This window comes from Brassica napus, chromosome A7 (genome assembly GCF_020379485.1).
Source record: "Brassica napus cultivar Da-Ae chromosome A7, Da-Ae, whole genome shotgun sequence".
In the NCBI taxonomy this organism is placed as follows: Eukaryota; Viridiplantae; Streptophyta; class Magnoliopsida; order Brassicales; family Brassicaceae; genus Brassica; species Brassica napus.
In genome coordinates, this window is record NC_063440.1 from 10,454,515 (window position 1) to 10,515,462 (window position 60,948).

The 60,948-nt window shown below is 34.6% G+C and overlaps 7 protein-coding genes and 1 long non-coding RNA gene across 9 annotated transcripts; 3 read left to right on the plus strand and 5 right to left on the minus strand.

Moving 5' to 3' along the window:
* The first annotated feature begins 4,369 nt into the window (after positions 1-4,369).
* LOC111199220 lies at positions 4,370-5,911 on the plus strand. Its single transcript, XM_048736637.1, has 2 exons — positions 4,370-4,562; positions 4,637-5,911. Exon 2 carries the CDS (start codon positions 4,781-4,783, stop codon positions 5,390-5,392), a length of 612 nt encoding a protein of 203 aa, XP_048592594.1. The 5' UTR covers positions 4,370-4,562; positions 4,637-4,780; the 3' UTR covers positions 5,393-5,911.
* A 6,381-nt stretch (positions 5,912-12,292) lies between these two features.
* On the plus strand, positions 12,293-15,183 carry LOC106356307 (O-fucosyltransferase 8). The gene is made up of 9 exons (XM_013796083.3): positions 12,293-12,884; positions 12,962-13,039; positions 13,119-13,295; positions 13,379-13,467; positions 13,548-13,665; positions 13,774-13,917; positions 13,996-14,321; positions 14,397-14,637; positions 14,746-15,183. The coding sequence occupies exons 1-9, from the start codon at positions 12,513-12,515 to the stop codon at positions 15,049-15,051; spliced, it is 1,851 nt and encodes a 616-aa protein (XP_013651537.2). The 5' UTR covers positions 12,293-12,512; the 3' UTR covers positions 15,052-15,183.
* Positions 15,184-21,620: 6,437 nt separating this feature from the next.
* On the minus strand, positions 21,621-23,644 carry LOC106356306. Its single transcript, XM_013796082.3, has 3 exons — positions 22,570-23,644; positions 21,895-22,482; positions 21,621-21,815 (listed from the first exon to the last, which is right to left on the minus strand). The coding sequence occupies exons 1-3, from the start codon at positions 23,410-23,412 to the stop codon at positions 21,786-21,788; spliced, it is 1,461 nt and encodes a 486-aa protein (XP_013651536.1). The 5' UTR covers positions 23,413-23,644; the 3' UTR covers positions 21,621-21,785.
* A 111-nt stretch (positions 23,645-23,755) lies between these two features.
* On the plus strand, positions 23,756-27,488 carry LOC106350640. Its single transcript, XM_022687684.2, has 3 exons — positions 23,756-24,115; positions 24,212-26,898; positions 26,986-27,488. Exons 2-3 carry the CDS (start codon positions 24,217-24,219, stop codon positions 27,073-27,075), a joined length of 2,772 nt encoding a protein of 923 aa, XP_022543405.2. The 5' UTR covers positions 23,756-24,115; positions 24,212-24,216; the 3' UTR covers positions 27,076-27,488.
* Positions 27,489-36,441: 8,953 nt separating this feature from the next.
* On the minus strand, positions 36,442-39,264 carry LOC125576475. 2 transcript variants are annotated; one of them, XR_007314841.1, is made up of 5 exons: positions 38,291-39,264; positions 37,917-38,213; positions 37,783-37,838; positions 37,111-37,384; positions 36,442-37,021 (listed from the first exon to the last, which is right to left on the minus strand). It is a non-coding gene; the product is annotated as an uncharacterized LOC125576475 (long non-coding RNA). The 2 variants fall into 2 exon arrangements; XR_007314840.1 differs by having other exon boundaries at positions 37,917-39,262.
* A 773-nt stretch (positions 39,265-40,037) lies between these two features.
* Positions 40,038-41,440, minus strand: LOC106356303 (uncharacterized protein At2g34160). Its single transcript, XM_013796081.3, has 5 exons — positions 41,215-41,440; positions 40,887-40,935; positions 40,618-40,680; positions 40,452-40,516; positions 40,038-40,353 (listed from the first exon to the last, which is right to left on the minus strand). The coding sequence occupies exons 1-5, from the start codon at positions 41,332-41,334 to the stop codon at positions 40,258-40,260; spliced, it is 393 nt and encodes a 130-aa protein (XP_013651535.2). The 5' UTR covers positions 41,335-41,440; the 3' UTR covers positions 40,038-40,257.
* A 4,720-nt stretch (positions 41,441-46,160) lies between these two features.
* Positions 46,161-48,180, minus strand: LOC106356299 (cytochrome P450 705A22-like). Its single transcript, XM_013796078.3, has 3 exons — positions 47,223-48,180; positions 47,073-47,125; positions 46,161-46,984 (listed from the first exon to the last, which is right to left on the minus strand). Exons 1-3 carry the CDS (start codon positions 48,061-48,063, stop codon positions 46,349-46,351), a joined length of 1,530 nt encoding a protein of 509 aa, XP_013651532.2. The 5' UTR covers positions 48,064-48,180; the 3' UTR covers positions 46,161-46,348.
* A 5,038-nt stretch (positions 48,181-53,218) lies between these two features.
* Positions 53,219-54,147, minus strand: LOC106356298. Its single transcript, XM_013796077.3, has one exon. It carries the CDS (start codon positions 54,066-54,068, stop codon positions 53,385-53,387), a length of 684 nt encoding a protein of 227 aa, XP_013651531.2. The 5' UTR covers positions 54,069-54,147; the 3' UTR covers positions 53,219-53,384.
* Between the last annotated feature and the right edge of the window lie 6,801 nt (positions 54,148-60,948).

Here is a 60,948-nt window from a genome sequence, read left to right on the forward strand (position 1 = left end):
TCATCAAATCAGAAACAGTCTGTTCAGCTGAATTAACCGTGAGCTGAGCAACAACAGGCTTGACAGCACCAGTAGCATTAGAAACTTTCCCATCTTGTGATTTCTTGTGTTTAAAACCAGGAGGATAGCCATGAATCTTATAACACTTGTCAATAGTGTGACCATTGTATCCGCAATGAGAACATATGGGACGAGAAGGACGTGTGTTATAAGTAGCATTCACTGCAGCAGGAAAGGTTTCAGTACTAGTAACCTGAAAAGCACTCGCATTCTGAATCGTTGTGATGTTCCTCTGGTTGTAGTCCTGATCAAGAAGGTTGTAGACTTCAGATAGATCCGGTACTGTCTTCTTCATGATGATCTGACTACGCGCATTGGAATAAGATTCATTCAAGCCAGCTAAAAATTTGATAACCTTGGTGTGCTCAATCTTTGTTGCAGTCGCTTTGCAGCAAGCACAAGAATGACACGTTTTCACACAATCTGCTCCATCAAGATCATCCCAAAGCGTCTTAAGCTTTGTATAATAAGTAGATAGATCAGATGATCCTTGCTGGAGAGACCAACTTTGTTGTGTTAGCTGATATGATCTTGGCAAGTTCGTCAAGTGAAAACGAGCCATTAGATCCTTCCATATCTCTGAAGCATCATTGTAACGAAGAATGCTCCCATAGATCGGTTTCGTAACAGAGTTCAAGATCCACGATTTAACCATACTGTTGCATCTTGACCAAATCCGAAAATGAGGATGCGATTCAATAGGTCGTGGAAGAGATCCATCAACGAAAGCAATCTTATTCTTAGCATCTAACGCAATGGTGATAGCAATGTTCCAGGTGTTGTAGTTAAATCCATCCAATACTTCAGAAATCAAAGAAGTTCCAGGATTATCACCATTAGCCAAGAAATAGGGAGAGTATTGAATACCATCGAGATTGAAGACTTGACCAGTCTGAAGAGAGAGATCCGGTATTGAGTGTGTTGTTGACGACGGAATGGTCGACGACGACGGAATAGCCGTTGGATTTGGAAATGGAACGTGAGATGACGACGGAATAGCCGTTGGATTTTGAAACGGAAATGTTGAAGACGATGGATCAGTTGAGGTGTTCACCGGAATAGGTTGAACATTCTCAGATCTCGCCGGAGCTGACGATTTAGCTGCGGACGAAGGACGACCAACGCGACGAGATGATCGACGAAGAGTAACCATAGTGAAATGAAGATCGGATCAATCGGAAGCTGAATCCGAGCAGATCGAAGGAAGAAGAAGAAGATCGAAGCTCAGGATCGTGATTGTTGAACGTAGTGTTCAACGCTCTGATACCATGTTACTTGAATAAACGAGAGAGAAAGTTTGTTACATGATGATGAACTTTTCTTCTTATTCAAGTTAATCTTATCTGTTACAACGTCTTTCTCTTTATATAGAGAGTGTGAAACTTAACCGGAATAAGCTAAGTCTAAACCATTGTAAACCAAAGTAAACCCATACTCTAATAAACACCTGGTCGAGTCTGCCTCCACTGGCGAGCGTTTTCTTGTCAAATGGTAAAGTATATATCACTCTTTCAACAGCCGCAAGTAGCGACTGTTTCACAATGTCTCATATATGTTTGCTTTGCTTTGCTTTGTGTGCAGTTACGCACAGGGTTACCCTTGGTCTGAAAAATTCAAGTACATGATAAGGCGGTTCATGGTGTTCAGAGAGGAGGAGACGCCACAAGGAAGATACATGTGCTACACGGAGGACATTGGAGATGTGTGCATATTCCTTTCAATGAGCGAGGCTTTCTGCGTCCAGGCTACCTCCTGCCCCGGTCTCAGGCCTAACTCCATCTATTTCATTGGCAAAGGGTTTGGTATTTACAGTCTCGCTGACAACAAAACAATCAGTTCTTTTAAAGTTCCTTCTTCCTCGGGACTTTACTGGCTTCCTCCATCTTGCATCTAGTGCCCCTATGATGCGAACCAAATGGTCTGATCAAGATAACCGGAGGGTTAAGCAGATAGAAGTGGCGTTTCCTGATTTCGTTTCTAATGTTTCCTTGAATATAGGAGCTTGATCTCCATTTATCTAGTTATGCAATTATGAATATGAAGAGAAAAATTGCAGTAAAGTGTTCTTTTAAGTCTTTCAGATCCATCATTATTGATGAGATAGTAATCACGTTAACATTGGCCAACGAACCGGACCTGGTTTTGCAGTATCTCATTGTTCTTTTAATGATTTGTTTTAATTGAGTTAGTTGTTAATAATGGAGACTGATTCTTCCTAATGTTTAGGAACTTAATCATCCCACTTTTCCCATTTCCTCGTTGTATAGGGATCATGATCCCATAATTGATTCTTGTAACTTTTATCTATTTAAATCAATGAAAACAACAAAAAGAGAGGTAATCTAAACTGTCCAAAAGAAAAGTGTGTGTTTTAAGTTTGTTCTTGAACAAAATTCCCTTTGATTTGAAGAGAGACCTTAATTGGTATCAAATCACATGTTTCTAGATCAACAACAGACAACAGATGATCCTAAAACTCTTACATGCGTCATTGTTTTAGGTATATTAATATAGCCTGTAAATTGGGTTAATTAAGAATAACTTATACTAACAGATCAAAACCGAATTGAATCAAAAATGTCAGATTTAAATGCCAAACCAAAATGAAAGTAATTGAACCCAGAAATTGGACCGGTTGGATTTGTTTAGACTTAAACCAAACATGTTTATGATAGACGAATCACATGATCTAGAAAAAAACTATTCTATCCTTAATACTCCAACCATCCTTAGTACTCTATTTCGATGTAAGTTTTTGAACAGAAAAGAATCTATCAAGAAACCGAGCATTAATTTAAACAATTAGATTAAACCATTCTTACCCATCACTTATCTGACAAGTCACAACTAGCTCACTACTAATCAAATTAAGAAAAAAATAGCAACAATAAGTTAAATCTTAATTAATCAATCCTCTTAAATTTTAGAACTATTATATCCAGATCTACGAATGTTTACTTTCTTCTACTGGTTTTCTAAATTTTGGATATATATGATTAGTGATATATGGGAAGTCAGGGTGGTACAGAACAAATAATACTATCACTAGATTTTGACCCGCCCTTAAAAGGGCGGGTATATTTTTGTTTTATATTTTAAAATTTTTTAGTTTTTATATTTGTGTTTTTAGTTATATCTGTGTTTTTCTTTGTATAATATTTTTTAAAATAATTAATAAAAGATTTTTATAATTTTATTAAAATAATTATACCACACCTATGAGTAGGTCATGTTCCTAATTTGATAGTATTGATTATATATACCATTATTGTTAGACTCGTGTAAAAATCAAAAAGCAAAAAACAGTTTTAACATAATTAATAGTTTCTAACCCGCCCTTTGAAAGGGCGTGTATATTTTTTTGTTTTAATTTTTTTTGAGAAATTTATTTTTTTCTATTTGAGTTTTTAATCAAATTCATGTTTAATATTAATTTAATTTAATATTTTTTAGTAACTATATTAAAGTTAAAACTAAAGTCACTTGTTACAACTCAACCAATCACTCCCATAGATCTTTTGGAAACGAAAAGAGTATATATTTTCTTTCGTAATATTAGGGGTGAATATAAAAATTAAAACTACTATAAGTGTTTTCTTTTGTATTTCTTAACAAATATAAAGTGTATAATTTAATAATTACATTTTATACTTTTTAACCGAGATTATGAGAAACAATTAACATATCATTATAAAAAGATATGTCAATGATATAAATGTAAAAATACTCCAACTTACGAAGTGTACAAATAGTTCATGCATTTATATTCAGTTCGATGCCGTTATAAAAATATGGTTCGATGCAGTTACATCACTATAAATAATAATATATTCTATTTAATCAGTTGAGTGCAGTTACAAAAACATGGATCGTTGCAGTTATTAACATATCATGACAAATAAAAATATATTCTATTAATCAATTCATTGCAGTTATATTTTTAAATTGGACACAACATTTTATCAATTGGTCATGCTGCTGTTTTAATAGAATAGATTTTTAGTACTTTGTGATTTGCTTTGTATTTTATGGATATCATAATTTTTATTTGCTTTGTTTCGAAAAAAATACGAATATCTAAACTTTTTGTAAATATATGCGGATATCTCATCTATTTGGTTCAATACATATAAATATAGAAAAAAAATTATACAACTTTGTTTTCAAAACTAATTTACATAATATAAAATAAAAAGTAACAATTAGTGAAAGTATATGTTCCGTAAGTATTAAATTTTTTTTTTTAAAACTCATTTTTTGGGAATGAAATATGGAATGTTTTTTTTTCAAAAATAATATCGAATGGTTATTCAAATAAACCAGAACGATAAGCTAGCCATGGAAAATGAGGTGACGGTGCTAGGATTATCTGTCTCTGCTCTTCCCATCAAATATATGGGATTACCTCTAACAACAAAGATCATGACTCGATCAGACTACCAGGCGCTGATAGATAAGATCCGGAATCGGTTCCTCTGTTGGTCTAGCTTTCGCACTAGCAGGTCGTCTACAGTTGATAAATTCGGTCATTGCTAGTATTATTAATTTCTGGTCCTCTGCTTTCTGCCTCTCGCAGGGTTGCTGCGACGAAATCGATAGCTTATGCTCGGCTTTTCTTTGGAGTGGCTCACCTAATAGCCATAGTAAAGCAAAAGTAGCCTGGAGTGAAGTGTGTTTACCGAAATTGGAGGGAGGTTTAGGATCACAGCGGGTCTCCGACATGGCCAAGGTCTTTGCTTTGAAACTCATTTGGCGTCTTCACTCTAAGTCTGATTCTCTGTGGCCAATTTGGGTCCATAAGTATCTATTGAAGAACGAGGTATTCTGGGATGCAAGGGATAGTGTTACAGGGTCTTGGGTCTGGCGGAAGTTGTTGAAGCTCCGGCCAGTGGCTAATTTTTTTCTCAAGTTGGCGATAAAGAATGGAGAGTCGGTTAAGTTCTGGCTCGATATCTGGCACCCTATGGGGCATCTCATTGATGTCTCTGGGGAAATAGGCACTCAGAAGCTTGGGATCTGTCGCAATGCCCGTGTTTGTGATGTTGTGGTCGGAACAGAGTGGAGATTCCGAAGCACTCGTGACCGCACGCTCCAGGCCATCGTTTCACAGGTTAGGAGCTTTCCGGTCACTATAACCCCGGATGAAGAAGATGAATTAATGTGGAAGCATGGTCAGGACGATATCAGGGATAGTTTCTCATCAAACAAAACTTGGAGTTTGATCTGTGATCCCATAGAAAATGTTGCATGGCATCGTGTGATCTGGTTCCAACAGGGAGTTCCCCGGTTCGTGTTTTTTTGCTTGGCTAGCAATAAAAGACAGGCTTTCTAAAGGGGGTCGTATGTGTAATTGGGAGCTGACGCAGCCTTGTTTATTCTGAGGAGAACCTGTGGAGACTCGAGATCATCTATATTTTGCATGTCCTTACACATACAGTTTGGATAGAAGTCGTTGGTAACCTGTTTGGAGATGCACCTGACCCAGACTGGGAAACTACGTTGGAGAGAATCACAGCTCGAGCAACTGATCATCTATCAGCCATTCTCTTGCGCCTGGCACTCCAAGTAAGCTATCTACTACATCTGGATTGAAGAATAATAGAAAGCATAACCACACAACGAAACCTGCAAGCTAACTCTGTAAAGAGATTGACAAAACAATCCGTAACAGGATCCTTTCTACCAAGTAGTATGAGTCTCAGAAGCTGTACTGTATTATGCAATGTTGGTTCTCCACCCGGGGTGCGATTATCGATTGATCACTTTAGATTTCATTGCTATTAGACAAAAGGAAACAAAAACTGGTCTCTTTGTACATATTCTTTTTTGACTGATTAATGATCTAACATTTCATCAAAAAAAAAAAAAAAAACCAGAACAACTATTAGTCTAAAGTAAGTGTTCTATGATGAGCTAAAACATGAGATTTTTAATTTCTTACAGCTACACATTCGTAAAAGTTTGGGTTATCCAAATCCAAACTAGATTGGAAGTTATAGTAAAATGTTAAAATAAAACTATTGTTAATACCAACAAAATTAATTTTAAGATTATTAGATGGTACAACGTCCATATATTTGATTATTGGAGGAACCCTTTTTTATTTCACAAGTGTGGGGCCTTACATGTGTCACAATAAGTCGATCTCGAAAATTAGAATGTCTCTTCACACATTTTCAATGTAATTCCACACCGATTCTTTGTAAAAAAAGAAGAACAAAAAGCTTGTATATTAACATGTCTCAATGTTTTAGATGTATTAACATAACCTTATAAACCGGATTAATAAAGATAAACTAACAAATCAAAAACGAACTGCACTTGAGTAAACAAAAAATAATGTCTGATTTGAATTCTAAACCAAAAGAAAATTAATTGAACCAAAAAATGGACCGGTTAGATTCACTTGAACTTAAACCAAACCAGTTTAGGTTCCACCGAACTCATCATCTTCCTCACTATCGTCTGCAAATTTCTTCATTTGTATGTTTTCCTCCAAAAGGTACAATAAACGCACATATACTATTTTGCAGTAGCATATTCAAAAATTCAATGATATGTTGTTCCGTATTTTCTTTTGTATCTCACATATCAGATCTTGCAAAAGGAGTTGGACACTTTGACATACAGAGTTTCTGCGTTTCTTCTTTGAACTAAGGCCTAAGAAGAACATCATGTCTTTCATTCTCAGTCATGGCCTCTTGAAACATTCGCTCTAGAGAGATGCACTTGTAAGCTACTTTACTATATTTCTTTAGGTTGATATTCCTTAGCAGATATTTTTTTTCATCACGCTACTGTCTTTCTAAATAGTGTTCTGCCATTCCTAATCAAATACATTGATCCTTCTCTTCTTCCAGGACATACACGTCTCACTACCACATCTTCGGCCCTGTTGAAGAGTTTGGAACTCTCGGCTTTTCAATCTATGTTACTCAACTTTATGCAATCAAAAAAGAAAGTGTCGTCTGAGTTGTTTGAACCAAGGAGAATAATCGGAGCAGCTCATGGGTGGGTCGCTACGTTAAAGAACGGGGTCCTGTCTCTCCAAGATGATCTAAATCTGTACACATTGGACCCAAAACCCAAAACAGATCTCAATGCCTTCTCTTGTACATTTGCCTGGCTGCCAGACTCAAGTGGTTACTGATGTGTCCATGTCCTCTTCTTCTCCCAAGGATGACAATTGTATTGTGGCGGTCAAGTTCTCAGGCATTAACTGAGCCTATGCAGACTTGCTTATGGCTCCAGCTCGACCTCATATAAATAATTTAAAATTAAAATAAAATAATTTTGTAAGCCATGATAGATAATTTTATAAATGCTTTAATTTTTTTATAAATGACTTATAAGACATATATGGATATTATAAGACATTAATAATTATTATAATTATTTATATACATGTATAATGTTTTATATATGAATATGAAATCATTATATCGATTTCTATAAATTGTGTTCTACTAATTATTTTATACAGTACATAAATATATAAAAAATTAATCAAACATTATTACACTTTCTATAATTTTTACAATTTGTTACCATAAATTATTATTTGAAATATCATTTAGACTATTTGGTAAGTGATATTAACTAGTTCCAGACTTACTTTTTATTTTAGATCTAATTAAAATAATTTAAAATTTAATATACTTCAACCAATTAACTTATAACATTTTTTTTCTAATTCTCTTTATGATTGACACCTAAGCTTAAGTCAATTAAGCGACTTTTGATTTAATATATAGGATGATACATTTAAAAGAATCATTTGTAAAAATAATCAGTGGTTGTTAGTTACTTAACATCTTTACTCTTTATTATGCTGTTCATCCGGGTTTACTACGTAAATCGCTGTGCCAATTCCACCTGTAAATTTTTTTTCATATCAGTGAAACTATATGTTCAGTAAGTATTGAAAAAGATTATAAATACATTTTTTGTGAATGAAAGTTGAAAGATGGTTTCTCCCACCTAGTGGTTCACCAGCTTCTTGAACACTCTCCATTCAAACACTTCATGTTGCGTTTTCATAAGTTTCCTAATTATGAGATAACTTGATAAATCATTAAGATTTAACTAATTTATTTTGACAATTTAATTGTTTTTGGGTAAGTGATACTAAATGATGGGGACACATGAAAATTCTCATCTCTGAGATTCACAACACATAAATGATCTATTTACAAAATTACATTTTATAATATATGTTAAAATGCTAACAGTATAAAATACACAGTCATGAATATGATAATTAATAATTATGATAGTCGAGCTATATCTATTTATATATGATTATATTTAAATAATGGAACTTACAATCACTAGAAATATGGAATATATTTTTTCAAAAAATAATCTCGAATGGTTATTCAAATAAACCAGAACTACTGTTAGTCTAAAGTAACTGTTATATGATGAGCTAAAACATGAGATTGTTCTGTTCTTACAGCCACACATTTTTAAAAGTTTGGGTTATCAAGATCCAAACTAGATTGAAAGTTATAGTAAGTGTTAAAATAAAATTACTGTTAACACCAACAAATTTAATTTTAAGATTATTAGATGGTACAACGTCCATATGTTTGACTAATGGAGGAACCTTTTTTATTTCACAAGTGTGAGGCCTTACATGTGTTACAACAAGCCGATCTCAAAAATTGGAATGTCTCTTCACACATTTTCATTGTAATTCCACACAGTTTTTAGTAAAAAAGAGAACAAAAAACTTGTATATTAACATGTCTCACTGTTTTAGATGTATTAACATAACCTTATAATTCGGATTAATAAAGATAAACTAACAAATAAAAACCGAACTGCAGTTGATTAAACAAACCACAATTTTCGATTTAAATTCTAAACCAAAAGAAAATTAATTGAACCAAAAATTGGACTGGTTAGATTCACTTGGACTTAAACCAAACCAGTTTAGGCTCCACCCAACTCATCATCTTCCTCGCTATTGTCTATAAATTTCTTCATTTGTGTGTTATGCTCCAAAAAAGGTACAAGAAACGCACATATACTATTTCTTCTTCATTTTTCTATTTATGAACCTCATTACAATTCATTCTTCATCTCAACTTGCTTGCTCCTTGTGGCAACTTGTTGTACTCGTGAGATCTTCACTTTGAGCTGAACCAACACCCTCTTTTACATACATTGATGTTACTAGGTGGCCTTCCCGACTTGAGTTGGGAGCATGTGGATTCGTGTGATAGCAGCAGCCACTTGGATTAAAACATGTTTGGGTCAAGTACCCACTTGGAGATGAATCACTAGGAGGAGTCAGCCTCCAGTAACCAACATTTTCTTGTCCAATGGTATTGTGTATATATACACAATCTATCTCTCTTTTAAAAGGCAATCACTGAGATGTTGCTTTGTGCACAGGTCCACAAATTTCATTTGCATCCCGGCTAGCTCACGCCCATGTCTCAAGCCAAACTCAATCTACTTTGCAGGCCATGGCATTGGGATTTACAATCTCGAAGATGCCGCATTCCATCGCTTTCATGTTCCCCCTTCTTTCCAAGATGGTGACTGGGTTTCCTCCACCATATAGTATTTAGTTTCCAGTCAAAGGTTAAATGATAAGTCTATATGCAACTTTTAGTTAGATGATGATGTCTAAATGCATTTTAGTAATTTTGCCATCCATATCAACAACTTGTGATGAGCAGCTACCTCTCCCTTTTGTCTTTTGCTTCTACAACATATGTTTTTGCTATGATCGTGTAAGGTCTCCTCTTATTTGCATGAATACATGTGAACCTAAACATCCAAGACTTGGAACACTTTGTTTCGTCTGTAACAAGGTAACACTCTGTACTAGTGACTGTAGTGTGGGGCCTCACATGTGTCACAACAAGCCGATCTTGAAAATTGATACGTCTCTTCACACATTTTCAATCTAGTTCTACTTTCTTTATAAAAAGAGAGTAAAAAAACCTTGTATATCAACATGTCTCGCTGTTTTAAATGTATTTACATAATATTATAACCGGATTAATAAAGAAAATTAAGCTAACAGATCAAAACCAAACTGAACTTGATTAAACAGAAAATAACATCCGACTTGAATTCTTAAATTAACCAAATAAAATTAATTAATCTCACAAATTGGACTGATTAGATTCATTTGGACTTAAACCAAACTGTTTAGACCCCACCGAACTCATCATCTTCCTTACTATCGTTGTTTTGCAACATTTTACATTTGTGTTATGCTTCAAAAACCGTACAAGAAACACACAGATACTATTTTGCATTAGAGAATTCAAAAATTCAAAATCATGACCTTATTTCATCCCATGCTTCATCTCCACATCAATTCTCATTTCCTTCATTTCTTTGTCACTCTCACAAACGAAAATGAAACCAACCAAGAAAACTCCACTCATTCAAATCATCAACAGTCGATAACATATGTGGCATACTCCGATGACGAAGGCAACAACCATTCAGAAGCATGCTGCTACTGTGGGTGCTATGAAGGCAAAGAAAGGATCCAATGGTATGGAGAACGGGAAGTGGAGTTCTACTAATAATGGTGTCGATAAAATATCATGTTATCTAGAAAAAATAGAGAGAAATTTGGTTACACTATTTTATCCGATAGAATGTTATTAATAATCTAATATGATTATGTAAGATATAAAAACTATTTTGGTCAAACACAAAAGAAAGAACTGAATAAGAAAAAGAACTGTATACTCTTTAATTATGTTTTTACTACTTGATTGTTTACCTAAAAATAACACGTTTAAGTAATCGTTTGTGAAAAATAATCAGTTAGTTACTTTACGTCTTTACCCTTTATTATGCTGTTCATCTGGCTGTGCTAATTTCACCAGTAAATTTGACTTCCCCTATGTGTAAATGTGTAATGTGAACTGACTAATTATATTTTAATCATCCTTCTCTGACGTGTTAAGAAATTTATAATATATAGTTTGAGATTCCAAATAAAAAACGTGAAACAAATTGAATTATACAAAGGCACAAGTCGTAATTACCATATACGTCAATATCTATTGATATACAAGTTTACATTCTTGACAGCTCGAGAGATGGAAATAACCGAGAGCTCAGAAAATAATTTTAACCAAAACCAAAATTCCAAAACCGAAGGAAATGTGTTGGAGGCACGGAGAACCAGAGGAGGATCACGGAGGAGCAGAGGAAGAAGAAGTGAGAGTGTGTCTGACTTAGAAGCTGAGGAGACGAAAGGGTTTATGGATTTAGGTTTTGTTTTTACAGAAGACGACTTGAATTCGGAGTTGCCGGAGATTCTTCCCGTGTTGCGGACATTTCTTCACCGGGAAGAACAGAGTAAGACAAAGTCGTCGGTTACAAGACCTTATTTGTCGGAGGCATATGGGAGTTTCAAAGTGATAAGTGGATTGAAAGAGCAGAGAAAGATTCAATGGGTTTAGAGTTGAGAATGGCTATGTTATGTGGTGAAATGAACATGAAGGATAGTCTTAAATGGTGGGCTCATTCTGTAGCTTCTAATCTCAGATGAGATCCAATCTTGTTTTAACTAGTTCTACATTAATAGTCTTTCGTAGTATCTATATTACTGTTATCTTTGGTTGTCTGTGTAGAGAAACTTGGAGATTAGTATGTGTCTAATGCATTCGCCTAGTACTTTCAAAATTTTTGAAAAAAAATTACATAGACATAAACCCCCAAAATTTTGTTGAAATCTTTATTAAATTGCCTACGGTCTAAAAATCTCAAGGTCAGCCCCTGTCACTCACTCTCGGATGTCAAGACACAATCGAATGTTGATTGTTCACACAAATATATTAGTTGTTTTAAACAAATAGTAAATAAGGAAAGCTTGTTGTATCACAAGTCGTTATCGAGCCCATGCAAAATACCAACAAACCAAAACAAAAGGGGTTAAAAATATAAAGAGAATATAATACTTATACATGGGCAATTTCCTTAGATTCATGACAGATTTATTTACTTTTAGAGTTTTAGGTATTATCGAAGGTTTTAGACACGCAAAAAAAAGAAGGAAAAAGATTCGGTCACTCATGGAGAGTGGCAACGACGGAGGAACAAGAAAGCAGAAGAACAGAAGCTTTCTGTTCTTGGTGAGACTTGTTGACATGTAGCTATCTCCATACCCAATCTTCTTCTTCAATGCTTACGTCGTGGCTCTTCTCATCTCAATCCACATTTATTTATGTTTTCCCTTTATCTTTTCCTTGCGTTTTACTCTTCCTAACAACAAAAAATTCATACATTCCTCACCAACTTTCCTAGCTTCACTTAGAATTAATATGTTCTGTTTTGAATTTCCCCAGAACTTTTTCCACCAGTTTTGATTCTCTATTGGTCGAATCTCTGGCTCTACTGAGTCTTAACCTAGCTCTCTTCCTGATTATTTCAGCTACTTGGTTTTATGAAATTTGAGAGATAGATCAATGGGGAAACAAGGATCACCGAGAAGTCCTCGACCCGAACCGGCAGATAAACAAGAGAAAACCGGGAGAAGAAGTTTGGATTCTTCAACAGGAAATGATCTCTTTATTGGTAGAAGAATATTTGGAAGTGAAGTAATCAAGGCTCATCATGGATCTAAATATGATCAAAGCTATGGCAGTAGAAACAAGTTTAGTTACTCTTGGAAGAAGCAACAGTCATGGCTTCATAGGAACTTCAAGTCGATTCTTCTGATGATCTCTGTCACCAGTTTCATATTCTTTATGGATTCCATTATGGTTTCGATCTTTCATTCGGATAGAAGCACCGTGGTGCAGGACATTTCAAGGTTGAGCAATGTCACTCTACATAAGGTTTGTAACAAATATTTCTCAATTGTTAATTATTTGTTATTTCTTCTTATTGTTATATTTTTATGTATGTAAATAAGAATGGATCATCTCAAGATGCTTTACCGGTGCAAATGTATAGCCGTCTACTAAACTTAGCTTCAAATTCTCTTGCAAAGGTTAGTGAAAAAGTATAAGACTATGGTTTTTTGTGTGATTTTGAATCGTTAGTAATCATGATTTCCATTGTGCTACAAGAACGTTTTCAAACCTAATGCACCAAATTTCCGGGAGGTAAGATCTTCAAAGTCATCACAGTGGAAGCCTTGTGCTGATAATAACAAAACGGCTGTGGCATTAGAGAGGTCTAACGAAATGAACAATGGTTACATTATGGTTAGTGCAAATGGTGGCCTTAATCAGCAGCGCGTTGCTGTAAGTAAATATCAAACTAATTAGTGTTTGATTAATCAAGAAGCTAGGTATGTATAGTGATTATGTTAGTCTCATGCATGCAGATCTGTAACGCTGTTGCGGTTGCTGCTCTTCTCAATGCGTCTCTAGTTCTTCCTCGGTTTCTTCACAGCAATGTCTGGAAAGATCCTAGGTAATTTAACTTCCTCAAGACTTTCAGAATTTATAGCAAAAATCATGTTTGTTGATTCTGAGACAATGAGTACATTGCAGCCAATTTGGTGATATATACCATGAGGAACGTTTCATTGATTATCTGAAAGATGAGGTGCATATAGTGAAGGATCTTCCCCAACATCTAAAATCTACTGATAAAAAGAATCTGAGCTTGGTGTGCTCTTGTTGCATTCTCTCTTTCTCTCATTTTTTTTTAAATATTATATCTGGTTTAGTTTGTTGGAGTTGATAAGTTCATAATGTTTTGTGTATTTCTTCATAGGTTACTGATGCTGAGCTAGTAAAAGAGGCAAAACCAGTGGACTACACCGAACATGTTCTTCCTTTGTTAAAGAAATATGGAATGGTTCATCTTTTTGGATACGGGAACCGCCTCGGTTTTGATCCGTTGCCTTTTGATGTTCAGGTACAAGTATATACTAGAGGATGCATAATTAGAGTATTTAACTTGGTTCTTGGAAGTGATATGTGTTGACTTCTACAGAGATTACGATGTAAGTGCAACTTTCACGCGCTGAAATTCGCTCCCAAGATTCAAGAAGCAGGATCTCTGTTGGTGAAACGGATAAGAATATTTGAAACAAAGCGTAGCAGGCTTGATGAAGCATTACTTGGTGAATCCATGGCGAAAGATTCTGCTACAGGAGATCAAGAACCATTGAAGTATCTAGCTTTACATCTAAGGTTTGAAGAGGACATGGTTGCTTACTCTCTATGTGATTTTGGAGGAGGAGAAACGGAGCGTAAAGAGCTTCAAGCGTACCGAGAAGATCATTTCCCTCTTCTCCTCAAACGTTTGGAGAAATCAAAGTACAGAAACTTCCCACTTGGGTGTCCTTTAAAAGGAACCAAGTGTTCTTAACTTTTCTCTATGTGTCTTCTCAGGTCTATTTCTCCAGAAGAGTTGAGGAAAAGAGGAAAGTGTCCACTAACACCAGAGGAAGCAACTCTGGTACTTGCTGGTCTTGGATTCAAAAGAGGGACATATATATACTTAGCTGGTTCTCAAATCTATGGAGGTTCTTCTCGTATGCTTCCTTTAACTACTCTTTACCCGAATCTCGTGACTAAAGAAACTCTCCTTACACCACAAGAACTCGCACCATTCAAGAACTTCTCTTCTCAGGTAAAAAATGTTCAAGGCATATAAACCGAACTGTATACCTTGAAGTCTTTGTCTTTCGCGGTTCTTACTCAAGTTCTCATTACAATGTTTTGAACTCTGTTTTTGTAGTTAGCTGCTCTAGATTTCATAGCATGTGCAGCTTCAGATGTGTTTGCGATGACTGATTCTGGGAGTCAGTTATCTTCCTTAGTCTCTGGATTTAGAACATACTATGGCAATGGTCAGGCACCAACACTGAGGCCTAACAAGAAGAGGCTTGCAGCGATCTTATCAGACGGTGAAACAATAAAGTGGAAGAGTTTTGAAAATCGTGTGAGGAAGATGGTAGAGGAAGGTAACAAAGTTAGTGTTAGGCCTTATGGACGCAGTATCTATAGACAACCGAAATGCCCCGAGTGTATGTGTAAGTTTTGATACTTGCGCTAGTCCAACATAGAATGAAGACACTGTATATCATAACGATACTAAGTTTGTAACATGTGAATAACTAAGTATGCCAGAATACCCCACTAGTAATCCCACTTTAAACTTTTGAATCTGACTAAATACCTTATCCCATTTGGATTTCTTGTTTGGTCTACCATTACGAGCAGCGATTTCAGTTGGTATGGATGGCAATCCACTAGTAGCTAAAGCTGGAACACCTGAGATTTGTCAAAATCCTATAATCCATCAAATCTTACCCCTATAAACCCACAAACATCAAATTTGGTTTAAACACAATCTGTTTGATAAATTCTAACATAAATTACTAAATTCAATTAAAACGGCATATGTTTTGATCTAATCGAACGGATAAAAAATATATCAAGAAATCGGGCATAAGTCTAACCAGTTAGATTAAACCATCCTTACCCATAACTTATCTTTTTTCCTTTGAACAACACCTATCACTTATCTAACAACGAACTAAATACTAATCAAACTAAAATAAATAGTAGTTAAATCTTAATTAATCAATCCTCCTTACAAACATAACAATGTCACCCAGATTACAATATACGAAGTTTTTTTTACTTCTTTTCCTAATTAAGGTCCACTACGTCGTAAAGTAACTTTAAATTTTCTAATTTTAGATTCTTACACATATGTGTATATGAAAGGCCTCAGAAGAAATCCATTACCTTCTTCCTCAGTATTTGCTCTGCAAATTTCTCCAAAAGTATTATGCTCCAAAAAAATCATACGAAAACTACACAAATCTTATTTTTCCATTTGAAAATTCAAAAATCCTAAATCATGTCTCTCTTTCTTCTTCATATTTTTCTTTATAAAACCTATTCAATACTTCTTCACCTCCACACCATTTCTCATTTTTCTGACTTTTCTCTATTAAATGAAAATGAAACCATCCAAAAAAGCTTCAATTATTCAAATCATCAAAGCCATCAAGGACCCATAAACTGTGGGGCTACTCGACGAAGAATATAACGAAGGGTCAGGAGCATGCTGCACTGTGGGTGCTATGAAGGCACATAAACGAGCTGGTGATGTCAGATGTGAAGACAGAGAGGTGTAATTCAACTCACATTGGTGTCGACAAGAAACATCTGTCTTCCTTCTCCAAAATGAGGAGAACCTTTGGGGTCATAAGAAAGTCAGACAGGCGTACTGTTCTAAGAACCAAATGGACTGAGAATAATAAAACCATGGAGAAATATCATGGTAATCTGAAAATCCCTGCTTCCTTGAATGATTGGAGGAAAGAGAAGAAGACGAAGTGAAGAAGAAGAAGAAGAAGAAGTGAAGAATCTAGATGTAGAAGAACAAGTGAACGGTTTATTTGTGTTTTCTAAGCTAGTATATGTTGTTTTATACTAATGTGTTGTTTTAGTTTTAGTTTAATGATGTGTGTTTTTATCATGGTCGAGTTATTTGTTTGTAGAATGAATCAAGTCTGTTTTTACCTAACCAACTTCATTGAACTTCATATTGTATTTTTACTACCGCTTATCACTAAATAGAACAACTTAGATGGACACAAGTGTATAGGGTACCATGAGCTAAGATGCTTCTTACTGAGACGCCTCAATACAATTGAAGAAATAGTGCAACTCTGTATGAACATTAACAAGTGGAGTTACCAAAACCATCACATAAGTCTCAATACAATTGAAGAAATAGTGCAACTCTGTATGAACATTAACAAGTGGAGTTACCAAAACCATCACATAAGCAGAGCCGGCCCTGGCCCAAAGCGAGTGAAGCATGGGCTTCCGGCCGCTATTTTAATAAGGGTTAAACCGGCCACATTTTTCAAAATCTTGTCTGTGGTCTAGCGGCTTATGTTGCACCTACACTCATTAGGAGGCCGGGTTCGAATCCTGTTAGTTGCATAATTTTATTTTCGGCCACTTTTTGTTGTTTGGACTTGTGGCCTTAAAAAGGCTAGGACCGGCACTGCACATAAGTCACTTGGATCATATCCATTGGGATTTTTGAAAACATGTTTACTAAAGCAAGAACCAATCTGATTATTATCTTGATGGAACAGAAGGTCAGGATTCATGTATTCATTTCTATTCCACACTTCATTGTTCAAACTATTCTCAATCTTCTTCAAGCTCAGAAACTTATCTATCTTCCTCTACAATCACATCCACAAACTTGTCAAGTATCATCTCTATAAATGTATTTTGATAACTAGATCACAAACTAGTGCTCTTTCTTACCAAGAGATCAAAATTACCCACTAAAGAATTCTTGCTTACATTCATGCCTATAAACCCACAAACATCAAATTTGGTTACGTCTGATTCCCTTTGATATAAACAGAATCTGTTTGACAAAGTCTAACATAAATTACTAAATTTAATCAAACCGGCAAATATTTATGGAATATGTGAATGTGGGACACGAAATTGGAATTGGGGATGAGATTTGAGATGGTTTATGCTTGATTAATGATGAGTTGGACGAGAGGGAGATGAGAGATAGATATCGTGGTTGGTTATTGAAATAGAAGGAAATATCGATTGTGGGAACCGAAATTCGCACTGTTGATTTTAGTAACCGGAAGAAAGCAGAAAACTGCCTACTTTCCGTGATGATCTGGATTTTTTTTAAGTCAACTACAAGCGATCAAATTGTGAGAAAAACGAAAAGAACAATACAAAATTTAAGAGCAAAAAAAGAAGAATGATCTTATTTTAAATCTGCGTATGAGCGTTATAAAAGGTGAAAAAGTTTCGACTGTAAGAGCTGTCAGTGTGTTTTCTAGTTCTAAACACCTAAGACCTTAAGATCTAGTTGAGTCGCAACTCGATAACAGAAATGAAAGTTGCCTAAATTGCTCTAAGTACTAAAGTTGCTGTCAAATTTTCTATATCTCTTAATTGTGCTCCTCACCTTGGCCCTCTTTAAATATGTCTCCAAGGTCGTCCATCTTCCATTTCCACCCCTGACTCGAGTTTATCTCTTTGTGGAAGTTTTCCTTATCTTTTCGATTTCCATGTTAATCTTGGAAGTTTTGCATTTATCTTCGTTTTCATTTCTCTTTATCCAGATGGAATAAACCGTCATTATAATTAGGTCCATTCAGGTTTTAAATCATAAGTGGGGTTTCATCGTGTTTTAGGCCTCTTTCGGGCCATTTCACAACTTAAAACGTTTTTACGATTATCTTTGGAGAAAACGTCAATTTATATGATGTTAGTTTTTTTTGTATTGTCGATTCCACATAATGATGGAAATCAATCATTTTGTAAGAACACAGCGGTGTTAAGTTAACCGTTAGTTGTTTTTATCGTAAAATCTCAACGGAAACTCCGATTGAGATGAAACAAAAGAAATTTCGATCGAGATTCAAAAGAGAACATGATTAGAGCCTTGTGGGACGATTAGGAACTCTGTGCAGTGATCAGGAGTGAGTGAGTGAGTGAGTGAGTGAGTGAGTGAGTGAGTGAGTGAGATTTGTGGCGATGAGAACCTTTGTGAGGCGATGTGAGCTCGTGTGAGGCGATGTGAGCTCTTGTGTGACGATGTGAGCTCGTGTGAGGCAATGTGAGCTTGTGTGAGGCGATGTGAGCTCGTGTGAGGCGATGTGAGCCTTGTATGAGGCGATGTGAGCTCGTGTGAGGAAATATGAGCCTATGTGAGCTCGTGTGAGGCGATGTGAGCTCGTGTGAGGTGATATGAGCTCGTGTGAGGCGATGTGAGCTCGTGTTAGGAGATTTGAGCTCGTGTGAGGCAATGTGAGCCTTGTGTGGCAATGAGACGAGCTTTGTGAGGCGATGTGACCTCTGTGGGGCGATGAGACGAGCTCTATGTTTCGATGTGAGCTCTGTGGGGAGATGTGACGAGGTGTGTGCGGTGATAAGAAGATGTGTGGCAATGTGAGGGAGTGTGTGTGGCGATGTAAGTGAGTGAGAAAAGTTTTTTTTCTTTTCTTCCCTTCTCATTACCTCCGTTGATCGCTTTGTAGATTTTCGGAACTACTTGGTTTGTTTTAAGTAAGCTTTTTCGCAAAGATTTAAAGTTATTTTACAGAAAGTTATCTTTTAGATTTTCCTAAGAAGTTCTTCCATGGAAACTTTCTGATCTTTTGTTTTACGAGAGGTTTTTTTTTTAATTCATTGAAAGACGTAAAACCTTCCGCAAAAACGCTTTTCCGATCTTTCATGTTTTGGATAGAAATTCGATAGTTTCTTGTCCAAGACGAAGTTTTCATTCTTATACCCTTATTCAAATAGGCTCAGCTTATGTGGTGTGGTTCATTCGACATTTCCGGCTTGTATTTGTTTAAGGAATATTTTTTTAGAAGATTTTAGCCGTTGATTTCGCCGTGACCGATTTTGATCCCAACATCGATGAGAAGGAAATTGGAGAACTAGGGTTATTAGAACACGGGTCGAGTCTTGGGTAGGGTCGGGTTAATGGTAAGTTTGTGGGTTAATGGTAAGTAAATATGTTGAACTTTTTTAAGTTTCTTGATCTTTTCCTCTTAATTTCGATTTAATTTTAATTCATTTTGAAAATAAAAATATAAGAGGTTTTTTTAGAATTGTTTTGGCCATGGGGTCTATACTAGCATTTGTTCCCTTAGTCACCTCATCACTATAAACAGAGAGTAAAATAATTCCTTCAAAGCGTAAAGCAAATCCTTCAGAGTGCTTCTTCTTCAAAGCCATGAAAAACTGATCAAGGTTAATTCCGGACTAGGGTTACCGAAAGGGCAATTGTCAATAATAGCACCTTTTGAAGTTTATGTCTCAAAAAGAGCACTAGAAGGAGAAAGTCACAAAAATGACATTCATTAAAGGGTAAAATGTCCATAATATCCTTGGTTTAAATTAAATAAACAAACAAAAATAAATAAAAATAAAAAATAAAAAATAAATAAAAAATAAATAAAAAATAAAAATTTATAGTTTCAGATTATATGTTTTCAGATTCGAAATTTTTATAATTTTTTTTAAAAAAAAGTTTTTGAATTTTTTTTTTATTTTTTTTCAAATTTTTTTTTTATAGTTTAAAAATAATTTTTGAAACTGTTTTATAAATTTTTATTTTTTATTTTAGTATTTATTTTTTATAAAATTTTAAACCCTAATTCCAAAACCCTACCCCCTTAACTCTAAACCCTAAGGTTTGGATTAATTAACCCAAGGGGTATAAGTGTATATTTACCTCTTTAATGAAACCTATTTTTGTGACTTTGAGCCTTGAGTGCTACTTTGGGAACAAAAACTTGGTTTGGTGCTATCCTAGTCTTTTTCTCTTACCGAAATTCGAGTTCCGATTGCAAAAAAAAAAAAACAGATCAAAGTAAAAAAAGATCAAAGTAGGGTTCTTCCAAAATTGTTAGCAATTGAATTGGGACTCGAATTATAGATCCACTAACCCATTGGGTTTTTATGGGGCATGTCTATGCAAACTACGTAATGTTGTGACATGAACTCATTTACAAAGTGTAAGAAGCCTTTACTAACTGGATTTGAATTTAATTATTTGTTAGACCTAACGCCCATATAATAAAATTGTTATGAAACGCAGTGAATTCATTTGAGCGAGGAAATTCCACTAAATCTAGAAAGAAATCTCACATGCCTTTACTTTGTAATCATAAAACAGTTGGCATTTTAGAAAACATCTTGTTTGTTAAACTATTTCATTAATTTTTATTGATGCAAAATAAAGCATGCATATGCAATGTTAAGCCGGAGAATCTGCTTTAGATGCTAAAGGGAACCTGAAAATCTAACCTCTCACTGTGTATATGAGTGTGTGTATATGTAAGTGTTATTATGATTAACGTGAGTGGTTGGAAGATGAGCGGAGGAAAGAGGTTTGCTGGTTATTACAGGGACAGTTTTTCATCAGTTGCTCATATAACCTGTATATACTTGCATGTGTCTATACTCCATGAGATTTCATAAATGTACATGTACAGTTTCGTAGTAATAATCTTTGTGACATTTTTCAGCAGATGCAAAACACTTGAGTGAAAGAAAATTAAAAGACAGGTTTTGTTAATCAAAAGAAAACTCAGAAAGAATGAAGGATTAAGGTGCAAACATCTCCAATGTCTTTCTGTGTAACACATTGCTTTTCTTTCCATCTCTTCTTTCTTCCTCCCTAAAACACCGATCAGTGCTTTGCACCCTTCTGTGACGTATAATTGGCAGAATAACCTGTAACGTTACATTAGACGACCAGAACGTACTATTTGTTTCAACGTTTTGAGCAAACTTCTGTCGACCTAAGCTGTTATATGTATCTAAGTAGAACTAACCATCTGACAAAGAACATAAGGTTTAGTCTTTCTTGAAGTTGAAATCCGAGAAGCATACGTAGTTGCCTCCAGGAACAGGCGAGTGAATCTTTTGTCTTTCTTGAACTACATTAGACTTGTGTTAGGCCTGCAACACAGACTCAGCCCCATTTTCCACTTTTCTATTTCTGATTTTGTTTCTAAAGTCTTACTCAATTGTGAGTGATAAGAAGAAAATAAGCAAAAGACTAGTGAGAAATCAGAGTTTATCTGCTTAGGCAAAAGACAAGTGATTCTTATTTTATTAGGTAAAAGTCACAAATATTGAAGCTGCACAAATGTGAATCACTCTTAAGAGATTTTATAAAACAATCACACACTTTTTTTCACCGGTAAACTCATGTACACCGGTCACATCTCAAGAAGCTTCAGGCTCTCATTGAAGAGATGTATGAGCAACCAGTTCCTGCAAAAGATGAAGCAAACACTGAAAAGATATAGCTAATTAATGCTTATTCTCAATGTGAAAACATAAAGATGCTTACTTCGGAATATCTGATATGATCTCTATGCATGTAAGAAGTCTTAACAATAGTTTCCCACTTGGTAACACTAATGGAGTTTTCATTAAAACTCTCCTTCTTGGGATGGAATGTATATCTACGTGAAGAGGTCTGAGAGTTTACTACTGAAGGCAGATTATGCAAAAGCCAAGATTCAGAAGGCTTCTTAGGCAATGGTGGTGCAAGAAGAGACCGACCAGGACTACTGTTGATCTTTCCTAACTCTTCAAGCTCAAGATTGGTGTCTGGCTTCTTCTCTACTTCCTCAGGGAAGATCATAATATTAGTCTTGGGAGAATCCTCGGTGTCGACATATACAGTCTTCTCCAAGAGAGAGCTAGCTGAAGCGTTGCTTATGTTACTAATATGCTTGTTCAGCCTGTTGGCTCTCAGGCTCTCGGTTTCCTTACGAGTGTCGCGGTGAAACGGAGAACCGTTGCGAAATGGTGACATACATTTAGTGTGTCTGTAAGGAGATGAAGACATACTTGCAGAAGAAGTCAGGTTTGGATGAACCGGTGATAGAACTTTACCACCCAACTTGTGCTTCGAAACAGAATCAAGAGCCAGCTGGAAAAAAATGTACAAGAGATGATTATTTATTTATCAGCGAGTGACTAAGACAAAAGTGGAAGGGAAGGAGGCTAAAGCTGGAACCTGTTTGATAGATTGGAATCTTGATTTGAGTTGAGAAACCTTGCTTGACTTCACTTGATCATGGCTTGGAGAGTTTTGTTTGGATTTAAAACCTGTGTTAAGCATGGCTACAGATTCTTTAAAGCACAACTGTGGAAACATACCACAACCTCTCCTTGAAAGATAAGCGTACTCAGAAACTTCATCATCCTCCTCCTCCACGCTTTCTTCATTATCTATGTCTTGGTGGTGGTCATAGTAAGGTGAGAGTGTAGACTTATCATACCTATTAGGAGTTTTCCGCTTCTCCTCTGGTACTGAATCTCTTATTTGTATCGTTGGTTCAGACATAAAGCTGGATGGTTTACGGTTGGACCCATAGTGAGGCTGCTCCACAGTCATGGCTTTAGCAGCTGGTAAGAAACGGTTCAACATGAAGTCCCGAGATTGAGGATCCTCAGAAAGGTTCTTCGTTTCAACAACACTATATCCACTCACACCAGTTATGCTGTGGTTTGGAGAAAAGTAAGAGTGTGTATCATGCGCATCAGAAAACACATCCTCTGAGTCTTCTTCAACCTGTTTAGCCCTGAAACTCAGGTTTCCTGGTGGAAGACATGGCGTGACGACTTGATCACAGACTTTCTGAGGGCTGGAATCATGTCCTTTTAGTCTCCCAGGAGATTGCTTCCATGTGAAAGGAACCGAGGCAACTTCAGTAACCTGATCCAAACCCATCTCACTTGTCGTAGAGTCAAGAGTGAAGTTATTATTACTCTTGTTTCTGCGGACAGAGACAGCTGTGTTGTGCATCCGCCTAGTGGAAAGAAGAGGTGCCTTGAAGTTGAGCCTCCTCTCCGCCATAGCAAGTGAACGTTACTTACCGGAGAAAGAAAAAGCACAAATTTGGAACAAGAAAGAGCAGAAACGAAGAGTAACTTCTTTGAGACTCTGTGTGAAAGAGAATCTTTTGAATCGTTCAAAGAGGCCTTGAGATACTTTTAAAAAAGGTACTGAAAGACTTGAGTAAACGTAAGAGAGAGACAAGCTAAAGTTCTTTTTGGAAGGTTGCCGTGATTATGAAGAAGGCGACGAAGATGGGACTCGTGGAAGGAGAAGTCACGAGGTCATTGGCGCATTCGATGTGGGACATTTACTACTACTACTCTTTACTCTTCATTCTTTTTTTTTTGAATATTCTGAGTTGGTTACCATATGAGACACATTGTGTCTTTGGATTGCATAGAGGGACACATCTTGCTTTGTAGACACAATATCTTTGTCGAAGAAGAATAATGGACATTGTTGCCCCTGATTAAGGGAGACCGAACTTTCTGTCTGGTTATGGAACCGGTTTGCAAGCTGTAAGACCGGGTTGCTAGCTGTCTGTCTTATCCATTACCAAAAGCGGGGAAGAAATTCTCACCGTAGGATAAAAAAAAAAGCAAGTTTGATCCTACGGTTAGATTTGAAAGTAGGTTTTGCCAAGGACGTGGATAAAATGCGTGTTTGTCGTTGGGGAGCAAGAAAGAGCGACGTTCTTCTGGGGATTTGCAATAGAGAGAACGTAGGTTAATATTTTTTTTTTGTCTATGATTGTTGATGAATGTTTTGTAAAATCGGATCTTGTATTCAATCGAATGTGTTCTTGCGCATGGTGCAGGTGCTATGGAAGACCAGTGCATGGTGATGTGTGGCGACTGGGTTTGTGGGGATGGATGTAAGTGGGAATTTGTGGTCGACAAAAGGCAGATGGCACGGCTTGTACCGATTTCCGAGTCTATTGCACTGAAAGAACTTCAAGAGAGTGTTTTGCGGGAGTTCGGTAAGGAGGAGAAGCTTTGGGAACCTGTTCTTAGTTACTGGACGCCAACAAGCTTCGAGTTAGCGACGGGGATTCGAACGCCTCCTGTGCAGCTTACAAGTGATGGAGCTATCAAGTACTTTGTTCAGCACGTGAAGGTGAAGGGGGCTATGAATCTGTTTGTTAGGTTCGAGAGGAACGTGACGTTTTCTGAGAAGGACAATGTTGACGACTCGGGGATGGGTTTTGTAACTCCGGTTGCATTTGGACCAAAGAGTTCTTCAAAGTTAGGCTCTGGAACTTCGAACGGAGGATATGTATCGACGGGTGCTTCTAAATCTAACATTGTTGACTTGCAAGATGTAGAGTTTCTGAGTGAAGTGGAGAGAGTTGAGGAGGTAATTAAAGGCGGTAGCGAGGGTGGAAAAGGAGAAGCTTTAAGCCAGAGTAGTGTTGGGGAGGAAGAAACTGTGGTGGAAGAAGTGGACGAGCTTGACGTGAGATCTCGAGGTTATGACGAAGATTTCTGGAGCCCACTACTGAAAACTGACTACAAAGGTTCGAATGCTGTTAATGTCATCTACAATGAGGAGGAGATTGTTGCTGGTTTGACAAAGAGTAGTGGTCCACGGCGTTACACTTGCACCACCAATGACGCGTTTGACCATGTTGTTGAAGTCGGCGGTAGTAGCAGTGGTGTAAATTTGCCAAAAGATGAGGACTTTGGCAAACAGAACCCATGGCTGCATGGCGTGGATGAGGGTGTTGGTGTGGACAGGCAGAGGAGGTCGTCCACAAGGAAGCTAGATCAAGTTGATGATGAAGAGTTTGATATCCCTCCTCTGTTTGATGATACTAGCTATGCCGCAGCAGAGATTCCGGACATGGATTTAGATGAGAGAGATGGAAGGATACATGTTGGGAAGGTTTTTGGTAACAAAGAAGATTGTCAGATATCGTTGGCGATATATGCAATCAAAAACCAATTCCATTTCAAACAAACGAGAACAAAGGTTGATTCTTTTGTTGTGGAATGTCCAGATGAACACTGTGACTGGAGAGTTACAGCTCATGAGATCAGGGGGTGTGGTTATTATGAGATAAGGAAAGCTCAACTTGATCATAGTTGTCCCATCGAGTCAAGGCAGGGGTATAAGAGCAAAGCTACTTCGCGGGTTATTGCGGCAGTTTACAAAGCTAAGTTTGGGGAACCTGGTAAAGGACCAGTGCCTGCGGAATTACAGAGGCTAGTGCTCGAGGATCTTCGAGTGACTGCATCGTACATGAAGTGCTATAGGGCGAAAGAGAAAGCTATCATGGACATTCGTGGATCAGAAGAAGACTCCTACTTGAAGCTGCCAGAGTATTTGCACATGTTAAAACTTGCAAATCCTGGCACGGTTGCTGATCTGGAGACTGAGGTGGATGAGGATGGAGATGAGCGATTTCTTTATATGTTCCTTGCGTTTGGGGCGTCCATAGATGGGTTTAAAAAGCTGCGTCGTGTCCTGGTGATAGATGGTACACACTTAGGAGGGAAGTACAAGGGGGTGCTGTTGACTGCAAGTGGACAAGATGCAAACTTTCAGATCTTTCCTCTTGCTTATGCTATTGTGGACAGTGAAGATACAGAAGCGTGGACATGGTTTCTACAAAAGGTTGAGCGTATATTGGCTGATTCCCCAAGTCTTGCCATTATATCTGATCGTGCAACATCAATTTCTAATGCTGTGAAACGTGTCTATCCATCTGCTCAACATGGGGCGTGCATTGTCCACTTAGCAAGGAACGTTAACTCCCGCTACTCGAGCAAGAACTTGGCGAAGATGGTGACTGCTGCTGCAACTGCCTACAGACAACGGGACTACAGGGAGCTGTACGCTAAGGTCAGAGCAACTAACAGTGCATGCGGAGTTTATTTGGGGAATATCGGTGTGGCTCATTGGTCGCGGTCGAACTTTGCGGGTGAGCGCTATAATATCATGACTAGCAATATAGCTGAGCAGCTTAACAACGCTTTGAGGGAAGGGAGGACGTCACCAATAATGGAGTTGGTGATATTCATTCAAAGGATGATGACAAGGTGGTTCTGTGCTAGGAGAAAGAAAGCAGAGAAGCATAGGGGGGTTGTTAGCGTGGAAGTTGATAAAGAGATGACCTCTAATATGGCAACAATGAAGGGTAGTAAAGTGAACTCTGTCTCGAATTGGACTTGTGAAATTGTGGGAAAATTTGGAGGAAAGGAGCGTGTGATGCTTGCTGAGAAGCAATGTAGCTGCAAGTATTTTGATAAAATAAAAATACCTTGTGGCCATGCTATGATAGCTGCTGACAGTTTGGGAGTGACTTATGAAACATTGGTGGGTCACTGGTACAAGACTTCGACTTGGAGGGAGACATATGGTGGGATAATTAATCCAGAGGGAGATCCTAGGGATGTTGATGTTCCGGAACACGTTAAGAATATGGTGTTAATGCCGCCCTTGACGACGAGGCCAGCTGGGCGTCGTAGGAAGAACAGGATTCCTTCAACTGGTGAATTTCCGGTAAGTACATGCATAGTTCTTTAGATCATTGAATGTGTGGGATTGTAGGATCTTGTAGTACTTGAATGTTTTTGATTTGTGTTTCAGGTTGCGAAGAAGACAAAGCTGGTTCCAAATAAGTGTGGGAGGTGTCGTTGTGAAGGGCACAATAGGACCCGTTGCACAAACCCAATATAGAGATTGAGGCAGTGGGAGGGAGTTTTTGTTCGAAGTCATTACTTGGCTAGCACATTATCGTATGAATAAGTTTTTGAATAAGAAACGAACTTGATCATGTAATGTTATGAGTGGTTTTGTGACATTTGAGTTGGAGAAGTATTATGGTTTGAGTTGTTTAGTGGTAAAGACTATTACTTTGCTATTGTATTTGAGAGGATAATTGTGTTTGCATTGATTAAGGTTTATTTGGTATTCCTGGTGGGGTTATGTAGCTCTTTTGCAAGCTGATTTACTATAAGAGTAATTGTGACTCCGTACATGCAATTGTTTGTCTTAAGTATTAGATGTGGATAATGGATAGTACTTGTGTTCGATATATATAGTGTACATGCACGGAGGTGTGAACGTAATTGCAAGCTGATTAGCTTAAGGTGTGATAAAGTAGTAGATGTGGACAATAGGGCTAGGACTTGTGTTCGATGTATAACGTGTACATGAATGGAGGTGTGGACGTAAGGTGTGATTAAGTAGTAGATGTGGACAATGGCTAGGACTTGTGTTCGATGTATAACGTGTACATGAATGGAGGTGTGGACGTGAAATCGATTGGTAATTGTACAAAGATGTAGGCTAAGGCAAAATGGAAAGGAGAGCAGTTGTAGGAAAGTCATAAACATAATATGTTACATAACGATTGTCTAGAAGCAAAACACCAAGAAACAGAAAAAGTTGCATAGACCAAGACACATAAGTTGCATAAACCATAAGTTTTAGTTTCAGACAACACTAATAGAGACATGACGAAATGGAATTTTGATCAAGGAAAAGTAGGAACGTGGTAAGCAGGTAGGACGATGGTTTTGTAGACATCCATGGCATACTGTTTGCGTAGATCATCAACGGTCCCGTCAGTAATTCCTGACATGTGGGGGAGAGGATCACCGTGAGAGTGTAGCTCCATAAACTTGATGCTGACTGGACCACAATCACCCGACCGCTCATTTATGTAGCTTCCGGTGATCCTTTCCCAATGAAAAGGCTTCAGTCCACGGAACTGAGTCTGCTGTGGTTTAGCAACCTTCTTGACGAGGTAGGGCAGTGAAGTGAGGATGGGGTCCATGAGCTTCTGCACTTTGTTATCTCCATACAACGTTGGGAGTGGGTCTAGGATCTCAACATATCCCATGTCGAGGTTTATAGCTAGTCCCACCCAGTGACGATCCTCCCAGATCATAGGAGTGTATATCGTAAACACATCTTCCATCCATTTCTTCCCTGGCTGAAGCACCAACTCAGTCAGACGGGTGTCCCATTTGAATCGGTCTTTCCTTGCCAATTTCTTGAACCCCTTGAAGACCTCCTGAATCCCGGATGCTAGATACGGTGTTGTGAAAGCAAGCTTCTCTCGATCAAGGAGCTCTCTGTGCCTTCCAGCAAGCATGTACATCAAAATTTCCATATGCTGGACCATAACGTCACATGTTATTCAACAGAATATGAGAAAGAGCCAGAGTAATCATAAAGAGAAACAGAAAAAGCAAAGGAGCTTAGAAGGGGACTCGAACTTACAAATGTGGTGACCCATTTCTGCGGCTGAGCTATTTCCAATATGAATCTGTTGGAGAAGTCAAATTGGGACGGAGTAATGTGGAATCTGTGATAGTGTTAGAACATGAATTAAGAGTTGTTGAAAGAATGAAAATGTTAAAAAATCAAAAATGTTGCATGCGATGAAGGTTTGGATCAAGGTACGTACGCTTGCGTATTTGCTGTGAGAGTCGCGTGGAAGAGGTCCCACTGGTGCTGCGGAAGCGGAGCGATGAGGGCTAGTGCTGGAATTGAAGGGCATTTGAAGAGTTCTTCTGCAAGGTTGCATTCTTCATCTGATGGCTGATGTCTTGGGGTTGGCTTTACAGGGCTGGAGTCGCTAAGTTCAACAACTTCTTCGTCAGATAGGTTTTCCTGCACTCAAGAAATGAAGGCAGTTACGGGAGTGGTGGGAAGAAAAGTAAGGAAAAAAAACAGTACCTGACTCTTTTCCACGTTTAAGGTTGGGAGGGAGGTTCGTTTTGATGTAGCGGTAGCAACGAATGCATTGACAGATGAGGCATGTTCAGCAAATCCGCTACTCTTAGTTGGAGACGTATCGGGTGTGATGGGGTTTAGTGGGGGTTTAGGAGTAGCTCGGTGGGTTGATGTGTCGTATCTAGGATTATTCAGTGATGGGGGGGCAGGACTGTTGGGCTCGAAGATTTCAAAACCTTGGAATCGAAGTTGGTGGTAATGATGGTCACTAGTATCGTAGATGGGTGTAGTGGGTTCGGCTTGGTTATGGACGGGGGTGGTGTGGATGGGGGTGGTGTGGATGGGGGTGGTGTGGACGGGGGTGGTGTGGATGAGGGAGGTGTGGACGGAGGAGGTGTGGACGGGAGAGGTGTGGATGGGAGAGGTGTGGATGGGAGAGGTGTGGACGGGGGAGGTGTCGACGGGGGAGTTGTGGACGGGGGAGATGTGGACGGGGGAGTTGTGGACGGAGGAATTGTGGACGGGGGAGTTGTGGACGGGGAAGTTGTGGATTATAGGGTTTGGTTCAATGGGGGTGTGTTTGGGTAAGGTGTAAAAGGTGGTGGTGTGTACGGGTGTGGTTTGTTCAGGTTCTGTAGGGAGATGTGTTGTGTGGACCGGAGTTGACTCGCTGGAAGGTTGTCCGTAGAGCTGAGCTGCATATTGGCTGACAACAGGGGAGGTGCATTCCGGATGATCTTCCTCCATAGGTGCCGGGGACTGCAACGACGTTGACAGACATACATAAAAGTCAATAAATTGCAACAGAAACGCGAGAAGATTATAGGGAAAAGGAAAAATGGTACCGTCTCGTTAGGTACATCATCGGTTGAATGCTCTGTGGGGTCAGTCTGACATCCTCTGTGTGAGAGTTGGGGTTTGTGTGGAGAACCAATGAGAGAGTGGAAAGCAGAACGCTTGCTGTGGGTTCGAGACTTCTTGCGTTTGTTGAGTTGGCGCATCAATCTAAACTCTTTCCTGAGTTTGGAAACTTCGCTAGAAACTTTAGAAAGCATTTCCATCATCTGATCGTTTGAGTTGCTGGTTGAACCAGTTCTGAGAAAGTAGTTGCTGATCCTCCTCTGCTTTCGGCACGGTGGTGGTTTGTTTAGGGGCTTTCTAGGTCTCAAAGCATTTTTTGAAACTTGTCTCCTCGTTTCTGGTTCCTCCAAGGGAGGTTTATGGATGAGTATGGGCGTGGAAGTGTCTCCACCTGGCCAGAGATGCTTCTTGAATGGGTGGTGGTTCGCTATGAGGTTCTCCATGTACGTTAGGCGTTCATCAGCAACAACGTCGTGCCAAACTCCCCATCCTGGTTGCGGTTGGCTTTGTATTGGTATCAATGATGTAACAGCAAGCTGTAATGGCCGCAAAAATGACCAGTTGTTAACATAGACTCGTAATGAAAACAATAGAAATGCTCAAAATTAATTGAAGTAGTAAAACGAGGGAGATGAGGTGCTTACATTCTCAACAGCTTCCACGCGTAGTATGTCAAGGTAGCTAATCTTCGGGTAAACAGGAAGATGAGGTTCTTCGAGTTGGATGATTGATAGCGAGTCTAAGGGGGCTGGGATTATGGACTGCAGCTCCGGGACGGCTTGAAATGCAAGGAGTTGTAATGATAGGGGGAATCCCTTCAGCCTGAAAGTTTCCTGCTTCAAAAGATCAACAAGCTTTGCAATAGGGTCCTCGCATTTCAGAGGGATGAACTTGGGAGGTTTCATGCAGGTAATAGTCTTGAGGAAAGACTCTCTGCCCCAAGGGTGTAGGCAGAAAGCGTCGACGTCCTGGACCATCTTGACGTACTTCAGAGTAGGCCGTGGAGTTTGTTGATGAGCGATTAGAACCCCATCAACAATTATTATTAGAGCTAGGCGCAGCTTCTTTTTTCCTGGCATCGTTGTTTCAGTCTCGAGCTTGTGGCGTAGATCAGCAATGGTGGTGAATCTCTTTTTACCGATCAGCTTGATCCAGTCAGGATCTTTGTGAGCTTTACTCTGGTCTTCCAGTTCAGTGTTGTAGTCTGCAGGAAAATCTCCACAAGGCAGACCTGTGATTGTGCCGAACTCTTGGAGGCCGAAACGGATGGGATCGCTTCCAAAGACTGACCAGAGTGTGTGTTTATCCTCGACAATTAGCTGTCTTGTAAGAAAAGCGTGTATTATTTTACACGAGGCAGGACACTGACGTGCTGGGAGCTCAAATAACTTCCCGAAACAAGAGTCTTTGATGTACTGGAGCTCTTTGGTGTTACGGAGAGCATGCTGTATAAAAGCTAGAAGGTCTGGCTTGGAGTAGATGTTGATACGTCCGCTTGGGGCCCTGTCTGTGGCGAACAGCCTCGGAGGGAGAAGGTGGTCTGGCTTGTTGTTTCCTACAAGAACGTGTAAATGTTAGGACCGTAAATGGAAACAACTCGGACACACGACCAGAAAAAGAAAAAACTAAGAAACTCTAGACTTTCCTTTAATTATTGATCCCTAAAGAAGAAATTTGAAATTGTTATGTTAAAAGCAGGAAACTTTCACACGATTTCATACGATTTCATAGAGTTATACAGTTTTAAGAGAAGTGAAAATCGATAACTAATAGATCTACCAACAAGTACATGGATGAAGAAATAAACCTTGCATGTCGGAGCAATCAAGACAGCAGATCGAGAAGGCGAGGAAGATGATAGATCGAGTAGGGAACTTAATCTACGCCGCTGAATATGACAAGACAGCAGATCGAGACCGAAGATTGACGGGTTAGGAAGATTGTAAAGGGTGCAATACGAAATGAGACATACGATTGAGGGGTGAGGAAGATGATTGAGGGGTGAGGAAGATGATTGAGGGGTGAGGAAACTAGGGTTCTTAATCTCCGCCGCGGAAACTAGGGTTCTTAATCTCTGTCGCACAAAGTATCAGAGAGAGAGAGAGAGAGAGAGAGGGTGTGAACCGTAGGATAAAAGTGTGTCTTTAGATTTATGAACTAGGTATAGTTTGGCGTTGGTATACTTGGGTTTAAATTAAACTCGATTCGGTTTGGTTTTCAATGTGTCCGGTTTGGTTTTATTTGTTCTAGGGGCATCGATGTCTTTGGCTAGCCAAGAAGGTTGCCTCAAGTTCAATGTGTCTTAATGTGATATATGAAACTGGAAAAGTGTCCTAAGGAGTAAAAAAATCTATTTATTAGTATGAAGTTTCATTTCTGTGAATGTTTCATATGCCCTCATTGTTTGTTTGTCATAAGTAATTCGTTTTCAAGTTAAAAAAATAAATACACATTTCTGATTATTTGACAGATTTTTGTTTTGTCTTCAAATGCATTACTTATGATTTGTTTGATATGAATTAGTTGCTTATAATTGAGCGCCTAGTATCGTCATTGCATACAACTGATAATTGAATAATTATTATTACTAGATCCTTTGTCCGCGCTACGCGCGGATAATATATTAAAATTTGCTAATTTATCATTTTTATTTCTATGTGAATTTTTGTATATTAAATTATATTATAACTAAGTTTAATTTTTTTTTTTAATATTTTTAGTTTGAAGTAAGTATCTCTATTATATGTAACAAAATTAACTAATAAAATATGAAGAATCAAATCCGAGATTTTAGAGTTATGTTAAAAAATATAATTATGTATAAAACATAAATTATCTTAGTTTAAAAGATTGGAATTTCATCTCGAATAAATTAACGAAAAGAAAAAGTATTCCAATAACCAACTTAAAATATAAAACCCCATTTAAAAAAAAACGTACTTAATAATATTTTTTACGTGTAATAGTTGAAAACTGACAATTGAATATCGATCTATAATATTATTTTAATATATCTAATGGTAAAATATTAATTGTAATAAACAAATTTTGAATTTTTTAATATTACTTGAATTAGAAGTCTTTAAAATCTAAAATCTATTTTATTAACATAATATATTTTTTATTCATTTATTATTTTGACGTTACACAATATTGCTTTAGTTTTATTTGTATATTAATTTTTAATAATTTAGTTTCTTTTTAAGTAATTTTAAAATTATCAAGAATATATTTATTTAAATGTGTTATCTTTTCATTTTTATTACTACTAACATGATTTTTTAGTGATCAGTGATAATGTATTTTTAACGTTATGTATTATATTTTATCATATAGTTTCTAACTCTTCATGCTGGCACTTTTCTTAGAATCATTTTAATTAGATAATAGGTTTAAAGATGTAAATAAAACAGTGTTTGTTGTAAATTTATACTTTTTAGTGTAACTGAGCACTATCAATTATGGAAATTATATTACAATTTTATTTTACTAAATCACTCTTTCTGTGCATATTTTTTTGTGTTTATTTTGTGTTTTTAAAATTTTATCGCTTTATTCTTTAATTGCAGAGAATTACTATTTCCAATTTTTGTTTCATATACCTTAAAACTCTTCGGTTGATTTTTGTTTGTTTTCTTTCTCCAATTACAATGTATAGTTCGATCGTTTTCTTCTTTGGAATCAAACTACTAATATCATCAGATAAAAAAGCATAAACTCCAAGAATGAAGTGGGTATTTGTGCTAGAGAAAACTGATTTAGCCACTAATATAATGAGATATTATATTATTAGAAGGTGTGAAAACTCTTCTCTGTTGTCTTACGCTGGACATAATTAAGTTGTTGTCAATTGATTCTATACACTGAACAAATACTTTAAATCACATATAAAGAATCACCATGTGCAGAAAAAAAATTTAAATTTTTTTAACAGATAAATACAAAATTATATTTTAAAATAGAATTTTATTAATATTGTAAATTTTCTTTTTTTGCATCAATATTTTAATATAAATTTGATTTAATTAAACATAAAAATTATATTTAAGAATATGCATGTATATATTTGAAATTATAATCTTAGATAGATTTTTCTATCTATTTATTTTAATTAAATATTTTAAATAAATTTGTAAAAGTTGCATAATTACCAAAAATTAAAATTAAACAATATTTATAAAATTTGTAGATATATAATAAAATAATAATTTTTTATTAAATTTTTATAGTTTTCTAAAAAAGTTGTATACATTTTTGAAAATTTTAGTAATAAAATTTTATAATTTAAAAATATATAATTAAATTATATTTCGAAATTTATAATGCCATATTTGAATATATTTATTTTAATGATGATTTATGAGTTATTCCCATATTCTAAAAAAAAATTCAAAAATATAAATTGACATTAAATGTAATATATGAGATATTATCATATTTTAAAAAGTTTACCAAAAATATAAATTAACATTAAATGCAATGCAATTGTCCATGTCATATTAAGCTATAAGACATGTCATCAATTTCAATAGCCATGTCATATTTGTTTTGTGAAATTGATTGTAGAATTGACATATGGCAAAATCAATTCGCAAATATAATCTAGGGGATTGATGTTATTTGCTTAAAACTTTTTGTCACATTTTTTGACGTTGTATCCTTCTAATAATTGTAATTCGTTGGCGGCATGTTTTAAATGTGTATATTTCTAAGTTTTAAAATGGTTATAACATGTACTCCCATTCGTTTTCCTGTATCTGCTAATGTACTTTGTATATTTTTAAAGATGTCAATAATCTATAGGTTTTGATTTACAATATTGTATCTATTTACTCATTGAAAAAGAAGCTGACTAAATTGTGGATATTTTATTAGATACAATAGCTTTACATATGTAATTAAATTATATTTCGAAATTTATAATGCCATATTTGAATATATTTATTTTAATGATGATTTATGAGTTATTCCCATATTCTAAAAAAAAATTCAAAAATATAAATTGACATTAAATGTAATATATGAGATATTATCATATTTTAAAAAGTTTACCAAAAATATAAATTAACATTAAATGCAATGCAATTGTCCATGTCATATTAAGCTATAAGACATGTCATCAATTTCAATAGCCATGTCATATTTGTTTTGTGAAATTGATTGTAGAATTGACATATGGCAAAATCAATTCGCAAATATAATCTAGGGGATTGATGTTATTTGCTTAAAACTTTTTGTCACATTTTTTGACGTTGTATCCTTCTAATAATTGTAATTCGTTGGCGGCATGTTTTAAATGTGTATATTTCTAAGTTTTAAAATGGTTATAACATGTACTCCCATTCGTTTTCCTGTATCTGCTAATGTACTTTGTATATTTTTAAAGATGTCAATAATCTATAGGTTTTGATTTACAATATTGTATCTATTTACTCATTGAAAAAGAAGCTGACTAAATTGTGGATATTTTATTAGATACAATAGCTTTACATATGTAATTAAATTATATTTCGAAATTTATAATGCCATATTTGAATATATTTATTTTAATGATGATTTATGAGTTATTCCCATATTCTAAAAAAAAATTCAAAAATATAAATTGACATTAAATGTAATATATGAGATATTATCATATTTTAAAAAGTTTACCAAAAATATAAATTAACATTAAATGCAATGCAATTGTCCATGTCATATTAAGCTATAAGACATGTCATCAATTTCAATAGCCATGTCATATTTGTTTTGTGAAATTGATTGTAGAATTGACATATGGCAAAATCAATTCGCAAATATAATCTAGGGGATTGATGTTATTTGCTTAAAACTTTTTGTCACATTTTTTGACGTTGTATCCTTCTAATAATTGTAATTCGTTGGCGGCATGTTTTAAATGTGTATATTTCTAAGTTTTAAAATGGTTATAACATGTACTCCCATTCGTTTTCCTGTATCTGCTAATGTACTTTGTATATTTTTAAAGATGTCAATAATCTATAGGTTTTGATTTACAATATTGTATCTATTTACTCATTGAAAAAGAAGCTGACTAAATTGTGGATATTTTATTAGATACAATAGCTTTACATATGTAATTTATGCCATTCAATTATTTGGGGGGGGGGGGGGGGGGGGGGGGGGGGGTAATTCTAGCAAATTTATTAGGTTATATTTTGTTGTTTATGTTCAATATTTTTCAAAAATATTAGTTATCATTCAATAATTATTAATTGTGATTTTCATGAATGTTTATATTTTATTTTTCGAGTTGGATTGTGAGAGGAAACAATTAAAGATACATTACTCTAAAATAGCGATATATATGGGCATCAAGTATCCAGTCTTTTAAAATGCACAAGGTTTTTTTTCCGTAAATGTGATCTTATGAGGATGCATACGTACCATTTTCACTATCTTGTTAAAATAAAGCTCGCTTGAAAATATAGTAATGGTCAAGTTTTGTATTTGTTAGTGAACATGTTCGAATTAAATGAATTAAGAATATGTTGAATTATGAAAACCCGTTAATAACGCTTCATTAGTAATTCAAAAGACAAAGAAAACTACATAAGAGATAAACCTTGCAGGGGCAAAAAAAAAATTTTTAAATGAGAAACAAAGATGATAGCAATTTAAAAAACTACTCACTGAAACAGAGGTTGACGGGATGATATGAATAATAATTTCCTATCATTATGGTGGCGCTTGCGGGTGTTTTCAATACTTGCAGGCTAATATGTTGATTTGCTGCGCTACATTCCATTCATACCTTCTTTCCCACAACCGCCACGCCCGAAGATGATGCAGTTAATCCTCTGGCACCTTCACTGCTTGGAAGAATGTTCTCAGCAGCCTCTGAAAGTGATGTATACATAAAAGCTGGGAAAACTAAAGATTCACCAGCAAGATTACAAACGTCGGCCTGGTTGTCAATGATGAGATCTTCAGTGATGGTCGAGACACTGAAGGTACGGTGGTTGGGTGTGAAGTTATAAAGTGTCACACGGATCTGAAACACACTCCTTGCCAGTAAGCTCTTCAAGGGAAGTAGCTCATCCTCTCCACCGTTTGGTAGCTGTAGTAGGGCAGTAGTTTCAGAGGCATTGGTAGTGCATGTGAAAATGCCAAACAAACTGTAAATGTTTTGTGGGTAAATGAGAATACCTCTTTAAGCGCAAGGACAACAAATTCTTTGTTGGTAAGCTTTGTCATCTCCTTATCAAAGACACCAAACATAGCCGGTATCTTTGCCGTTATCCACAGCAAGCTCAACACGGAACCTTAGATAGAGGAATCGCAAGGTTGTTGACTACTTAAACTGAAGGTTTGCTTTAATAAATGGAGAAGAAACTATAAATAAAAAAATAGAGAAAAGGGATGTGTACACGAACTCCTAGCTCCACTCTCCATGACGAATCTCAAGACACCATAGCAAGCCCTATACAATACAATATCATTCCAAGATCAGCAAGAGAAATGAAAACTACACAACAACTTTAGAGAAACTGTCACTGTCCCTGTGAAGGAAATGGCTTGATGACTAAACTAAGCACACACTCTCTTTTGGGATGTGAGCAAAATCAAGTATCAGTTGATGAATAATATTTCGCAGTAAGCATTAAAAACTATACTTGCCAACGGCAAGACCACAGCATTAAAAACTATACTTGCCAACGGCAAGACCACCCCATTCAACTCAGCAAAGAACACACCGTCGGCTACAAACTACAGAAACACACCGTGTACTGTCCATAAACAAAACTAAGAACAACCCAGAAATCAATTCAAAGAAAAATGTCAACTCTTCCATAGCAAATCATAGAGATCAATTCTTACTCTTTGGGAGTTTTTAATATTTTTCTTAACTGGAACCTCCAAATATCAGAATTTGTCTGCAAGAATTTCAAACAGATAAGAATTCAATCATGATATGCTTGGGCTCTGTCACCAAATCAATATCTGAAACTCACCATTAACAAACACAAAATTTGATGGCTGAACACGATGGTAATCAAAAAGTTGCTTAAACGCCCAACCTTGAAATCAGAAAGAAGGAGCGAGGAGTTCACCATTCTTCTCAAAGAAAGTTGTAAGGGTTTTTACAACTGTGAGTAATGAAAGGATGAAGTTTACGGGGCTGTCCATCTTGATCAGCCTGTCACTTACACTGGCGCTTGCTCTGTTGCTCTCCTTCTTGCTCTAGTAACACGCTGCACACGTACTCAATTGAATCGTGATTTATAAAAGGACCTCACATTGATAACAATCTGGGTAATTGTGAGAGAATTGCAAACGGTGAGAAAATATCAATGTAACAATTGTAAGATCCGAGAAAAGAGCTTACTGCAATTTTTGTCTAACAGACGATCTAAATTCTGGGTAAGTCATTCTTCATCTTCCTAGGTTTTGGAGGTTTGGATTCGTGTCTGTACCTGGACAAAGCTGGTTAGCTCGGTTAACTGAATGGCTACGGTTCTAGTCACATGTGTTTTGAAAGCTAAATATAAAAAGTTAGAAAATAAGTGAGGAGAGCGATGAGATTTGGGTGAGATTACGTTAGTATCAAACCATGGGTGTAGTTTTTGCAGATGAGGTTTTTTGATTTAGGATGGATTTAGGTTAAGAGATAGAGCTTTATATAAGAGAAGTATCAAGGAGAGATGGATCACACAATTGAAGAATAGCTTTAACAGCGTTATTGATTGAGAAGGTAATAGAGAAAAGGCAGACGTTTGGAGAAAGATGAAGTGGAAGAGTCGAGGGGGGGTGGGGGTGGAGAGACTATAGACGCTAGAAGAAACAGATTTGTCAGGAATGGGCCTAATGATAGTCTGAATAGAACCAATACGAAAGTGTCAATAGAGCCCATATGAAAACCATTATGACATGTCAAAAAAGAGTGGTCTGATTGGATGATTTTCTGATCCTAGGTGGCATAGTTCAGGAGGCTTGTTATTCTCCTTTTAATAGTGTTAGATTATGAGGCCTTTTTGCTTGCATTTCTGTTGAATAATTTAAGTTGAAGACCGACACATTAGAGAATGATGTAAGCAAAGAATTTTCAGCGACACCAATTCAAAGTCTCAATCTATCATTTTCAATCATTTAGTTTAATAAGATTGATCATGATATATATAGTACGGTGGTCGAGACAGTTAAGCATAAGAACTCCAAAATGAATTATTAACAAAACACCAACTTTTTTTTTTTTGCTAAAATTTGTTGCCAAAACACCAACTTGACTAACATATTTTCTCAATCTTTCGTTTATTGTACCAAGAAGTTATATTTTAATAAAAGTACACACTTTTTCCTTGAAAACTTGAGAAATTTTGGATATTGCTAGAGAAGTAATGTTTTATACTTTTCTTATCAACAAGTAATGTTATACTACTATTTTGTACTTTTAATCACGAATATTTTTCGGTTGAACAACAAAACATCTATTGTTATTCTTTTTTATTTTTGGAACACAATTTTCACTCATTAAAACTTCAAGTTTTACTACAAGAGCGAGAGGGATCCGTCCTCTTTGAATCTACTGTCATTGTCTAATTACTCAAAAATGAATATGTATTGACTATTTTGTTCAGACATAATAATCGAAGCATCAAAAGCTATTATCATCATGAAGTGAAATCTCATCCCATACTGTAATTACCAAATGGAAAGTTGGTGAGTTTTAACAGCTTTTATATAGTTCTGTTGTATAGTTTGTTGGTGGCTTAATGCAAAGAATTTGAGGGATAGATAGCCTTATTGCACATTGTTGAGTTTTTAAAGTATAGTTACGAGAGATAGATAGCCTTATTGCACATTGTTGAAATTAAAAAGTATAGTTAGTGAGGAAATAGAGCCTTATTGCACATCGACTTCAAAAATCTAGTTGTATCCAACGACGCATGATGTCACATATGGATTCAAATATGTTGATCATGTGGCTTTCAATAATCCCAATAAGCTAATTAGATAGTTTGTCCTGCTCGGGCGTATTGATTATGATTACATCACTAACAACGACCAGATTCCAAATCTTTCACATTTATTATTTTAAGAGAATTACAGTAGTTTTGAAAATCTAAAAAACAAAATTCTCGGTAATAATTTCGAATAGGATATATATTCGAAAATATGCAACAAAAATCTTTTCTAGAGCTAATACCACACACAAAACAAAAAACTTTCACAGGCAACTAACAGACAATACAATTCAAGATGACATTCAAAATTTCAAAATGAGCCAAAAATTAACGAAATAAAGGAATCAAAGTGTTATAACATTAAGATGAAAGAGAGACATGAAAAAAGATCTCAGCTCTGCTCTTGGGCTTCTGCAGCCTCCTTCTCCTCATTGGCTGCAGCCATTAATTCATCAAACTTCTCAGACTTGGAGAGCGTTATCTCAATCTACAAGTCATTAACCCAGACAAATTAGCAAACAGCAGTTTGCAGAAGAACATTAATGGAACTAAAGCTTGATTTTTTAACAACTTAAGCACATCTACCTTGGCTTTCTGCACAGGACGTCCCCTCGAATCATCCTTGATATCCACAGTCGAAGTCATGATCTCTGTAACAAGAAACAATCTCAAAATCAGCAAACATTACTCACCAAATCTTGGAAAACATCTTGTAACATTTTCTCATTCAAGGTTGAGAAGATCTTCTTACTCTTTTCAACAGCAAAACCATTGTTCTTCAATATCTCAGCGACAGTAACAACCGTAGCAATAGCTGCACAATTAAAAGCTTGATGAGAAACCAGAATAAATATCTAAAAAATAAAAGAAGGGTAAAGATGAACTCATGACAATAAATGTTTGAACTCCTATTGTAGAAGGAAATCTTGAATTTAATAAACTCAGTTACATTGCTTAAAAACTTAAACCATACATTATATATTCTGATATGTATTTAAAGAGAGAAGCAAATGACATTACCCATTCCAAGTGCAGACAACTCGACATCTGAGTACTGCTGCATGTACCTCTGCGACAACAACATAAACATGTATCAACAATCCAACATATAAGAGATAGAGTCACATAACTATCCGTTCAAACAGTTTCAAATGTAACCATTTACAGAACTAACTCATAACGTCTGTACAAAAAACACAACACGGACCGAAACAGAACACAACCATATTGTGTATAAAGGCCGTACATTTAGACAAATACTCACACAGAAATAGAATACTATATAGAAACAGGTAGAATCCATAGCTTCCAAGCTTAAGACATCATTTCTCAGATATCGATTTTGTACCTTGGCGAGATTGACGTAGAAGAACAACGGTTTCTTGGTGTGCGAAACCTGAATCCGATTCTTCTTCTGGGTATCAACGCCCAGGCTCATGCTGTTGACTCCTTCCGTGATCCCTTCCATTGAAACTAACTTCAAATAAAATTTTCTCCTTTCTCAGAAACGATGAAAATTGATTGAAAGAGACGATGAAGGCTTCTCCGTGAGGAACCAAACCCTAACTCGATAACCTAACCGACGCCGTTAGAATATATCTTAATGGGCCCTGTTTTAGCCCAATAGGCCCATTAACTAATTAGATATATTTCGAGTAAATTAAACGCAAATCGGAGAAGTCATGCCGGTGTTCAGCTCCTTCTGTGAGTCATGCCTAATGTTTTTAAAACCAATCCGAACACTGAAGCATAACTATTTCATGGGTCACCGAGTCATCATTCGATCACACCATGAACCAAGAGTTTAACTAATTTTAAAATGTAATTATTATCAAATTGTAACAAGTTTTTTTTGAACATTTTCTTAAAATTAAAATTGTAACAAGTTAAGAATTAGATATATAACAAAAAGGGAATCAATTAATTTTAAATGTCTGATTTTCATTAATGAAATTAATTTTAAATGTGAAATAAATAAAAACAAAACATCATATAAGTGTAATAAACCGTCAATAAAAAGATTAAACTAAAGAAATAAACAAAAGATTATATTTTCTCACATTTTTTGCAGACGTGAGTTGCAATAAACACATAGTAAAAACTCTATAAATTAATAATATTGAGATTATGAAATATTATTAATTTGTAGAGTTATTAATTTACAAAAACAAATTCTGAATTTTTTATTTTAGAATTTCCTTTTATAAAACAAAAATAATAACTGATTTTAACGTATATAAATTAATTAAAATTTTGAAATTTAACTTTCACGTAATTTTTATTGTATTATTTGGTGAATATAAAATATGTTTTCTAAAATTTAAATGTGGTTTAGATATAATTTTTATTAAATATTAGCAAAATATATTGAAGTGTTAAGAAAATATAGGGATAATTTTATTGTGAAATATATTAAATACTACAACTGTTTGTTTGTACATATGTAAAATGTATATATATAAAAAAATATTACTTTTTGATTTTAATGAAACCATATATTTATATATGATTTTCTAAAATATTATTATCTTATTATTTTATCGGTTTGTGTTATTTTGAACCGGATCAATTCGGGACCGAAAAATTTATTGATTTATAGTGTTTATTAAATTTATCTAGTATTAATTTATAGAATTTATATTGTATGAATCATTGATGCGCAAGTCTATTTCTCTCTCTTTTTGTATGGATCCTCTCAAATATTGACTCATTACGCTTATATGAAAAATTAGTTTGACTAAAAATTTCCAAAGCTAAGTTTTACAAAACTAGACTATCACATCCAAAATATTTCTATCATTCATCTGAATATTCTTGAATATATATTAGAATACTCTATAAATACAAATTTAAATTAAATCCGATTATATATTGGATCATCCATCTGTTCAACCTATAACTGGATTCCAAGTTTTAGTAGTTTTGAGGGTTTTATCGGGTTTTAAATATATATATATATATTTTTTAAATGCAAAACGGATTCATGTCGGATCACCGAATTTGCCGGTTCGACCTCGAATCCGGGTCGGATTTAAAAACATTGGTCATGCCTCACTGTCGCCAGTGCTCATAACTTCAGGATCCTCAGAACGGCGGATCCACATGCTCGAGCTCTCTCCTGTATCTTCCGGAGTCACATAATCCGCCATGTTTGACACATCCGACGCAGTCGTAATTGAAAAAAACATGCCTATTCTTATTCTATGCGCATATTCTTACTGTTGATAACAACTCCTGTAAATATGAATAGTTCTCAACACTGTCTTTTATTAATAATAGTTAAAAACATATTGCATCGTAAAAGATCATACTATATAAAAGGGACTAAATCTCTCCTTTCTAAGCCCTGCCAAATGGACAAAATATTGTGAACCAACCAAGATACCATGTCATCCGGACTGGATTTGAGTTCAAAAAAGTTATTTTCGGAGCCCATTCGACCTATCTCGAAGCCCATTCCCGAGCCACTCTCTCATAAGCATAATCCCGTATTCTAAACATCACGTGTTAAATTTTTTAAAACACTCATATCTTAGAAATCGTTTAGAAAATAACTTTATATAAATGTTTTTTTCTTGAATAATATTTAGTTATAATTTTTTGTATATTTTTTAACTTTTATAATAAAAATATTGTTTTCAGATAACAACAAAATATATATAAGAATTATCTTATTTTTAAAATTTTTGATAATTTTATTATATTATTTTAGAATCAATTATTTAATATTAATATAACATATAAATTTTATATGATTAAAATAAAATTCGTTTTTAATTATATATAAAATTCATTAAGGGTATTGTTTTAATTAACACATTAGCGAATCAGTTAGAAATTAATAATAAATCAATAACCTATCTAAAAGTCTAAAACCTAATAAATATGACAAATAAGAAAAACTAACTAAATTTCAATATAAAACAGAAATTTAATATTACTAAAATAAAATTCATTTTATATATATATATATATATATAATATTAATTATGGGTATTTTTTAAATTAATAAATTAGTGACTTAGCTAAAAAGAAATAATAAATCAATGATTTAGCTAAAACCTAATAAAAACATGACAAATAAGCAAATTTACTAAAATTATGGATAATATAAAATATGATTGATTCTTTAATACAAAATTAAAATAAGAGTTTTGTTAAATAAAACATAAGTTTGCCCCGTATCGGTGTTACAAAAAAAAATCATTAATTATGTCGTAGGAATTATGTCTTTCCCATTAGCGAATAAAATTGAAGCAGAGTGTTGGAGGATAGTTCAACGTATAGATAAGATTATGGAGATTGATATGGGAGTTGAGGTAACGGACACAACTCTTCCTCCGTAAAGAAACGCTCCTGCCAGCCATTATGGATAAATGAAAGAGACATATCTGGACTTGGCTTTGTGTTAATGGATGGTGACTTTCCAATGCTGTTTGGAGCAAGGGCAGATATACACGCACCAAATCACCACTGCAAGCGGAAGCTGAAGGTTTGCTATGGGCAATGCAAGTGATACTGAAGTTTGGACACAGAGAGATGGTCTTTCAATCGACTGTGAACAACTGGTTATACTCATTCAAAAGGAGGAAGATTGGCCTGCGTTGGACTCGGAGCTCGACGAAATACAGGCTGTATCCAAATAATTTTTTGAACTTTCTATTGTTTATATTCCTAGATCTTTAAAATTCGGTACAAATAGCCTAGCAAAAGATGTCCGATCACGCGCATCTCGATCAGCTTTTGTAAACCCTTTTGCACCAAGTTGGCTAGCCCCACAAGCTAGCATGAGGATGCCAAAAAAGAGAATTAATTTGAAAGTGAAACTAAATATTTCAATGAACAAATTTATCAGAAGTCCATAGTTATGTGGATGTCTATATGGGACAAACAATTTTTTTTAGACAATTATAGAATATAGTTACGAAAATCAATCCTAAAATATATAATTTAAAAAACCATTTAAACAAACCATCAAAATTTTCAATATTACATCAAATAAGAATATAAAGACCACCTATATTCTCTTCACATATAATGTGTTGTGGTAAGATTCAAAAAAATTAACTTACTTTACAGTAAGAGAAAATTAGATTTTTAATTCCAAATTTACAGTAAAAACATAACATTTTATAAAACTAAACAATTGACATAATAGTACAAAACTCTGAAAATAAATCAAAATACTATCCGCGCGTATCGCGGACAAAGACCTAGTAGATATATAACGAGAAATTAATGTTCTTTCCATGGAAACTAAACTAAGACGACCTTCAATTGATGACACATTAGTTATAGCAAACACATCATAAAATTTACTGTACCCCAAATCTGTTCAACGTAGACATGGCTCCAGATAAACTATCCACCTCGCCACCCCACCTACATAATAAACTGTCTTTTAAATATCGATAGTAATCAATAAATATTGGACAATTCTCACAAATAGTCAATTTCAAGGTTTTATCACCAAAAAACTTTTAAGAAGGAAAGTGACAAAAGAAGTTTTATTAAAGAGACAAATGATATTTTTACATTTTTGCTTTATTATACAAATATAAATAAATAATAAATAATAAAAAATATTTTTTAATAGTTCGAATTATATGTTTCCAAATTGAAATTTTTCTATAACTTTGTTCTTTTTCGAAAATTTTATTTTTGAAATTGTTTTTTTTCAAAAAAAATTTTAATTCGAAAATGTTTTTTGAAACTATTTTTAAATTTGCATTTTTAAATTTTTAATAATTATTGTTTATTTTATAAATTTTATATTCCACTCCTTAACCCTAAACATTAAGTCTAAATTAGTTAATCATAAAGATGTAAATATATATTTATTTTTTAATGAAACTTCTTTTGGTCATTTTCTTTCTTAAAAACTGTTTTTGCGAAAATAAACTTAAAAATATTATCCTAAGAAATTTTTCGTAAATATTTTATTCGAAAATATAATAACAATAAATAGTCTACAATAAAACCTCATTTTTGTCATTTTCTTCCAAGAGAAGTCGTCTAAATGTACAACAACATTTTTTATATGCTCGAAGTTTTGAGCTTTAGACAAAGTTTAGAGCATCTATATTTGCTAACTGCATTTTATCTAAAATCCATTAACAAAATCATACATAATAAAATTATTCTTTCCATGTAGCCATAAACCAAAGATGACATGCATAGATAGACATTGTGTGGGATGCACAGACTGGAAATCTACATAATGGAAGGTAAGAGCATCTGCATCAATGAACCTTGAAGGAGGATCATAACTTTAACTTTTATTATTTTATTTTTATTTTTTTAGTTTGATTTTTTTTTTTTAAATAATAAGCAGACCAATCGCGAGCCGCCACGTAACGTGGGGCCCGCGTTACAATGATGAACCGGATTCATCCCAGTAAACCTGCAAAAACTGAATTCATAAAATGGGAATATTATAATATTTTTTTTTTGGGAAAGGTGCGAACCTCTGCATTGAGGATTCAATGCAGATACCTTAAAGGGTTCAGATCTCGAAGAAGAGGAGTGCACTTAAGGGGATGAGCCATAGTCAACGTCAGTGTTCCACGAGCCTCTTCCATGTTAACCTCATCTCCTTCGATTTTCCAATCAAAACACTGCACCATGACTCCAATTGCTGTTTCTACAGAAAGATAAGCCAGATTTGATCCAGGACAGCCTCTCCTTCCGCTCCCGAAAGGAATGTATTTCAGGACTTCCTCTTTCATCTCGTCCTCTTGATATGATCTTGAAGAAGGCAGAAACCTCTCAGGCTTAAACTCCTCGGGGTATTCCCAGACATCTGGATCCCTCATTACAGCATAGCAGTTAACAACAAGTTTTGTCTTCTCCAACACATCAAAGCCTCCGATCTCACATCCTTCCCGGAAGCTCCTTAACACAAGAGGTACCGGTGGGTGCAATCGCAGTCCTTCCTTGACGACAGCTTGCAAATACGTAAGGTTAGGTAGATCTGTTTCCTGAATCAACCTTGTTTTCTCTACAACTGAATCTATTTCTTCTCTCAATCTCTCCAGAATCTTTGGATTGTTGAAAATCTCTGCCATAGTCCATTGTATAGTGTTCGTTGAGGTGTCAGTACTTGCAACGAAAAGATCCTGTACAAGCATACATTACAACCAAATGGTAATGGATTGGTTTCTCGATTAACGAATCCACATAAAACAGAAAAAAAAAACTTTTTACCACGTACAAGGCCTTGATATGGTTCCTAGTGATCTTATACTCTGCTGTTTTACCTAGGGATGTTAAAATGGGAAATGGAAAAATATTTAATCAATTGTATAGTTAAACTGGTTAATAGACAAGCTATTTTAACAACATCCTTAGTTTTACCTTGACAAGCTTCCAATAGTACGTCCAACATCTCACAGCTTTGGTTATGGTCCTCCTCATATTCCACAAGACTCTTCTCCAACACGTCGTTGTACCTGGAGGAAATACTGGCTAAATCCTTTTCGAAAACTGAGATCCCGAGCTTCGAAAGCGGCTTGCGCAAGATGGCCGCCAAGAAAAACTTCTTTGACAAGACATCTGTTTCAGCCACTAACCCCCTCACTTTCTCTGCATGATCACTCTTTCCCATAAGCATCTTGCACATGCTGTTGCTTATTAGCTTCATAGCTTCCTCAGCGATCTCAACGCTCTCCTTCTTCGTTGCCTTGTCTACAAGATTCAAGTAAAACCGGTTTACCTCATCCGCGCGGATGCCTCGTGACCTCTCGAGAGCCTGAGGTCCAAGGAGCTTTGTGGTGATGAGCTTTTTTATGAATTTCCAGTAATCCCCGTAAGGAGCGGTAGCGAGGCCGGAAGATCCAAAGAAAAGAGACCCTTCGTTCGTAGGGAGGTTGCGAGTTGAAACGTTCATGTCTTGCGCCCTAAAGATCTCATAGGCTATTGAGGCGGAGGAGACAAGGAGTATGGGGACATTTAAGACACGAAGATAGAGGATAGGTCCATACTTGGAGGAGAGTTTATGTAAGGATTTGTGGACTATAAGAGAGAGGAGAAGGTGAAGATGGCCGATGATTGGAAGCGACGGAGGGCTGGGAGGCAGATCACAGTCTTGTGAGTCATTTGGTTTCTTGAAGAAGAAATAGTAACAGAGAAATGAAAAGAGGCAAAGGATGATAAAGATGAAACCGTTTCCAAAGTCAACGATGAAAGTTGCTGCCATTGTTACTCAAAGTGAGTATTCTTCTGTCAAAGAATCAATGGTTTGATATCCCTATATATTATTTGAGAAGTATTGCAACATTTTTTGTATCCACATGTCATCGCTAGAATGATTCTTAGAATCCTTAGAGAAATATGTTGGTCCATCTAAATATATAATAAATTTTTTATTAAACCACAATAAATACATTATTAATGTGCTTCATTATTTCCTTAAATAAGATTACGGAATTGCCTAATGTGGCTAAAGTATATATGACAATTAATGATTTTAAATAATAAAGATTTGATAAAAATAAGTTTGTATTATAATTATATTTGTTTAATTTTAAGCTATTAAAATAAATTAAACAATCATAGTAACCATATAATAAAAATTAAAAAAAATATTTATATATTATATTTTGAATTTTTAAAAACGAGTATAAATTACTAAAACTGTTAAAAGTTTTACATTCAAATTTAGTGATCTATGATTTAAAACTTTTGTTATGACATTATACAAATAATTAGAAAATAATATAAGTTGAAGGTTTCATTTAATAAGTATCAAAAATAAAAGATATATAAATATATGTATCATTTTAAATTAAATTATATGCCATATAAAAATACATAAAAATCTTAATTTTGAAATTTACTTTGAACATTTTTTTGATAAAAAACTTGAAAAAATATTGACAACTAAATTTTTTGAAATCTTATAAATTACTTAAACCATTAATCCTACAGTGAAAATTTTGTTATCAAGATTTTTTGCTATAACAGATACAAATGATAAAAAAATGAACAAAAAGCATCATCTAATAAATATTAATATTAAAATATATCATATATATGTTACTATCATTTAAATTTAATTATATATCATATCAAATAGAAAAAATATTTTTTTGATTTATAAAATTTATTTATATGTTCGCACCAATTTAATTATATAAGTAGTAGATAATGACTTTTTAATTATTCAATATATATTTATTATTTCATAATATGTTATAAACATATAATATATAAAATAATTTATATATATAATATTCATTCCGCGCAAGGCGCGAATCTTAACCTAGTCTAAATATATTTTGTTTATTTGGGCAAGGACGTGAAATAACGAAAAACTGACGTCTTTCTTTTAAACAATATAATCATAATCAAATGGGAAAACACATGATCAAATTAATTGTTTAATAATTTGGTTAATCATATTTATCGCCCAAGCTGACAGACAGCTAACACTTCTACCAATAGGCATCTAGTTTTGTGAACATATCGATAATCAACGCCAGGGGCGGATCTAGCATCTACAATAATATGCGGCACAATATATTATGTAGCAAAATTATAGTAGTTAGAGTTGATTTCCAACCAGAGGTGCATAGGGCAATGAAGACTAACCATATGAATTTCTAAGTTTTTTCAAGAAAACTAATGAAAAATAAAAATTATGTGTGTGGCACTTGCCCCACCCTATTGTTATCTAGGTCTGCCCCTGATCAACGCTATCTACAGTACCATAAACTAAACCAATACTTCTAAGCCATTTTAAACATGCTACATGGACGAAAACAATCAGCTAATAAGATCATTAAAAATAAAATGTTATATATATTAAAATATTTAAAATCACCAACAAAATATATCAAATTTCTGTTTTAATCTATATTATTAAAGTTGAATTACACATTGAGATTGTTTGGCAATATGGATAGTAGTTAAAAAAATAGTACTGTTTGGAAACATGGATAGTAGTAGGTTAGGAAAAAAAATAATGGGCTTATGCTACTAAAAATTTGGAAGTCCATTACATTATATTAAAAAGTAATGGGTCTATGTTACTTGATATATATATTCAAATTAAAATAAAAATTTAAAATTGATTTATATCAAAAATTCATTCAAAAATATACATATATTCAAAATTTGATTTTTACTAACATATTTGCCAATAACTATTTTATAAATGTTTTGAATATATATAATAAAAATACAATACAAACCCAATTTCAAACACCAACTTAAATTATGGTTTTTATATTTCACATTAAATCTTAAAATATCATATATATGTGATTATTTATATGATTGTACGTATAAAATATTATTAATTATAAGAAAACTTAATTGATGGTACGTATAAAATACGATTAATTATATGATAAAACATATTTTGTAACCTATGATGACACATATAGGATATATATATAATAGTGATTAGATGTGGGCGTTCGGGCTCGTTTTTGGGTCTTTTTGGGATTTCGTGTCCAGTTCAGATCTTTGAGGATTTGGTTCGAAATTGGATAACCAATTTAAATAGGTTTGGTTTAAATATTTGGATAGAGAATTAATAATTTACGTATTTTTGGAGTTTTGAGTATTTTTTAACTATTTAAGATATTTACGTTTGATTATTTGTATATATTTTCAAGCATTTATGCGAACTTAAAAGTATCATATATATCCTGGATGTCTTTATATATATTAAATCTAAAAATAATTAATATATATATAAGTATATAAATCTATTTTGGATATCCAAAATACTTCGGTTCGGATCGGATTAGGTTTCAGTTCTTCAAATACCAAAATTTTGAATAATTAAGATATTTAATCAATTCCGGTTCGGATTTAGTACTACTTTTTCGGATTGGGATCGGTTCGATTCTTCGAGTTCGAGTTTTTTTGCCCAACCCTAAATAGTGACATAAAAAGCAAATAGCATCATATTTTTGTAAAAAATACACCCGCACGGGCGTGCGGGTCAAAATCTAGTTGTTTTTAAAAGTGTCACAAAGTTTCTAACAACTGTATTTCAAAAGGAAAGTGAAGTCAAAAGAAAATTGTTTACAAAAATCTCACTTGATATATAGATTAAATCTTTGAAAAAATTATTAAAAGTAAGTGTAGTTAACAAAAAAAATACTTTTAAACTCTATCAACTATAAAAATCATAAATGTCAAAATAAAATAAATTTAGATAAAAAAAATAATAACCAAAAAGTAATCTAAATGTCTCAAAACATATAAAAAAGATAGCCACAGCTTTCAACTTCTTTCAGTTTTGTTGCAGCTGCAAGTTCTGTTTCAATATGACAAGTGCTTGCACATATCTTAGAAATAAGAACCTCGGTGAAACAGGCTTTGATGTTGCCCGCAAAAACACTACGGCCAGTACTGGTAATGAAATGAAATCAGAAGGAAGGTGTAACGCCCGGCCGCACACGGCTAATAGGCCATCCACGCCTGTTCACTCGGCCCGTGGATTCCATCCGGTCGGACGGACGGTGCGCTAATTTTCCGAAGATCCAAAAGTCATGTTTGCTGACCCTGCAATCACCACCGACCTTTTCGTGATTTGGCTTCATGCTAATTCGCACGGTATCGCAATAGGTCATCCATCATTTCACTACTATAGTCCAAACACGCTTAACCACAGAGTTCTAAACGGATGTGTGACATAAAAAATAAGTTAACTTTGATGATATAAATAGCTAAATCAATCCTCTTAAGCATTTCTATATATCACAACTTGGGATGTTACAGAAAGTTTCCATTTAGAAGCTCCAACTTGTCTACTTCCTACTCTGCACATAAAGCAATGTCTGGCCTGTACTTCCAACGGTGCCATATTGAAAAAGAATCAGTTCCATTTGATGCCCCAAAAAATTCCAGGGAATCAAGAACTCTGAATCGCTTCATAAAACGCCCCGAGCCTCTGATCGCATCTCCATCTTGCAGTAACTATCAGCCACATCTCAGTACAACAGTTCTGCAGCATATCCTCAATATTCTGGTCAATCTCTCTATTGTGAAAAACCCATACATTATGAAACAAAGCTCAAGAGCACATTCTCTTGGATGGACTGAGAACATATCAAATATCAAACCCCTAGTGTATACAGTTTGAATCATCCAGCAGCTTCTCCAATATTCTTGCAACATCTTTAACTAGAAGCACAAAATTGACTGTTCCACAGAGTTAAGGCTCTCTGTCGCATCTGAGGTATAAAACCTGTCCATTTGATGGTCTTTATCTTTGTCTCTTATGTTATTCCAACGGAAAATTCTGCTTATATCCCATCTCATTAATCTTTCTCCCCAAGGCAGACAGTCACATGGTATGAGCAAGAAGCAATTAAGTTCCTCGGATGCGGCGAGAATTTCACCTTCCTCACCTCATATCCAATGTGTTACAGGGAATGCAATCACTAAAAGGACGTCATCACCATCAGATGACAGAGAATGCCTTGGTGGGTCGTTATGATCATCATACTTAATTTGCTGTTGCTGTTGGGATCGACATGAGTGTTCTTATTGAAGGTTTAATGACGAGCACAGGTTGGGACGAGCTTCTTTACGTTTGGCAGCAAGTGATGGATCCAAGAGCGAGTTAAGTCTTACCGAAACACCTGGTTGCTTCTTTGTAAACGGTTTTTGTCGAGCTGGTTTGTGTTTGAAGATGTGGAAAACTAAACAAAGTTGACATCTTGATCAGAACCATCTGCGTACAATGTCTATCAAAATTTGAATCTGTTCTACTTGCTTCCCAAGAAAATGTCTCAGTTTCCTGTTGTGAGACTTTACATGTAGCAAACGTAATGTGCACTGCATATGAAATCTTTTCTTCTTCCGGGAACCTCTTTTAACTGAATCAGCCTGTCTAGATATCTGCGAAGCATTAAACTAACTAGATGATGATGGTGCTTTGAAGCACTTTGGGTAAGTGACACATTTAGGAAGGAAGGCCTTGGACTCTTTCCTCTTTCTGTGTGTTTTTACTCCTAAACACTCTTAAAGCAAACCTGGAACAAGAAATGAAAAGGTTGGCTTCATTCCTACAACCCTTAGATTTTGTGCCAAGAGTGTTGCTTACTAACATGTAGATACATCAGTTCCTCTATCTGCATCCTCTCTAACACAAAATAATTTTTTAGACACAAAAGTTCTTAAAATTCGTTGAGTTGGTTTTGGTGACACAGTGAATGCATATATCTGATCGTTATCTACTTCCAAGGCTTCGGTGTTGTGTTGCCCGTGATTTGTGAGGTCAAAGAGCGCCGTGCTCAAAAGACTTCTCACGCGACCAATCTGCTCTACACCTTCACTACATCTTACAGGTACTACACGACAAGTTGTGTATAAAACCTATTGGTTACAGATGACCAAACACACTTTCTCTTGAATGTGTTTCGTTGATGAAACAACTATTATGAACCATTACACCAAAAAAGAAAACTACGAACCAATGTTCTAAAATACATAATAATAAAAAACGATTGAAACAAATGAACTCTTGTTTTGTAATAAAAGGCGATACAGTTTTCCTCAATCTTCATTTATGCTTTCTAAGTGCGGTCTCCAAACGCCGACGCGTCCCTTTCTCCGATCTCTTTGGGTCGCGACTTTCTCCGACAATATCTCCGTCAAGTACCTATCAGAGATCAACACCGATGAGTCCTTGTCTTTACCATTATTTTCCCCGTTAGACTTATGATCATCCACGTCTTCACGATGATGCCGAGAACGCTTCTTGACGGCGTTTGCATTACTTCTTTCGCGGCGGATCTTTTCTTTATCTGGTTTAGTTGCGGGCATGAGGAAATAAATCTTGCCACGTTGGAGCTCCGCTTCGAAAGGGACGATGACGATCTTTGTGGCTGAGATGACATCATCATGATCTGAAGACGGTGGAGAAGATGGTTTCTTGAGTACGTGCTTCGGGTGTGCCTTCATTACTTCGCTGGCGGTGATTGTACCACTGATCTCCTCAACGTATCCGTTTGAATGTACGATGCGGATCACGTCCAGAGCTCCACACGGTAGGATGCAGGCGATGCAGCACCTAAGTGTCTCCTTCATCCTCTTTTGTTTTGTATTAATGAAGAAGAATAGAAAATTTAAAGACTTTGGTTCTTGAAAGAAGCATCTGCGAAAACTAAAATGAAAAAGATGAGAGAAGAAATTAAAGAGAGAAAGAGAAACGTATAGCAAGTGATCTTTGAAACACATAAGCTTTGAAGACACCTTAATTATTTATTTATTTATAGTGATGTCTCTTTAATTTGGTGCTTTTCATTTTATTTTTGGGACGTCGTCTTATGCTATGTGTATAATATATAGTTGTATGGTTTATGTTTAGTTGCTCTTTTAATTTCTGCTCCTTTTCAGCGGCTGGGTTTAGGAGAATATACGTTGAACTCACTCTTTTTATTTATTTTGGCATTGTTCGATTTTTTAAAATATTTCATTAACTAGCATTTACCTAAAAGCTTATGGAAGGTTTTGAAAATTTTCATTAGCTTCCATGTTCATTTTATTTATGCATACCTACATTGCACCCAATAAAGTAAAGGGAACTAAGAATCGTGATTCGTATAAAATAATCATGAGATAACTAAGTGGGGTTTGTCCTTTTTGATTGAGATGGGAGATCATGTATAATGTCTTAAAGTCCAAAAACTATAACAAAAACTAAAATTTAAAAGCTTGGTATATGTTCCTTGAAAAAGCATTCGTTTGAAATAGAACATAAACCATACGAAGATGTAGAATCATTTGAATAAAACCTTAATATAAACAAACAAATGAAGTAAGGAATAAAAAGAGGTCAAAAACATATGCAAAGCAATAGTTATAGAATTTGTTTTTTTTTTTCTTTTCTTTTCTAAATGGTGGGGAGAGGGAACAAAAGAGGGGCTGAGATTAGATGGAATGAATAATTGCACCCAACAATGTAATGTAGATGTATTTTACCTTTTGGATCCATCGTCTATTAGCATTTGAGGGGACCCCTCTTCCTCGCTAAAGCTTGCAATTATTTCTTCTTCTTCTTTAGTTTGTTTATCAACTTATAATTAATTTCAACTTTCTAATGCACAGTGTGGTTCATCTAGGCTGGGTGCTTATGGGAGACACATGTTGTAGCATCATTGGGTCTCCATTATATCATTACCACATATCACACACCACTTTCCACAATTTTTTTTTGGTAATCCACTTTTCATAGTTTCACCAAGTTAAGCCTGATATATAAGAAATCATTCAAGACTTTGGTCAGATAGTTGAAATATTTAGCTTCTGCCCCGAGTAGTGGCGAACTAAGTAACCATCTACCTAATTATCGTAATTAGGATTTTATTAGTTTAAATTCAGAAAACTTTAGAAACATAAAATAAAACACCTAATGTCGTTATAAGATTAAAAAACAACATGGTCGGCGGGATGCAGTAGTCACAGCGCGTGGAAGATTTTTATGTGGATCAGTTTGTATGATGACAATTTGTCTATCATAGATCTGTTTTATATCAATTATGTTCATGTGTGCATGCATACGATATGCCTGACAAAATTTAGTAGATTAAGCGACATTTTATCATATTTTCAAACACATTTATTCTCTGATACCAATATTATGTTATAAAGATAGATCAAAGAAGCCGTAAAAAGAAAAGAGTGAAGAATAATTTTGTATATTTAAAAAAAATATATTTGGTGTTAATTTTAGCTTGCAATATGGTGTGACAGTTAAATAATAATCTGCATATATATATAATCAAAGTTCTTTTTTTTTGTAACATTAAAGTTCATATTATACAAAATTTCAAGAAACTAATTAATAACTAAACCTAACCCCACACAACAACTATTAGAACCAACTTACCATCTTTACAATTTGTGTTTTTCCTATTGTCTTTTGGAATTAACTTTTTTCTTTGTTTTGTTGTCGTTGAGTGGGCATCAAAAGTCAATTCAATTAAGAAATAGTCGAAGTTTGATGAGATTAGTTTGGATCCATTTCAGTGAATTATAATACGCACGCAGCATGTTGGATTTCAGATCCCTTTTTTTTTTTATTAGTTTTAGTTCGAAAATGGATCATGCTACTAGTATGATTAATAGTAATCGAAATGAGGTTAATACAACCAACGCTTGTTTTATGATAAAAATACAACCAATGTTAGTTCAAATAAATATATATGGAATATGGTTTGAGAAGGCCAGGTCGTTTTACTTGGAACTTCAAACGCTCATAAACGGAGAAAGAAACAAACCTTAATAAATCATGGATTCATTTCACAAAACTAACACATAAAAGGAAAGGATAATAAGAGAAATGTGTTATCAGTATATCCGGAAGCAAAGTCATGTGGGTTTGCTTTCCTTTTGAAAGCGATTGACTCATGGACCCCTCCTCTCTCAGTCTACTTTCTCGCTCTCTTTCTTTTTACATTTTGGGTGTTTGGTGAACTTCTTTTCACTTCTTTTTGAGCTGATAAACTGTTTACAGTCAATAGCAAACCTAGGTACACCAAGAAGGTGGCAAGTGCCCCCATATAATTTTCAAAATTGCATAATATACATCAAGTTTTAATCATTTTTCCCAATTAAATATCATATTTTACCCATGTTTTAATTTTATATGTGATTTGCCCCCACTAAAAAATAATTCTACATTCGCCACTGTTTACAGATGTGTTTGATTGCACGAAGTTGAAAGTAAGAAGAACAAATAAAATTGAGACTAGAGGGAAACTTGAGAATATTCACACCCAAGTCGCACAATATTTAACTCCTTTTTCATCTCCTATATATTAATCATCGAGCATTACAACATGTTTTCGTAGTAACGTGTCATCACTAAAATAATTTTTAGAATCTGTAAAAAATAAGTTGGTACATACAAATATATATTATACTTTTTATCATACTAACTATCAAATTGATTAGTAGTATACAAAAAAATATTTTCAATTCTTTTCTTAAATAAAAGCTACGGAATTACCTAATTTAGTTAACATATATATGACAATTAATGATTATGAATAATATATATTTGATAATAATTTTTGTATCCTATCTCTTTTTGTTTAATTTTATATTATTAAAAAAAATTAAACAATCACATTAAGCATATAATAAAAAAATTAAATTTTTTCTTATATGTTATATTTTGATTTTTTTAAAACGACATTACTAAAAATGGTAAAAGTCTCACATTGACATTTTTTTGATCAGTGGTTTAACTCTTTTTGTTCAAGCAAAGATACAAATGATCATAAATCATATGAATATAAAATCTCATTAATAGATATTCATATTATATATATATATATATTAATATCATTTAAATTAATTATATGCTATATAAAAATATGTTAATTTTAAAATATGCATTGAAAAATTATTGAGATCTTAATATTTTAATTTTGAACTTTGTATTGGTAAATCTCACATTAAAAAATTTGTGACTAACGGTTGAAATTTTTGTCACAACAAATATACGAATGTTAATAAATTGAAATGAGTATGAAGTGTCAATAGTAAATATTTATATTAAACTGTACTATATATATATATATATATATGTCAATATCACTAATGCTTAATTATATACCATATAAAGTAAATTAATTAATTATTTTGATTTACTTACCAAAACATGATTGTAAATGAACAAAAATTATTGGTTTTGATTTATGTGTTTACTCTAATGTATATACTTTTATGTATACAAATTGTTTCTTAAAATATGTGGTTTCTAATATGTTATTTGATCCTGACAATCCCTGAAATACACTTCTTCAAATCGAAGTGCTTTTTAATATTGGAAGCACTATATATATATATATATATATTATTTAATTTAGATAAAATATTTTAACATTGATTTTTATTCCTAAAAAGTTTTTAATGAAATATCATGACAAGATTTCAATCACCTCCTTTTGAGTTTGTTCGAAGAATGAGAGATTTGATCATTCGTTTCATATTTATTTCTCCCTAATACCCTATCTAGCTATTATATTTTTTATCGATGTACTTTTATGTAATTCAGTGAATTTACAAAAGAAGTTAAAAAAAAAGAAACAAAACTCATATGAGTGAAACAAAAACGAGAATGAAAGCATAATTTTATAGAAGTAGAAAATGAAATCACTTATGGAGTGTCAATAATAAACAAATCGAGAGCAGAAAATCTAATCCCCTTTCGTCATTTTACAATCGATTTTACCTATCTAGTTTTTGTGATTTGTGTCAGCCGCAACCTTAATTTTCTTTTCTGTATACGAAGTCTTAAAAATAATTAAAATGAATAGTAATACATTAACTTTTCAACAACAATGATACATTTAAGAGACCAACTAGATATCGACCCGCGCAACCGCACGGGTTTTTGTTTTCAAATATTTTTTTATAAAAATATTGTTTTCAATTATAAATTGGTATATATTATAATATATATGTGTCTATCACTTTTTTAAACATAATAAGTTTACAGTATATTTTTTTCATCGAATAGATTTTTTAAACTTTCATATGTATTTGTATCTTCTTCTATATATATATATTTTCGGATTATTATTTCATTATTAAAATCGTAACTATATATATAAAGTTTAGTAAAATATTTGTTTATTGTCCTATTCAAAGATATTGTAACATTTCACAAATTTAGAAAGGTTTTAAAAAATTAAAATTTTCGCTTCATAGATTTATACTATCGAGTAAATAATCAAACATTTAGTTTTTGTTTAATTTTTAAAATAAATTATATAGTTTAAAATTTGTTTTCATTGGTTTAACGCAGTAAAGATTAATCATTGTTAGATAATATGATTTTTTTAAAAAATCTTTATAATTTTAAAAGTTAACATCGACGAATATTTAAATAATTAACATATGGAGATATAGTATTACGACATCAAATTATATATATCTAATTTATACATAAATCCAATGGATCATCTATTGTTTAAATCCAATTATTGATAGCTTAAAAAAAATTTCTGGCAAATCCAAAATTTAAATGATAAGATTAGAGATTAAATGAAATATGATTTTTTAATGAATAAGTCCATTAGGTCTATTTTTTAAAAAAATCACACATGAATCAAGGTTGTGACTTCTATTTTAATATGTAAGATATATGTATTCGTCATTTTACAATCGCTAAAGATTGTAATATTTCAAAAATATTAAAATTATTTAATAAACAAACATTAATATAAAAAACCTACTCCACGCGAGTTATCGTTCAGTTATAGCTTAATTTCAGAGATATACACATATCGTATAATATATATAACTTCACATATCCGTACGACCTGGCTCGTATTTGGATTTACAAATCTTTTCTTAATCAACATTCAATATGCAGGTCATTTGGGTTTTGATGTATGCTTGTATAAGCACATTTGAATCTTATCTAGACTACTTCTGTTTCCAGTGTCCGAAATTTGAAAGTAAAATTATATAGAACGGAAGTGATAATTTTTTTAGAACGAAATCAATTTTATATAGAAAGAAAAAGATAACATATGATATATATACAGTTGTGTTTAAAAAAAAACACACATGATATACAGTATTACTAGGTGTTTTGCCCGCGATGCGGGCTTAAACATTTTCATAAATTTTTGAAAAGTTTTTTGTATACTATCTTTATTATACTAAAATAAATCTTAAAATAACTCAATATTATATTTTTAACTATAAAATTAAAAAATAATATTTTATAAATTATGTATTTTAATTATATTTTTAAATTTTGGATAATACAATATTCAATTTTTAATTATATAATTAAGAATTTTATTTGATTAATATTAGTTATATAATATATGTTTTTAACTTTTTATTAAAAGACTTTCAGATAACAATACAATATATACATAAATTATCTCTGTTTAAATTATATTTTTAGATTTTGGAATGATCCTTCTATCTCTGTATGGAATGATCCTTGGCTCCCAACCACTCGCCCGAGACCAGCAAATAAAAACCAACACAATCTTTACCCTGACCTCACAGTGGCTTCTCTTATAGACCCCACTTTGGGAATTTGGAACTCGCAGGCACTTCAGGCTCTAGTGGATCCACAGGATGTGAAAATTATCGAGAGTATACGACTGAGTAGATATCAGTTGGAGGACAAAGATGGATGGCATTTCACAACAAAAGGGAAATACACGGTTAAATCGGGATATCAGGTAGAACGAGTTTACCCGGATAGAGCAAAACCACCAGCATTTTTTGGACCTACGGTCGATGGTTTGAAATCATTCTGCTGGAAAGTCAGGTGTCCACCAAAGCTTAAACATTTTCTCTGGCAGTTGGTGACAGGGTGTATAGCGGTTAAGAAAAATTTACAAGCGAGAGGGATAACTGGCGATATATGTTGTACAAGATGCGGAGCTGAGGAGGAATCGATAAATCATGTGTTTTTCGAATGTCCTCCAGCACTTCAGGTTTGGGCTCTCTCAAAGATACCATCAAATCCAACTACATTTCCCACACAATCCCTTTTTGCAAATATGGATCATCTTTTCTGGAGAGTCTTTCCGCAGTTAGATGATCATCAGTTCGCATGGATACTATGGTATATCTGGAAAGGAAGGAATAGTAAGGTTTTTAGTAATCTGGATATTGATCCTAGGGATACGCTCAAATTGGCGGAAACAGAATCAACCCTTTGGGCTGAAGCCCAACTAGTGAATGAACAGAGAATGGTCCCACAGGAAGAGATTAGGTCTTCACTGTTAAATCCAGGACGATGGTGTTTCACAGATGGTTCCTGGAAAGAGAAAGATACTTTCTCCGGCCAGGGTTGGCACAGCACTTTAGAAGGCTTCGCTGGGTTGCTGGGGGCGAGGAATGTTCGGGCTAGCCTTTCTCCTCTACATGCGGAGATGGAAGCACTACTATGGGCTATGGAATGTATGAGGAATTTACGTCAATCTCAGGTTACGTTTGCAACGGATTGTTCTCAATTGGTGAAGATGGTTTCGGAACCAGAAGAGTGGCCAGCGTTTGCAAGTTATTTGGAAGACATCAAAAGTCTGAGAGCAAGTTTCCTACAATCAGAGATCGTCCATGTACCAAGAGCGCA

What these genes read in the sequence shown, in the direction of transcription:
- LOC111199220 (XM_048736637.1), top strand. Translation starts at nt 4,781, where the DNA reads ATGGCCAAGGTCTTTGCTTTGAAACTCATTTGGCGTCTTCACTCTAAG.
- LOC106356307 (XM_013796083.3), top strand. Translation starts at nt 12,513, where the DNA reads ATGGGGAAACAAGGATCACCGAGAAGTCCTCGACCCGAACCGGCAGAT. An exon ending in AATGTCTGGAAAGATCCTAG is followed by an intron (nt 13,468 to 13,547) that starts GTAATTTAACTT and finishes AGTACATTGCAG; the next exon opens with CCAATTTGGTGATATATACC. An exon ending in AAACGTTTGGAGAAATCAAA is followed by an intron (nt 14,322 to 14,396) that starts GTACAGAAACTT and finishes GTGTCTTCTCAG; the next exon opens with GTCTATTTCTCCAGAAGAGT.
- LOC106356306 (XM_013796082.3), bottom strand. Translation starts at nt 23,412, where the DNA reads ATGGCGGAGAGGAGGCTCAACTTCAAGGCACCTCTTCTTTCCACTAGG. An exon ending in GATTCCAATCTATCAAACAG is followed by an intron (nt 22,483 to 22,569) that starts GTTCCAGCTTTA and finishes ATTTTTTTCCAG; the next exon opens with CTGGCTCTTGATTCTGTTTC. An exon ending in ATCATATCAGATATTCCGAA is followed by an intron (nt 21,816 to 21,894) that starts GTAAGCATCTTT and finishes CATCTTTTGCAG; the next exon opens with GAACTGGTTGCTCATACATC.
- LOC106350640 (XM_022687684.2), top strand. Translation starts at nt 24,217, where the DNA reads ATGGAAGACCAGTGCATGGTGATGTGTGGCGACTGGGTTTGTGGGGAT. An exon ending in CTTCAACTGGTGAATTTCCG is followed by an intron (nt 26,899 to 26,985) that starts GTAAGTACATGC and finishes TTTGTGTTTCAG; the next exon opens with GTTGCGAAGAAGACAAAGCT.
- LOC106356303 (XM_013796081.3), bottom strand. Translation starts at nt 41,334, where the DNA reads ATGGAAGGGATCACGGAAGGAGTCAACAGCATGAGCCTGGGCGTTGAT. An exon ending in TCTACGTCAATCTCGCCAAG is followed by an intron (nt 40,936 to 41,214) that starts GTACAAAATCGA and finishes TTGTTGTCGCAG; the next exon opens with AGGTACATGCAGCAGTACTC. An exon ending in GTCCTGTGCAGAAAGCCAAG is followed by an intron (nt 40,354 to 40,451) that starts GTAGATGTGCTT and finishes AATGACTTGTAG; the next exon opens with ATTGAGATAACGCTCTCCAA.
- LOC106356299 (XM_013796078.3), bottom strand. Translation starts at nt 48,063, where the DNA reads ATGGCAGCAACTTTCATCGTTGACTTTGGAAACGGTTTCATCTTTATC. An exon ending in ACTATTGGAAGCTTGTCAAG is followed by an intron (nt 47,126 to 47,222) that starts GTAAAACTAAGG and finishes TAACATCCCTAG; the next exon opens with GTAAAACAGCAGAGTATAAG. An exon ending in ATATCAAGGCCTTGTACGTG is followed by an intron (nt 46,985 to 47,072) that starts GTAAAAAGTTTT and finishes ATGCTTGTACAG; the next exon opens with GATCTTTTCGTTGCAAGTAC.
- LOC106356298 (XM_013796077.3), bottom strand. Translation starts at nt 54,068, where the DNA reads ATGTGTTTCAAAGATCACTTGCTATACGTTTCTCTTTCTCTCTTTAAT.